The sequence below is a fragment of the Ambystoma mexicanum genome, chromosome 1p (assembly GCF_040938575.1).
Source record: "Ambystoma mexicanum isolate Mex_15411 chromosome 1p, UKY_AmexF1_1, whole genome shotgun sequence".
Classification (NCBI taxonomy): domain Eukaryota; kingdom Metazoa; phylum Chordata; class Amphibia; order Caudata; family Ambystomatidae; genus Ambystoma; species Ambystoma mexicanum.
In genome coordinates this window covers 297,001,089-297,063,034 of record NC_090921.1, presented here as the reverse complement: position 1 = coordinate 297,063,034, position 61,946 = coordinate 297,001,089, and the positions used below count along the sequence as shown (strand labels likewise).

At 47.8% G+C, this 61,946-nt stretch overlaps 2 pseudogenes; both read left to right on the top strand.

Moving 5' to 3' along the window:
• The first annotated feature begins 5,493 nt into the window (after positions 1–5,493).
• LOC138569388 (phospholipid hydroperoxide glutathione peroxidase-like) lies at positions 5,494–20,174 on the top strand (annotated as a pseudogene).
• A 9,495-nt stretch (positions 20,175–29,669) lies between these two features.
• LOC138569381 (phospholipid hydroperoxide glutathione peroxidase-like) lies at positions 29,670–38,450 on the top strand (annotated as a pseudogene).
• The last annotated feature ends 23,496 nt before the right edge of the window (positions 38,451–61,946 follow it).

The window sequence follows — 61,946 nt, the reverse complement described above, 5'->3', positions numbered from 1 at the left end:
TTTCAGGATGCCTAATCTTGAGACCTGAACTGCCTATGGCCCAGTGATTTGAATGTGGTCCAAGGCGAACTGTGGCATTCACCAAGACTCTTCAATTGCACCAATACAAGGTCTTATACATCTGCAAATGTTGACTGGACAGAGCATGTCCCCCCCCCCCCCCCCCACACCCCCACCCCCCCACCTCTATAGAACGTTTGCATGTTCTTGTCCGGACTGGGGATAATAGCCGCCCTAGTTTTAGTCTGGGAGGAGTTGGGGGGGAAGCACCCAGTATGTTGCCGAAGCTCGGGTCATTTCTGCCCTGATGACTCATTAGGCAACCAGTGATGAGAGCAGGTAAGGTACATCTGATCGTGCTGGCTTTTTGCCAGAGTTTGTCTTTTTAATATGGCAGGCAGGCCCCACATCCTAAACATATATTTAATGTACCTTTACCCAATGATCAGTTCATGGACAACAGAAGATTGGCTACACTGAGGGTTTCTACTAATTCTATCAATAGACAGCCAGTTGGTACCATTTTGCACTTAAAAACCGTAAATGAATTCTTGGATCGCTATAGAGTTCCCCTCCCCTGGCCCACATATCTGGGTATCACTTGGGCAGAGCATCCCTTGTCAGCCTACATGCCCTCTCTCAAAAGAGGGAGCCCCTCACGAGTCAGCTGCTCTACACTCAGTTGGTTAACATGAGGCTTTTCGACTGCCAGTGTCCCTGCCCAAGCTGAAGTCTATTTCCAGCCTGCACTGGCATCGAGTGCACTCTCACCCTGGTGCTGCCTCTTGCTGTGCCGGGTCGGTCTCCATGAAATTCTGTTATCTTACTGCAGTACTCCACTGGCACTGATGCAGTGTCCAAGACTGGTGGGGAATGGAATGATACTCCTGAGAACTAGAGTGGCGGTCACTCACGCTGGACCTGCTTGGTGGGCAGGCACTTGGCTGCCTGCCAGCGCTCAGGCCCTTACTCTCCTGCGAAGACATAGCTGCATCTTCAAGATACCCTGACCAGTTCTTACTCCTCCAGATTCCACTGTGGCCTGGGACTTGGTGGCTGTCTTGGAGTAACATTGTACCATCCTGCCTAGTACCCGAGGGGCTGCCTGAAGCCTTCCTATGGATCCGTGCCATCTCTAATTTGCCTCCTTCCTCAAATCTATGGTCCCTGTGTTTTCATTGATGGAAACACAATCAAAGTTGCGAAAGATAAAAACACTAGGCGTCTACCTTGACTCCACATTGTCACAAAAAAAACAAGTGAGTGCTCTCGCCTCATCAACGGCCTACACAAACGAGCTAATCCATGCCGGTAAATTGTATTTATCCCCTACCAGCTGCATGACTTTAGCTAGAGCTCTAGCACTGTCCAAATTTACTGCAACACACTCCTCTCAAGAACCTCCGAACTGAATCTCAACAGACTACAAGTCTTACAGAACAACTCCTTAAGATCCGCACTAAGCATCCCCAGAGCTAACCATATCCCTAGTCACAGACAAAAATCTAACTGGCTCCCAGTGCATGACAGAATCTCACTCCGCATCCTGGCTATCACCCACAAATGTATCTCCAAGGCCGCACCCAAATAGCTTTCAGACAAGTTCTCCTTGCACCTAGCCACCCGATCCACCAAACTGCCCCACACTCACCTACTCAGTCCTCAGATTCATTCTCAAAACTGCAGGTGGAGCCAGCTTCCCTGTACAAGCTGCCAACCTCTGGTACTCCCTACCCCCCACCATCAGACTAGAACTGTCCTTCAATGAATTCAAAACCAGCGTCAAACTCTGGCTCATTGACAAACCTATTAACTATTGAGTCCAAGTGTTCCAGCATCACAGCCTCATTGTTCTGTATGTATTTCTCTGCTCTCATCTTCCTTGTATAAATCTTGAAGGCTCGACCAATGTTACCCAGATTGATCCACTCGCCTTTGCTATGCATACCCTCTTATGTAATTGTGTATATGCATACTCGTATAATTTTGTCTCCTGTCTGTAACATGTTAAATTCTCCAGCGCCCAGTTACCTCACAGTTAGGTGTGCAATACAAATACAAAAGAAAATACTATTAATAAGCCTTCATGCCAGCAGCTGCAGTCTCACCAGGAAGTGCTCCCGTCCTGTCCCAGCTGCTCAATGAGAAGCTGGGCCAGGACGGAAGTCGAGCGACTGCACTCCTGTAAGCGCAGCCAGTACTTCAGTAGTTTAATGTGTTTTTTTTTTTTTGTATTATTCGCGGCTGGTGGGGTTTGGGTCATCCCATGCTTTGGGTAGTCACTGACCGAGAAGAGGTTAAGTCCAGTGCCCCAGCATTGACCAGAGCCAGCCCGTGCACGCAACAGCTCTAATCAAACATACAGTGCTGATGTGTTGGGTCTCTGTAGCCAACAGGGCATGCTGAAAGGTGACCTGTACCAAAAGCGTTGCAGTGAAAACAGTTGGTACTGAAAGGGGTGCACCGAAAAGATGGCGTCCCGAACTAGACGGATCAACAGCGGCAAACTGGGGAAGTGAACATGTGGGCCGTCTGTAGATGTCGGTATTCATATTCATGAATCATCCAGACCAAAGGCTGATGGAGGGTGGTGGTTTTCAATCTGCTTCCGTAACCTTACCTGTCAGATGTACATCATGACTAGTAACCCCACTATGACCTCAACTCAATGACCAATCAAACCTACACTACAACACTGACAATAATGGGAGGGCCTATCGGGTAGTAGCCCACCCCACTGTTGAAATATCCTCCAACCACTTGTTACACAAGCATAATCTCCCCGGTCCCCTCTCCCCTCCTGACACACAGAATTACTCCTATGAGGAAAGGTGCAGTGTATGGCGTGGCTGTGGTCATACATGCACACTAGGCCCATCCCTGACACCGGCAGGCAAGCATCTCATGGTCACACCACTTCGTCAAAACTAGGCTGGAAGGTGATGCAGATTGATATTCAGACCTCGGGCAGGACCTACTGCCCCCCTCAAACTGTAATGTGATCTCGCAATGCTGCTAGTTTTCTACCTCCCTCCTGGCCCATCCCTAACACAAACCTGGATTTGCCACTGCAGTTCGTGGGTTTGGAAATCGCACAAGGTTATGCAACTGGTGCAAATTCCAAGTAATGCTTTATCCGCTTCATGCTTGCAGCCTGGTACCTCTGACCATGGGTGACATGTGATTGTTGCAATGGGGCAGAAATTCCCCTGTTGTAAAGTAAATCGAGAGCTCGATCCTGTATGCATGCTGAAACAGTGTATCTTATGAAAAATCTGCAATAAGGTATGGGGGTGCCCAAGAATCAAAAAGCAGGACAAAACCTGCAACATGTGCGCATCTGTCGCTCAACCTGGTACCCCACCGTTGCAGGTTTCTGGTTTTCCCCTGTCATTCAATATTCAGAGCACTCCATATCCACCATGAACCACTGATACTGCTCAAAATCGCTGTTACATGCAGTTCACGTGTATTTAACTTTAAAGCCAATTGGATTTAATATTCAGTATCCTTGACTGCGCACAGTCCACTTGGGATGTGTGATAAAACTGTAAACCTCTCTACGAGGGGCAAAGTGAGGTTCCTACGCCTGTTGCCCATATGTGCTCGGTGCATATGGGTCTGACCATACCATTTCAGTTTCCTTGATGTTCTGATGGAAAGTCTTATGGTTCTATACGTGTGCCTTCAGGGGCAGTATCTTCATAGCTGACCTACAAGCTTCCAGGGGTCCCTTGGCTGAAGGAGAGTGGTTTTATAAAATCTGATCAACCAGAACTTGTGCCAGAGTTTATTTGGTCGTCCCTAACAGTCCTGGGAAGAACGCCCCCTCGCCGCCCTGGATTTATCTTGCACTCTGTTACACCCAAGCATCCCATAGGGTGGTCGAGGGGGTAGCCATGCCAGAACGCCTTAATGTAACAAATGTGCGATATGCCCGACGGTCTCTTGCTATACTGAAGGAGTTCACACATCTATGCAGAAGGTGATCTATTGTTGGGTTTTTCGGCTGCTGCTTACATTGTGCAAAATGGTTGTGTGCCTATGGCAAGAAGTTCAATTGCGCTGTAGGTTATACCCCCTTTTCTCACCACTTAATCTGTCCTACAAAAAAGGCATGGTGATGTCTCCCAGGAACCTGTGGTCCACAAAAACCTGCATCTTCCATGTTGCGGAACGAGGGTAGGTATCCTACCCATCATATAACTTCAATCTGCAGGCTCTATGGGGTAGCCATCTGCAGAGTCTGCTTCAACGGGCACCATTGCTCGAAGAGATTGTCCCCACCTGGAGCACACAGGAATAGCCGCCCTGCGGCTTGAGCTGGAGCTCCTTAAATTTCGAAAACTCCTCAAGAGTTTCCTTTTCTCTCCCTCTATCCTATCCTGTTTCCTAGTTCTCAGCTTTTTCCCTCTCCCTCCTCTTTACAGCATGCTGAATGGCTGCCTGGCGCACCTCAGTCTCACTGGTCCCCGGCACCTCAGCCAGTCCTCTCTTGCACTTGCCTCAGTGCCCTACACCCCACCCACACTCAATGCACTTGGCTCTCTGCACTTACCCCAGTCTCAACCGACCGGGTGCACTTGATCCACCCCCCTCCCTCTGACGCTCTGTGCACTTGCTCGATCCGTATGCACCATGCCTGAAGATCGTCCGTCTGTTTTCCCTTGTCTTCACCCATTAATTGAACTGTTAAAACTGCAGAATCGCAGTCGGACCTATTTGCGATCTTAAACTGTTCTACTTTTTACGCACTTACTCTGCCTATGCACACTATTGTCCTCCCAGAATTTCAAGGGCTCTGAGCGACTGTTTTTTTCCCCATGTTCCCACCCTCCTCGAGCGCTTTGAAACACTTGCCTGTGTATGGGTGCTATACAAATAAATACCAATACATAACATGCTTAAATGTGAGTTTTTAACATAAGATTTACTTTTCAAAAGCCAGTGGAACTGTGATGAAATCCATCCATGGGCCGTTTCTGTGGTTTAAACCACGCCTTGGTCTTTTAACTCCCCATTATACGTTTATTTGGACGTATGGTGGTTCTTCCAGTGCCAGTAACCACACAACATTGCAGACGGTTCCTCAGAGAGGGAATGGGCAACTGTGCCGATTTAAGCAGCAAACCTTTCATTTTCACCTCCTGCTTGGAAGCAAGTGGCTTGCTTGTGGCCCACAGTTATGTGGGGTTTGAGTTTCATTTAAGGAAGTGCTTGGCTTGCGCAGTTGTGCAATCAATGTAACAATGACTCGTAGATTCTTTTGTGCAGGGCAAACGGATTTTCTTCCAGATGAGTTTTGTGGGACCCATAGTGGAGCAATGGGTGGCAAGTTAGTGGGTGAGGGAAGAGTTCTACTTCTTTCTGTAGTTGTAATTTCACGCCCTCCCTCCTTCCAGAGCGAGGTGCCACACAGGCTGTTCTCTAAAGTTCTTATGTTGGCCTTCCGTCAGCATGTTTTTATCTGCATTCCACAGGGGCGGATTGTAAGGTACACTTGCGATTGCCCCACCACCCACGGGCAGCTACTTCCACACTGAAGATTACAGGTCAACCCCCTTCTCCTTTTCGTTTCAGTGTGCACAAGTGGACGACTGGAAAGCTGCCAAATCGATTTACGAGTTCTCGGCCAAAGATATCGATGGGAATGAGGTATCGCTGGATGCATACAGGTGAGCACACGGGACTGCTTCACTTAGTTCAGGCCTTGGTTTGTGTTTACTGTAGCGGACCGCGTGACGACCCCGCAAATGGGGGAGCAGGGCTATTGCACAGCTGCATATTGTCTTACAACCCAGACCTGGATCAGGAGTGTGCTTCCTTCTAATGTAGAGTTTGTAAGCCAGGATATTTTTGAGCGTGGTGATACTGAGGCTTTTCTGATAATGGAACTTGGCTGGCAGCTGGCTAGAAATGGAATCCACCCAAGTTCATGGTTAGGACTAAATCTAGCAGGTTCTTGCACCATACTGTAGCCAGGTGCAAAATGTGCATTAACAGTTCGCTAGTGATGTTGGACTCGTGGAGAGTAAATCGTGGTGTGCTGTTTCAATGCATAGAATTGAGGTGGAATGGGACTTTTTATGGCTGGCTAGTTGCTTACATTTTCTCCTTGGTAGAGACTCTTGGGCTTGGCTCCCCGCTTCTGGGCGGGGGTACTGTAATTGCTACAGACTCTGTGCCTCCACTGTAGGGGTAAGAGCCTGTCCACCTCAATCCTATAGTGACTGGATGCGGACCTGTGTTCCGCAGACCGTATATTCATCCAAATGCTCATGTGTAGATGTATTTGTGTATCTTATGAATTAAATGGGCAAGCACTTTGGAAATCAACACTGTCAATGAGGGCATTTGTATTGGATGGTGCTTTAAAAGCAGTCGGTTATTGTATATGAGTTGGTGGAATATTAGGTGGTGAGGATGAAGATACAAATGGAGACGTACAATTTGCCCACTATACACATGGGTACATTTAATGGCTAAGGAGTAAAAAGGGTGGTACGTGGTTGCTAGAGGGGAGAGCTGATTCGCATGTAAGCTTCAGGTGCCCCTTGCCTAGATATGGAGTGACTTGAATGCAGTGCTAAAGGGCTTGCAAGTGTGGGTTTGTGTGGTGTCTTTCTAGGTTTGGCAGTTCCGGTGGCTGAGGGTGAAGGTGCAGGCAGTCGGTGTATATTATTGTGAAAAACAAAGGCTAAAATACTCCTATGCGTTACAATCTTCATCAACTCATGAACTGGAGCTCATGAACATGGATTGGTATAGTGGAAAAAACAGATGGGCAGTACGTTTCCTGGCAAAGGATACGTTTGTTACAGCTCCTAACATAAATGCCTACACATTTCACAGCCTTGTATCGGCATTATCAAAAAAACACTCACCAAGGGCTTCTTAATATGTTCCAATCAAAGGTTTGTGAGTGACCCAACTTTAAAGAGCATGATACCCAACATCAGGACAGAGCATCAATTGGAAAAAGTTATATAGAACGAGGTCAAACTGATTCATGATCTCTTTAAAAATGAGAATTTTCCAAGCTCATATCTGCAGCAATTATCATAGTTCTAACATTAGTTAGCCATAACCTACTTGTGTGTGTACTTCTTTTTGGGGTGCAGCCCACTTTTTCAGAATGTCTAGTTTGTGTAATCGTTTCAGCCCATCTCAAGTCTATCCCAAATTACATTAGTAAAAGTGCCTCCATATACTGAGTAATGAATTGCCTTGTAAGTTCACTTTGAACATTTTGCTTTTACTTCTCAATTGGCTGCTCCATATCAATTATTTCATGAAATGAGCTCTTTGGGGTAATCCACGTTAAATTACTAAATGCTGTGGCAGGGAGGGCAGGAAAAGAAATCCATAGATATTGTTCCTAAAGTCTGTAACGGGCTGGATGCTGAAAGCATACAATGTGATGTATGTGAACTGCACTGTCTCCCCAGCCCTATCTGCTTGCAGAATGTTTACACTTTGCAACTGAGGTGGCGGGGAGGGACTTGCTTGGTTGCTGGGCTCGTGATAAACCTGGAACTTGAGCTCTTAAGTATGAACTTATAGGCCAGTACTCGGGGTAGCTGCTTCAGGTGCCCTGAGGCACTTGGGAAAAGGGAGTACTGCTAAAATGTTTCGAAGCTGGGAATGGGCCTGTGTCCAACATGGTATCTTGGCTTCCTTGCGTCTGTTCGAACTAGCATGTTTTCATGAATGTTGATGCACTGTTTGCATGGTCATGGCAGGTAGACTGGCGCTGGGTCTTGGTGTAACACATTCCATCTTACTCCATACAATAGTTGACAAGCAGTACATGCCTACATACACATGGTCTCGTGTAGCATCTTTTTAACCCTGGGTTGTGCTGTGTAATTCCTTGACATGAGCTCATGTTTGCACCACCCATCATGCCGTCAATAAAAAGCATTTTATGGTTCTTCGTAGCAGGGCGTGTAAGCTGGAGTCGTCGTGTTGGCTGCAGATTTTCAAATGTTATTAGTATATTAATCAGCCAGCAGAGGTTAACAGTTCACCTAATAGGCCAGGACTGTCCCTTCAGCGTACATGTTTTTTGAGGCGGGCCTTTTTTAATGGGGCCAAAGACCCATTTATACCTATATACATGGAAAATGCAATTCACTTAAGCCTTCCACTGGCTTTGCCAATGCTTGGGGATCCCAGTCTACGCTAGGTTCCTTGCCGTCATTTAATGTCGCACCCCAGAAAGTGTTCACCGGCCACCACTGACCTTGAATAGTTTAGAATGCTTAATGCATTTAAGCCAGTGCCCTCTCACGTGCCTCTGACCGCTGGCACCAGAAGTTGCCTCGGTCTGGATAGCTAACAATTGGGTCAACCCTGTCCTAGGACAGAGCTGGTCGAATGAGCAGCCGATGTGCACCATTCAGTCGCCCCACGGATATGCACCCTGAAAACCAGGACTGCAGACTGCTGTTGAAGGGCAATGTGTTCGTCCTGCCATGTTGTAGTCTTTTGTTAACGCATATTCTCCAGCATTGGATCTTTCATGGATTCACATGCTTAGAATATTCCCAGTCGTCAGGCTGGGAACCCCGGTCCATTATATAGACCCTTTCCCGTAGGAAACCTTTTCGACGCTTATGCGCCCTACCCACCTCGTTTTGTATCATGCGTGCCCGCGCCGTCAGGGCGTCATGATATAAATACAGGCTCCGCCCCCGCGCTCCCTCAGATTTCAACCGTCTTTCAAAGTAGTGGGATCCTCGTGTTTTACTACTAGTGAAAACTAGGTTGCTTTTGTCTGTTTCGCTTCGGCGAAGTTTGAATTCTAGAGAATTATGTCCGGAAAAGCGTTATTTCGCCCGTGTGCAACCTGTGGCCTCAAGAAGGTTTATGAAGGAGATGGCCACATGGACTGTATCTACTGTCTCCACCCGCACCACTCGGCGGATACATGTGAAATTTGTCAGGGTTTCTCCCAAAAAACCCTTAAGGACCGAAAAAGAAGGCTGGTCGACTGGCTTAATGACGGAGCAGGGGCCTACCCGGCTTCGGAAGTCGGCTCCACGGCCTCCAGGAGTAAGTCGGAACCTCCATCGAAGAAGGTACGGCCAGCTGAAATGCGCTCTGAGGACAAGCATAAGAGGAAACAGGATGGATCTTCCTCATCACATAAAAAGTCCTCCTCCTCATCATCTAAGACGGAGAGGCTAGCGCTGTCAAAATCCTCCTCAGGGGACCGTCCCAGGTCTTCCATGAGTCGGGAAGCCTCAGCCGGGAAATCGGCATCCAAATCGACGACAAAGTCTAAGGGCTCGACGACGACTTGCTCGTCGACTTCGGTGTCATTGACGATGCCTATTACCGTTCAAGCAGCAGCGGTGGGGATTCCCCCGTCGACGGAGACTCAGTCTATGGCTTGGCTGCCCGAGGTGTATGACCCGATCCCCCCCGGAGGTCTTACTGCAGCCAGACACGGCGGGCTCGGTGGAAGGAGAAGGTGATCTGGTTCTGCAACCATCGGATTTAGGCTTACGGCCTTCCACGTTGACGATGACGGCGACGAGTGCGAGCGGGGGTATGGTACCGATATCGTCCACGTTATTGACCCCCCAGACGGTTTTGTCTCTGGATGTGCTTAATACTCTTCAGAAGCTCCTGCAACGGCTGGATACGCAGTTCCCTCAACCCGGGACGTCATCGTCACTTTTGTCTGTACCTTCCGTCGACGAGCAAACTTGTACGGCTCGTTCGACGACGAAACACCCATCGGCTCCCCAGGCAGTAAAAGATCGTCCTCGAGCACAGGAGGAGGGTGAGTTGTCGGAGTCCGATTCTATACTGGGTCAGACATCTCCCTGTCACCTTCGAGGGACCCAACATGGAATTCGGATGTAGAGGTAGAGTCTACGAGGAGCCAGTCACAGCCATCTCCCCCGGATGATGTGGGAGCCTTCCATGCAATGATGGGGAAAGCTTGTTCCGAATTCGGCTTGATTCCTGAGGAGCAGAAGAAAGACTGTTTCCTTTTTGACCATATGGGTCAAAGGAGAAAATCGGTATTTGCCATCCCAATCCTGGACCACGTGTGGCAAGAAGGTCTCAAAACGATGCGCCATCCGTTCTCGGAGCCAGCCATAAAGGGACGGATCGAGAAAAAGTTTAAAGCTCCGGAGTCCACTCCAAAATGTCTAACAGCACAGCCTCTGTCTGACTCGGTGGTGTCGGCGGCAGCGGCTAGGAAGGCCAGGGTCCAGCAAAAATATTCAACGCCACCTGAAAGCGAGGCTAGGAGACAGGACGCCTTTGGAAAGAAGGTCCTCTCGGTCGGAGCGACGACAGTAAGAGCAGCCAATTCCTTAGCGATCGTGTCACGATATGATAGGGAAATGTGGCACAAACTAGCCCCTATCCTAGAACACCTGCCAGACGAACACCGGAAAGCAGCTATGTTACTGGTGAGGGATGGCGAAGAGGCCTCGAACCACGCTATCAATATCGCAGTTGACCTAGCAGAATCTGGGTTCAAACAAATCAACCATGGAGTAGTGCTTCGTCGGCAAGCGTGGCTCAAATGTACTACTTTTCCGTCCTGAAGTCCAGTACAAAGTCCTTGACATGCCATGCGAAGGGGAACACCTGTTTGGCGAAAAGGTTGATGAAGCGCTGAAAGGGATGAAAGAAGACACGGATACTGCTAGGTCCCTCGGCGCCCTTCAAACGGGTAGAAATTTTCGTTCTTTTCGCCCCTTCAGGGGTGCTTCTGGAAACTCCCGCTTTGGAGCCTCGAGGGACCGTGGATTCAACAGGCCCTCTTACTCTTCACAAGGGTTCAGACGAGCGTCCCAGTCGGCACGCAGAAGCAGGGATTATCAAGCCTCCAGACGGCGAGGCTCAGGTCCGTCGTCAACGAAGACCAAGCAAACCAGCAACCAATGACGGCCTTCGGAACGTCCTGGGGGGTCGAGTCTCATCACTTCGACCGATGGAAATGCATCACCACAGATCGATGGGTCCTAGACACGATTCGCATGGGTCATGCGCTGCAATTCAAAGACAAGCCTCCGTGTCTTCCTCCTTTATTCTCGACACAGCCCCACCTCCGAATCCTACGACAAGAGGCGGCGCTTATGTTGCAAAAAGGGGCGGTAGAGAGTTCCTGTAGCACAGGAAGGACAAGGAGTTTATTCCAGGTTCTTTGTTGTAAAAAAGCCAAACGGCAAATGGAGGCCTATTCTCGACCTGAGAGTACTCAACAAGTGGCTAAAGAGCCTAAAATTCAAAATGCTAAAGCTCCAAGAGGTTATCAGGTCGGTGCAACCCATGGATTATCTATCATCACTAGACCTTCAAGATGCTTATTTTCACATTCCAATACGCCCACGACACAGGAGATATTTAAGATTCGTCGTCGGGAAAAAGCATTTTCAGTTCAAGGTCCTCCCGTTCGGGCTCAAGTCCTCCCCCAGGACGTTCACCAAGTGCTTGGCCCCTATAGCGGCCCATTTAAGGAAGGATGGTCATCATGTCTATCCATATCTAGACGACTGGCTGGTCAGAGGTTCATCCAAGGAACAAACAGGAGACAGTCTACGAGCCACAATGTCCCTCTTAAAGGAACTGGGCTTCGCAATAAACTTCAAGAAGTCCTCCGTAGAGCCTTCGAGGACCTTGGTCTTCCTAGGAGCGGAGTTTCATACACACACAAGCCTGGTGAGACCATCCAGCGAAAGAATTCAAAAACTTCAAAACAAGGCGTCGGAATGGAGAGTCGGTACCAAGGTCTCGGTGCGCAAGTACATGTCTCTGCTAGGGACCATGTCGTCCTGCATTCCGCTGATAAACAACTGCCGTCTGTTTATGAGACCTGCCAGGAATTTCTAGCGGACCGTTGGGCGCAGAGCCGAGGTCGCTGGTCCGACAGACTGGTCGTCGACGAACAACTAGTTCAAGCACTCGGCTGGTGGAGAGTGTCTACTCATCTAACGAAAGGGATGCCTCTACTGGAACCAGAGTTCCAAAAGACGGTGGTGACGGATGCATCGCTGAGCGGATGGGGAGCTCATCTGGATATGTTACAGGTACAAGGCCAGTGGTCCTTGCAGGAGTCCTCCCTGCATATCAACCTGCTAGAACTGAGAGCAGTGCGATGGGCTCTAAAATATTTTCTTCCTCAACTGAGGGACTCGGTGGTGCGTGTCATGACGGACAACACCACTACGATGTTCTACTTGAGAAAACAAGGAGGGACACGTTCCAGGTCCCTATCGACGGAGGCACAGAAAATCTGGCATTGGGCCCTACAACACAACATGCAAATCTTAGCGTTCCACCTACCAGGCGTGAGAAACGTGGAAGCCGATGCCCTCAGCAGAGAAATGAACGAAGTTCACGAATGGGTACTGAACGACCAACAACTACAACAAGTATTCAAGAAATGGGGACACCCGTCCATAGACCTGTTTGCAACGAAGAACAACAAAAAATGCCATCAGTACGCAAGCAGATGGCCTCAGCACGGCTCTCTGGGGGATGCGTTCTCCTTTCCATGGACGAACAAATTCATGTACGCATTCCCTCCATTTCCCCTGGTCCGGAGGACGTTGCAATGGATCCTCAGGTACCCATGTCGTGTAATTCTGGTGGCCCCATACTGGGCCAGACGGGTGTGGTTTTCAGACCTGCTACACTTAGCGGCAGCGGAACCGATGAGTTTCAAGAAGACCCCCGACCTTCTGTCTCGACAGGACGGTGTTGTTTGGCATCACGACCCGGACAGCCTCCAGTTGACGGCCTGGCTCCTGACTTCGCCGAATTTGGTCGGCTAACGATTCCGGATGACTGTCGGCGTATCCTGCAAGAGCACCTTCCACAAACGCCTCATACGCGTACAAATGGAAAAGTTTCTGTCAATGGTGTGAAGATCAACCAGGTTTGGCCCCGCAATCGATTAAGCCAGAACATCTCCTTCCATACTTACTGCTCTTGGCTCAAAAGGGCCTGTCGGTATCTTCAATAAAAGTACACCTTGCAGCCGTTTCCAGGTTTACTCGTCGACGCCACTCTGCACCTTTGTTCAGCGACCGCCTGATTAAGCACTTCCTTAAAGGCCTTTTTCAGAGTTTTCCTCCAGAGAAGAAATTTCCGCCGGAGTGGAGTCTCAATCTGGTCTTAACGTCTCTTATGAAGCCTCCTTTTGAGCCAATGTCATCATCGTCTCTAAAGTTTCTGTCGTGGAAATTGGCCTTCCTGGTGGCCATCACTTCAGCACGACGTGTTTCAGAAGTTCAGGCTCTAATGGTGGACCCACCATACTTACGATTTTTCAAGAACAAGGTAGTCCTTGCCACTAACCCGCAGTTTATACCAAAAGCTCCGTCGGTGTTCCATAAACACTCCTCTATTGTGTTGCCTACGTTTTTTCCGGAGCCATGCTCGGGAGCGGAGCGCATGCTACACACATTGGATGTAAAAAGGGCTCTTAAGTTTTATCTCCATCGTACGCAACCGTTCAGAGAAACGAGAGAGCTGTTCGTGGCCTATGGTTTAGGTGCTAAAGGAAAAGCCATTTCGAAGCAAGGACTGTCAAGATGGGTGTCATCTACCATTTTGTACTGCCATTCCAGGGCAGGGAAGCCTCTTCTACGACGGCCAAGAGCTCACTCAACTAGAGCAGCGGCATCGTCGACGGCACTGTGGGCCGGAGTCCCTCTGGGGGACATTTGCATGGCGGCTACCTGGGCGGCTACACACACCTTAACCCGCCATTACTGCCTGTCGCAGCAACATGCCGAAGATACCCGGATGGGACAGGCGGTGCTTCGACACCTATTCCAATAAGGTAAGCCCCGGCTGAGGGGTTGCATCCTATGGAATTTATGACTGTATGTGGTTCGTTTTTCCTATGTTAACGTTTACTGATGTATACATGATCATAGGGAACGGGCTTTGCGAACAAAGTATATGGGTTTGCATGCACGCCTCCTCTTTGGGGGTGGTACTTCTATGTAATCTATTCTAAGCATGTGAATCCATGAAAGATCCAATGCTGGAGAAGGGAATAGTTTCTTACCTGTAACTCCATTTCTCCAGCATTGGTATCTTTCATGGATTCACATGCGCCCTCCTGCCTCCCCTGAACATGCAAACCGGTTTCCCCACTACTTTGGGAGCCGAAATCTGAGGGAGCGCGGGGGCGGAGCCTGTATTTATATCATGACGCCCTGACGGCGCGGGCACGCATGGTACAAAACGAGGTGGTTAGGACGCATAAGCGTCGAAAAAGTTTCCTACGGGAAAGGGTCTATATAATGGACCGGGGATTCCCAGCCTGACGACGGGGAATATTCTAAGCATGTGAATCCATGAAAGATACCAATGCTGGAGAAATGGAGTTACAGGTAAACTATTCCCTGCTGTCACACGCTCAAGCTCCCTGGTTGCTGAACAGTAAACCTGGAGTTCAGTGGCCCAACCTTGTTGTGGACTTCACACTGCTGACCTCTCGCTTTCACCCAGCGGCGCATTCTCATGCCTCCATCTATCCTCGCTCCTTTACCTAGTTTATTCAGTCTTTTCGTCCATTCATTACACTATCAAATGCCCTTAAGCTTTCCATCCTTTTCATGATCTGGCATCTGCAACGCGCCTATACACAAGTGTTTCACTTCATCACTCCCATAGCCATTAAGCCAGCCAGTATGTTTTGAATGTGCCGTAATGGAGGGTGATGCAGGTCTCTGCGATGCACAGGATTTACACATGGCAGTGTTGGGAGCCTGTGTGTAAGGGGATTGATTGGGGGGGCGGATGGTGCGAGGGGAACCACCAGTGGAACATGGGCGGGGGGGGCGCAAGGGCGTTAAATAAGGCTGTGGTTAAAATTGATAGAATGCCATTTGGTAATGGGTTGAGGATGCAGGGCGGGCATGAGCATTTAGAGGGGGTGCTATGTGAGGGCATGGAAGCCACACGTGCAGATTTGGAAGAGGGTCATGAGAAAGGAATATAAATATCTGACCAGTAATGACCAAGGGAGGAAAAAGACCCGATGGCAACTGTAGATGTTGCCAGTTCTGACAAATAAATGCCTTTGCATCTCGAGAAGTGTGCCACCTCATGTCCTGAAATACTGCTTTTCTTCCTTTCAGGGGGTTCGTTTGCATCATTGTCAACGTAGCCTCCAAATGAGGAAAGACCCCCGTAAACTACACTCAGCTTGTTCAACTTCACGCCAGTTATGCTGAGAAGGGTTTACGGATCTTGGGCTTCCCCTGCAACCAGTTTGGTAAACAGGTATGTTTTGGAGCTCATAATAGGCACTCTGGGGTCCGTTGGGATGGGTGAATATCGCTCAGGGCAACTTGTTTATCTGCCTGTATGCGTTTGGGGGCGGGTGGTGCTGAATGCTATTGCAGTTGTGAATGTATCTGCATGCTGACACGTGTTTGTTTCACTCTCAGGAACCCGGGGATGAAGCTCAGATTAAAGCCTTTGCAGCCGGGTATAATGTACAGTTTGACATGTTCAGCAAAATAGACGTCAACGGTGATGGGGCCCACCCTCTGTGGAAGTGGATGAAGAAACAGCCCAAAGGCGGGGGCACCCTTGGCGAGTGAGTGCAGTCCATGAACCACTCCCCTGTCGGCAGCTTTGCCCACTTCATGCAGATCTGACTAGCGCTCTGTAGTTGGGTTTGCTGGGGGCAGATTTTGTTTGTAAACCTAATCCACTAAATACAGATTTGCCATAGTGGCAACTTGAATGTAGTGCTACCTGGCCTACTCAGCCATCCCAAAATGTAATTGGAAGTGTTGCTTGTAAATAGGCGCTGCTTGTGTGAGATGTGTTAAAGTGTAGAGGACTATGAGGGCTTCCTTGGAACTGTGGCTCACGAAATGGTGCAAACCTTTACTGACATTAGCATCATTCATTTTTAGGAGACTTCTCTCAAAGGCGAGTTCATTAGGCATCCTCCTGCATTTGCACAATTTGGTTTTTAAGTCGCTATAGCTTTGCTGTGTGTGTGTGTGTGTGTGTGTGTGTTGCGTCATCTAAGATGTTTCAAGCTCTGTATGGTAGGTTCAGGAATAGATGTATGTCTACCTTTTGATCTCTGCCACTTTTTTAATACAAAAAATTAGGAAGGTTTTTTTAGAAATATAATTTGTCTGCCCTGATGGGACACGGTCACTGCAGTAGTCTTTGCTCAGTCTGTTTTCGCATATTAGCATGAGGTGGAATGATGCTGACCCTTTTTCTTTTATAACTGTTTTGCTACAGTAACACTTTGCACTATTTTGTGAGTAGAGGTCCAAGGAAGTTCTAGTTTCAGCCCTATGTGTCAATGTGCCTTGTGTGCTGTAGGCATCTACTGCAGTGCTTGAGTGTTGGAATCTAGTCTGCCTCTTGATTTACTTTGCTCTGGTGGAGCCCCACCTATCTGTTCAATTAACTTGGTGAACAAGGTGCAACGCATGGTGAGCAGATGCTTTCGGGCACTCGCCTTTGATTTGTGACTTGGCTTTTTGAGTGACGATCTTTTCTCTGAGTGAGCCTACAAATGTAGGGTGGTTGATGGGAGTGGAGGTATTCATTTTTTATTTTCAATGGACTTTGCACAGACAACTTAAACGTTCAGTAATTTACTTTTTCAGCAACCTTTCATGCTGGCTGCTATACCAAATACTACTGAATTGTCAATGGCAACATCCCTGCCCCCGCTCCTCCCATACCCAATCGAAATGCATTCTGATCCGGCAGCATTGTGTTGGTTGTACTGGGCACAGTTGGTGTTGGGGGGAGGGTTTAGGGGGGGGTGTAGTCTCGGTTCCTTTTTCTGTATCTGACTGGGGGTCGGTAGGTATCGCCTCTTACCATAGGCTGAGACTGGCAGTATGAGGGAGAGGTGACCAGCCATGGTACTCAATCCCCTGCCACACACCAGCCTACACCTGCATTGAGCCGCTGTTTTGCATTGCCCCTGGCCTGACCATGTTCTTTTGTGCACTGAATATTTTTGGTGTTTGTAACTGAGGTTTGCACGAGTGAAAGAAGCTTGCCCTGTGAAGCAAATCACTCCAGTATTTCGTGGTACCCGAAGTCCAGGATAGTGGAGTGGCAGAACTCAGCCGCCACTGCTGGAGAATATTGTGAAATGTGTTTATGATTTTGCTTACCCGTTTGAGGAATACATGCAGAACGCTTGACCTCCGGCAGGACTTTCTCCGAGACGGCTGCATAGCAATCGCCTGCTGATTTCTATCTTCAGACTGCACGCCACCATGGTCCCCTTTACATCTGGGTCGGGAGATGAGCGTTCCTGGGATACCAGTATTCCAGTTACGGGTTTTTATTTAGCAAACCTGGGAGTTGTGTTTTTGGTTCACTTTCATGGGACACATTGGAGCCCTGATAAATTGTTTGAAGGAAAGGGGTGGGACTGGACAGTCTTTCCTTGTGACGTGCACTTATCGGCTTACCCAGAAGCTTAGTTGTGCAGCAATGTGGTGCTTTGCTTTCTTCCCCAAGAGTCTTGGCTGTGGCACTTCTGGTTCTAGATGGATGTTGTGCCTCCTCCCCACCACCAGAAGCTCGCCATTGAAACCTGCTCCCTCTCTCGCACTGAACTATTTACTCCTCTTAAGAGGCTTATCTGTGACACGTAAACACCTGCCCAGGGAAGCCACATGCGATAACTGGTATGTCTTCCTATCTAACTCATTCCACACCCACCACACGTCGCGACCAGCCAGGGCAAAGCAAATGTCATGATTATATGTGGGGGGGGGGGGTGGTGGTGGTGGTAAGGACATGTTTTTTGGTTTGTTTCTTCGTGTCCTATAAAGGTTTTCAGTGAACCCTGCAAAGCATACCTGTAGAATACTTCCATCTTAGCCAGGCCCTGGAGTAATTTTGTTTTTGTTTGTTCCTTAGTGCTATTAAATGGAACTTCACAAAGGTAAGATGCATACCTGACCTTTTTACAACAAATTTGTTTAATATCCTGTGCTTCGTATCTTTACGTTTTCTGCCCCTTCGTTACACTGCATGAATTTGATTGCTTAATTTCTGCATTTCCGAACGAGATCCTTGTATGTCAAGTGTGTGTTGGGCTACTCCCGTGCGTTGGTACTGGAACCTCCTAAAGCTCGCTATTGCAGTTTAATGTCGGTCCATAGAAAGGCTGAACTATGTGTTGGGGGCGGGGGCGATCACTGACTATTTTTCTCTTTGGGTGGCTTGGGAAGTAGGTGGCATTGGATTTTGCAGAACAGCCTTTTGTGGCCCCATGCAGACCTACTCTTTTGCACTTGTATATCGTCCCCATTAACTGTGGCAACGCAGCCTTGATGACTGCTAGCCTGTATGTAGTTTTCCACGAGACTAGAGGGGCTTTATTGCATCCTCAGCGCCATTCTTGAACTTTGTAAACTCCACCTATATTTAAGCTGGCTCACTCTGTACATCCATGTTTAAATGGCCCGTTGGTGTGTGCTTTGACGCTCCCTTTGGATAGTGCGGCCTACACCAGTAAATCGGCACATGGCCATTTAAACTATAACTGCAAGTCGCCCCATGGAGGAAGCCTCAAACAGTCTGAACGTGTGGTGGAATGGTTCCACATTCTGGAGTGGCAAATGGCCATTTAACACTCGGCTGGATTAAGTCAATTGAGCTTCTGCAGCCCACTCCATGCTGCTCTTGTTACAAGCTGTGTACAGCCCCACTCATCCACATCACCTGTTCTTTGCTGAGTTTGTCCACGAACACTCCCGCTCCAATAGCTCCTTACCCATCACACCTTTCTAGTTGGCGCCTTTGTGTGGCATCTCCCTACCCACCCCGGAGTACTGGTAGTTGATTGGTGCCCATACTCTACCTCCATTAGTCCTCTTACAGCCCTTCTCTGTTTTGGCTCCCCAGTTCCTAATTGACCGAGATGGCCACGTGGTGAAGCGATTTAGCCCTATGGACGACCCGGTGGTAAGTTTCTTTTGTTCCATCAGGGGTGGTGGGGAGGGCGTGGGTAGGCAACTATACGTTGGGCTACGGTGCCCCTACTGTCAGTTTTCAGAAAGCTGCCCATACAGGCTACTTTGTAAAGGGCTGGGATTCAACCTCGAGTGTCTCACATTTGTCACTAGGGAGCTATTCAGCGCTTGCCCGTTTGGGAACTGGCCCTGGCGTGTAGTGGAACACTCCTGTTCTGTTCTCTTCCAGGCAATTCCTCCAACATTAAACGTTTGCAGAGTGCAGCTCTGTTGTAATTTTGAGCGTGGGAGGTGCCTGTCCCACCTGCGTGCAGGTCTGGCAAACTGTTAAATCTCAGTGCCTTCGTTTACATGTTCTACCTTGAGAAATGCACTGGACGTGTGGTGATCCGTTCTTTCTGTAAAATAATGCATGTCTCCATAAGCACACTTCCTATTTGGCACAATGCTGCCACCCACAGTAACTTTCATTTGCCATCAATTTCAGTTTGTTTGCAGTAAGTTTCAAGCATCCCCATACCCTCGAGAAAGGTTGGGTGTACCATGGATGGTTCTAATCTCCAATGCAAGTTAATTTCTTTTCGAGCCCTGATGTAATTGAGAGGCTGAGGACTGCATGCATTTTTTTTGGCTATAGCTTGGGCCTAGATGAAGTGTTTGGCTGGCTGAAGGTCTGCAACTGATATAGGGGGGGGGGGGCTTGGGTGGACGTGATTTGAGGGTAGGCTTGGTGCAGTTGCCGCCTTCAGCCTTGTATGGCCATCTTTTGATTGGTCAGTCTAGAGACTGAGGTATGTTCTGGCTGTCCACTCAGATGGGGATGGGCACCATTTTGCTAGGTGGGTGTGGATTTAGTCCGAACCTGTTGTACTGTAGCGTTGCCTCCATGTGTGTCTGCACTCTTTCTTGACTCTTTTCTTCGTTTGCTCCCTTGTCTGTAGGTGATTGAGAAAGATCTGCCCACTTATCTTTAATGCGCCTCCTTTATTTACTTCTGCCTCCTGGTTGCTTGAACCTGGAGTCTTCATTCCCAGCAGCGATGAAAGTCTGTCTCCAAACCGATTCCAGGGTGGGGCAGACCGGACAGTGTGTGGCGTGCACACGCTGGGGAAGACTGCACCTAGCAGCCCGGAGCTGCACTTTTCTACATACGGAGTGATCATGTGGTGGAATTTACAAATAAAATGTGAATCCTGTATAAACCCCGAGTTCTTGTGTTTTTTATTTGTATTAGTTTGTTTTTACTTTTAGCTTATATCAGTACTGTTGGCTGGCAAAACGTTTTTGTATACGTGTCTGGCTGTATTGCCTGGGTTAAGCACCAAAGAGCAACGCCTGTAATACACTATGGACTTAACAAATGCATTTACTGGGCAAAGGAGAGCAACTGAGGTGCAAAAGGAAACTGGATTTAAAAACCGAATGTCATGCAAACAAAAATGCATTATACAGCATGCTGAACTTCACAGAAGTCTGTCCGCCTGTTCACATTCTTAAGTACCCCAGTTGTTTAAAAAACAAAACTGAATAGTGCATGCTGCACATATAGCTTTATGGGAGAAGGAGGGGGTGATATTGGGTTGGACTACACCAGCAAAGGGTGGGGAGACCATGCAATTCATTGTAAGTGGTCCAGATTTCACGCCCTTCTTAACCATGTTTTATTGTAAGGAACCTTCTCTTGTGCATAAGAGGTTTCCACCCAGCTGTCAGTTTATTCAAGATGGGTTACAGTACGGGTTTACTTTATCACATATAGTCGCCATGGTTTAATTTGACATTTCATGTGACTCGGTTTTTAATATTCCAACTATTTTTCCCATTTTTAGGTGTTCCCATTTGTGTCAGATGAGCAAAGGAAGGCGCAGGAAGGTAAGCGATTTGAGGAGCGTTATAGAACGCGTGAAGCCTACGAGAGCCAAGGTTGCCAGAGACCAGTCACCACCTTGGCCAGTTGACCATGTCTCCACCCATGCAGAGGCTGACAAGCCTATAGGGAGAATAATGGGGTTTCAAACTTGCATGGCCAGGACCAGTCTTATGGTTGGCTTTCTACAGCAAAGGGGAAGACGAGCATACATTGTGCTTGCCGCCAGCTAGATATTTCCTCCCCCATCACTATTGACTTTTTTTGCATATGCATATGCGGCAGGGACGTCATTTAGGGGTCGCCAGAGTGTGTTTTTTTTTTTTTTTTTTTTTTTTTTAATGCAAGCTCCTGTGCTGTGGCCAGCACCATGTGGCTCTTTACTTCTGGAGTGGCTGCTTTATTGTTCAGGCCCCTGGAAAAAAAAAGCACAACATGAGGGCCACAAGTCTAACACTTTCAGCACTGACCCTAAATAAGAAAGAATAGGAATACCAAATGTGTCTTTCTGACCTTCTATACAATAATTGCTAGACCCATTACAGGTTTATTTCAGGCACACTTCAGGGGGCGAGTCGCTGATTTAGTCTGTTCTTAAACGCCTCAACTCAGTCTTTCATCCTTCTGAGGTCCATAAGAGTACCAACACAGGTTGGGTGATATTGGGTGTATATTTTTTCTATATAAAGCGCTTAAGCGTTAGTGCTGTATAATAACACATCATTATCATTTGGTCATGGACATCTGCTTGCATTCACAGTAATTTGGTAATATGGGCCATACACACTGATCTTAACGATACATATGGTGATCCATTCTTGTATGAAATATACATCACATTATAGTGCTATCGTAACCATATTTTCCATAGTGTACAATGCTATGTGATGCTACTTCCTGTTTTGTGAACGGTCGTGTTCCATCGCTTCCCACAATATCACTTCGGGGTGGGTCAAATGACATCACTTCCTGTGATGTCATCAGGGGGTCAAGAGTCGTGTGATACTTCTGCTACACCTGGCATTTTGGTGAAATGACATCCCTGATATGCGGTCCAAGAGCTGGTTGGGGAAAAGTTAGAATGCTGTACTGTTTTTTTGTTCTCGGATATTCTAGAGAAGTGGTAGAGTAGCCTAGCGTGCCTGCTCACACTGCCTGGCAAATGGCCAAACTTGGACCTAGAGGCCAACAACCTGGCCGATTGTGAATACTTCACCATGTGATTACATAAACCAGTGATTTGGGCACACTGATAGTAACCTGGGTAGGAGCGAAGCAACTTGTCGATTGTTGGGACACCACTGGTCTTAGCCAAGCTGGCAGGAAGTTTGGCCTGGCAAGGGTACAGAAGCTGTGCTTTGGTTCGAGCTGCCTACAAAAACTAGCAACACTTAGACATAGGTTATGTTGCTATTCTACCAACTTGGTAGAAGTTCAAATTGGAAGTGTCCAGCATAGCAGTATGAAAGGATGTTTAAGATTAAATGTTTTCTATCCTCATTTGGGCCTCGTTTTGGTTGTGTTAATATTTGAAATACCTTTGCCTCCTAATCTTATTTAGGACTTGCTGCCAAAGCTGGTGTTATACAATGGCTGTTCGGACTTTCAGGATGCCTAATCTTGAGACCTGAACTGCCTATGGCCCAGTGATTTGAATGTGGTCCAAGGCGAACTGTGGCATTCACCAAGACTCTTCAATTGCACCAATACAAGGCCTTATTATACATCTGCAAATGTTGACTGGACAGAGCATGTCCCCCCCCTCCCCTAAACTCTTCCCCCCCGCCCCCCTCTATAGAACGTTTGCATGTTCTTGTCCGGACTGGGGATAATAGCCGCCCTAGTTTTAGTCTGGGAGGAGTTGGGGGAAGCACCCAGTATGTTGCTGAAGCTCGGGTCATTTCTGCCCTGATGAAGACTCATTAGGCAACCAGTGATGAGAGCAGGTAAGGTACATCTGATCGTGCCGGCTTTTTGCCAGAGTTTGTCTTTTTAATATGGCAGGCAGGCCCCACATCCTAAACATATATTTAATGTACCTTTACCCAATGATCAGTTCATGGACAACAGAAGATTGGCTACACCGAGGGTTTCTACTAATTCTATCAATAGACAGCCAGTTGGTACCATTTTGCACTTAAAAACCGTAAATGAATTCTTAGATCGCTATAGAGTTCCCCTCCCCTGGCCCACATATCTGGGTATCACTTGGGCAGAGCATCCCTTGTCAGCCTACATGCCCTCTCTCAAAAGAGGGAGCCCCTCGCGAGTCAGCTGCTCTAGACTCCGTTGGTTAACATGAGGCTTTTCGACTGCCAGTGTGCCCAAGCTGAAGTCTATTTCCAGCCTGCACTGTCATCGGGTGCACTCTCACCCTGGTGCTGCCTCTTGCTGTGCCGGGTCGGTCTCCATGAAATTCTGTTATCTTACTGCAGTACTCCACTGGCACTGATGCAGTAGTACTCCACTGGCACTGATGCAGTGTCCAAGACTGGTGGGGAATGGAATGATACTCCTGAGAACTAGAGTGGCGGTCACTCACGCTGGACCTGCTCGGTGGGCAGGCACTTGGCTGCCTGCCAGCGCTCAGGCCCTTACTCTCCTGCGAAGACATGGCTGCATCTTCAAGATACCCTGACCATTTCTTGCTCCTCCAGATTCCACTGTGGCCTGGGACTTGGTGGCTGTCTTGGAGTAACATTGTACCATGCTGCCTAGTACCCGAGGGGCTGCCTGAAGCCTTCCTAGGGATCCGTGCCATCTCTAATTTGCCTCCTTCCTCAAATCTATGGTCCCTGTGTTTTCAATGGTCACTTGCAAAGTATCCATGTCCTTCAGCTGCCTGGAGGAGGTTGGGGAAGGGGGACGAAAGATTGTTCCATAGCTGTCTCTTGAATATTAACGAGGTAGACCAGCTACTGCTCTAACAGCAATGGGCACATACACATTAAGCCATGTTCCAACCTCTCGTGGAGACTTTCTATTGTGATGGCATAACCATGGGACTGTAACCCCAATCAATGCCAGCCCCATTTATGCTGGGGGGGTGTTACACTGCCACGGAGCAAGGACCCAATCCGAACAAGCAACTGAACCCCAGTTTATTTTGAAGGGAAGGAGGTTTGTGGAAGGATGGTTATAGTCCAGCATGCCCCTTGGGGTGCTTCCTCGTGCCCCCTCTGAGCAGCTACTGTTTGCCAGGTCTCCCAGATACTGTCAAATGTTCACAATCTGGGTTTCCCTGCTACTGCCTTTAAATGCATGCCTAGCTTACCTGTCGCATATGGAATATTCTAGATTGCTGTCAATTAAGGGGATGTATTCCACTGATGTAGCTCGAGCAGTCTGCCACTGGGACCTTCAAAAGAAATACACTCCCATAGTTAAAATATACTCCTATATAACCATTATGGCTCTGTGTCTTGGCCACCCCCATGCCGTCTCGTGGACTAGCACTGCAGTTGATGTAGAGGGAGGCAATGGGGGAATAATGCAACAGAAGATTCTGGCTCCATTGCAACCCAGAAAAAAGGGGGCAGGGGAATACCTGGTAAAAAGAATGCCATACCCCTTACATCAAAGCAGATAATTATTAGCACCACAATGCTCTGCCATGATGTAACTCAAAAAAGTCCAAGCTATTTTAGAACCAGATAAAGAACAGGAAATAGCACCAACACTTTGGCAACTACAAATGGCAGCAAATGCGAAGTGTCCACACAAACATTCTGTAACGTGCTGACCTCACAAAAGAATATATAAAAGTGGTGGCCATTTTGATTTTTGGGTAATTCGTGTGGCTGCAACTAACATAGGACTGGCATATCCAGGTTTCCTTAAGCACAAAAGAATCTCAAATTCAAAGGTAAGATGAACAATTATACTGTCTGAGACTACTCTAGCGCAACCTTGGACTTGCCCTTCACTAAAAATACTGTATCTCCTTCAATTTAGGAACACAAGATTCATTGCACTTTCTATCTAGAACTGTCAATCGCAACACATAGAAGTTAATAGTTCTTCCTGGGGAAGTAAAATCCAACAAGGTAGGAAATCCTGTGCTCTTTTATATTATCAAAATAGCAGCAATGACAGTATTTGGTTTCAGACGAGGCTATTTGACTCGAATAATGTAATATCAATGTTTTTCACCAGTGTTATTGGGTTGTAGTTTCACAAGTCAGCATTTCATTTTGAGAACAGTAATCCGTTTTTGTTTGCTACATTATGGTACCCTAGGTTAGGGTGAGGTTTGTAGCATGATTGGTTATGTATAGCTTTTGTATATTTAAGAATACAACTTTATTTATAATATCCTTTCTAGAGATCTGGGACCTCCTGAAGATCCCCCTCCAACATGGTGGAGAAACACATGTAGAGGCATTTCAATTGCTATCAAAGAGGCAACTCATTTTGTTATCAAATCAGCAATGAAGAGAACATTTTTAACACCAACAAATTAAAAACTGTTAGTGAGACATCTAATAATGGTGCCTAGCACATCATCTATCATTGGAATATATCTTTTAATGTGCATGAATAAGTAGGTGCGACAATTCAGTTTTTCAGTTAAAGCATTTTTACTCTTGTATCCAATACTCCTATGGGAATTGGACTTAAAGTTTTACTCCCCTCCCCCCCCCCCAAAAAATCACTTCCAACTTCAAAAACAATGGGAAGTAAAATAATTCAAACTTTTTGTTGGAGAACTGTGTAGACATCTGCACAGCTTCAACAAAGAATTTGTGATAGGCCGATTTTCAAATGTATCCAAATACTCTAAAATAATTTATCAGGCTCGACATGAGGAATGCCAGATAAAGCTCCATGACTCTTTTTTTTAAAAAAAATCCCTCAAGACATTCAGGCTCTGTTTCTGTTCCACAGACTCCGTTTTTCAGAGAATGATGGCCTGGCTGCTGGGTGACGTCTGTAATGTTGGCTACTTTCAGGATGACCTACTAACATATTGAAGCCAAATGAGAACTACAATGCTATTCTGTACACTCCAGCAGATGGGGAGAGTTATAGGGGGACTATAGCCCCAGGTCTTTTGGTTGTATCCCCAGATAGAAGCTTAGGGGCTGCAACCAAAAGGCTAGCTAGCCCAAGTCCTAAAATTGGCGTATCCCTGGATCTTTTTCAAGACCTAGCAACGCCCCTCCCCTCAAGTGTATATCAGCCAAAAGCATCAAGCCAAAACACTGAACCTGCTGAGTGCCATCATCAATGTCCCAGCTTCAAGCAATAAAGTATTTTTAGGTCCAGCGGATGTGCCCAAATAAAACAGATCTGCTAATTCTTCTCAAGATAAGACCGGAATTTGCGTGGGACTCTACCCCAAGTGATGCCTTAAAATGATTAAGACGAGCACTCTCCAAGCCACCTGCCTTCAACCTTTCAACTGTGGGCTCAGGACCTTCATCACTGTTGATGCCAGTGTTAATAGGTTTGGCACCAAACAAAGAAACAGCAAGATAAAGGACACAATCCGCGGTGAGAACTGTCTGGGGTCAGTAATGCAAGGTGGACAACTGTTTGAGGATTTCCCAAAATATGCCATTTTTATTATAAAAGAAAATATATCAAAATAACTCCATGACCCTACTCTGCTGAGGAATTCCCTGCCTAACCTAAAGCTAAAGGACTACACTCTAACACATGGTAACTGGCACTCACACTAAACAACAAATGCATAAAGAAAAGATATGGCAATAACACACGACATAACAAACATTCATATTTCCTAAATGACCTTATGACCTGGCAGATTTCTCTTCCCCAGGATTCAAATTCACTTTAAATGTTCAATCAGAGAAAGAAAATGTCTGACTTTAAAACTTCAAGAACTAAATTAAAAGGAAAAAGTTGATCAAAAAATGTACCACTGCCAACAAATCTCTTTTGCTAGAAGTAGAAAGTGGATAGCTTCCTCTAAAACAGCCCCAATGGTAATCCTGTCAAATGCTTTGTCACTCCAACAGGAAGGATTGCCAGTTCAGTTCAAAAGAAAATACGATGGCCACACTGTCAATACACCCTTCTTGGTTAACAGTAGGGATTCCTTGAATTATTGTTTCAACATTCAAATAGTGTATTTGTCAGGATGACTTCTTAATAGTGCTGTTTCTACTTGTTACCATGAGACCAGTCACCTTTGTCCCACAGTATTTCACATTGGTATTGACAACTGCATGTAGCATCTACTGATGAGCCAACCAGATATAACTCTTTAGTTTCAATTCTTTGGACTAGTGCCACAGCTTCAATGACTTTTAGACCAGATAGATTTTCAAAGCATTTCAACCTCCTCAGGTAGGCAAGACACTGTTCCTCCAGAAAATAATTTCTTCAAAGGGGCAGCCTCTACCTGCCATGGTAACAACCTGGGTTTGCCTTTACGACTCCCTTCTCTCTGGCTTCCACAGTCTTTGGCATTACAGGTTGGGTCTGCTTCAAAATAGTCTTTGCAAGCAGCCAATTCCCCTTCCCCCAACTTTACTTGTACCTTTCAGCCCAACAATTACCCAGTTGTAAAGTAAATCGAGAGCTCGATCCTGTATGCATGCTGAAACAGTGTATCTTATGAAAAATCTGCAATAAGGTATGGGGGTGCCCAAGAATCAAAAAGCAGGACAAAACCTGCAACATGTGCGCATCTGTCGCTCAACCTGGTACCCCACCGTTGCAGGTTTCTGGTTTTCCCCTGTCATTCAATATTCAGAGCACTCCATATCCACCATGAACCACTGATACTGCTCAAAATCGCTGTTACATGCAGTTCACGTGTATTTAACTTTAACTTTAAAGCCAATTGGATTTAATATTCAGTATCCTTGACTGCGCACAGTCCACTTGGGATGTGTGATAAAACTGTAAACCTCTCTACGGGGGGCAAAGTGAGGTTCCTACGCCTGTTGCCCATATGTGCTCGGTGCATATGGGTCTGACCATACCATTTCAGTTTCCTTAATGTTCTGATGGAAAGTCTTATGGTTCTATACGTGTGCCTTCAGGTGCAGTATCTTCATAGCTGACCTACAAGCTTCCAGGGGTTCCTTAGCTGAAGGAGAGAGTGGTTTTACAAAATCTGATCAACCAGAACTTGTGCCAGAGTTTATTTGGTCGTCCCTAACAGTCCTGGGAAGAACGCCCCCTCGCCGCCCTGGATTTATCTTGCACTCTGTTACACCCAAGCATCCCATAGGGTGGTCGAGGGGGTAGCCATGCCAGAACGCCTTAATGTAACCAATGTGCGATATGCCCGACGGTCTCTTGCTATACTGAAGGGAGTTCACACATCTATGCAGAAGGTGATCTATTGTTGGGTTTTTCGGCTGCTGCTTACATTGTGCAAAATGGTTGTGTGCCTATGGCAAGAAGTTCAATTGCGCTGTAGGTTATACCCCCTTTTCTCACCACTCAATCTGTCCTACAAAGAAGGCATGGTGATGTCTCCCAGGAACCTGTGGTCCACAAAAACCTGCATCTTCCATGTTGCTAAACGAGGGTAGGTATCCTACCCATCATATAACTTCAATCTGCAGGCTCTATGGGGTAGCCATCTGCAGAGTCTGCTTCAACGGGCACCATTGCTCGAGAGATTGTCCCCACCTGGAGCACACAGGAATGGCCGCCCTGCGGCTTGAGCTGGAGCTCCTTAAATTTCGAAAACTCCTCAAGAGTTTCCTTTTCTCTCCCTCTATCCTATCCTGTTTCCTAGTTCTCTGCTTTTTCCCCTCTCCCTCCTCTTCTTTACAGCATGCTGAATGGCTGCCTGGCGCACCTCAGTCTCACTGGTCCCCGGCACCTCAGCCAGTCCTCTCTTGCACTTGCCTCAGTGCCCTACACCCCACCCACACTCAGTGCACTTGGCTCTCTGCACTTACCCTAGTCTCAACCGACCGGGAGCACTTGATCCCCCTCCCCCCCCCCCTCCCTCTGACGCTCTGTGCACTTGCTCGATCCGTATGCACCATGCCTGAAGATCGTCCGTCTGTTTTCCCTTGTCTTCACCCATTAATTGAACTGTTAAAACTGCAGAATCGCAGTCGGGCCTATTTGCGGTCTTAAACTGTTCTACTTTTTACGCACTTACTCTGCCTATGCACACTATTGTCCTCCCAGAATTTCAAGGGCTCTGAGCGACTGTTTTTTCCCCATGTTCCCACCCTCCTCGAGCGCTTTGAAACACTTGCCTGTGTATGGGTGCTATATAAATAAATACCAATACATAACCTGCTTAAATGTGAGTTTTTAACATAAGATTTACTTTTCAAAAGCCAGTGGAACTGTGATGAAATCCATCCATGGGCCGTTTCTGTGGTTTAAACCACGCCTTGGTCTTTTAACTCCCCATTATACGTTTATTTGGACGTATGGTTGTTCTTCCAGTGCCAGTAACCACACAACATTGCAGACAGTTCCTCAGAGAGGGAATGGGCAACTGTGCCGATTTAAGCAGCAAACCTTTCATTTTCACCTCCTGCTTGGAAGCAAGTGGCTTGCTTGTGGCCCACAGTTATGTGGTGTTTGAGTTTCATTTAAGGAAGTGCTTGGCTTGCGCAGTTGTGCAATCAATGTAACAATGACTCGTAGATTCTTTTGTGCAGGGCAAACGGATTTTCTTCCAGATGAGTTTTGTGGGACCCATAGTGGAGCAATGGGTGGCAAGTTAGTGGGTGAGGGAAGAGTTCTACTTCTTTCTGTAGTTGTAATTTCACGCCCTCCCTCCTTCCAGAGCGAGGTGCCACACAGGCTGTTCTCTAAAGTTCTTATGTTGGCCTTCCGTCAGCATGTTTTTATCTGCATTCCACAGGGGCGGATTGTAAGGTACACTTGCGATTGCCCCACCACCCACGGGCAGCTACTTCCACACTGAAGATTACAGGTCAACCCCCTTCTCCTTTTCGTTTCAGTGTGCACAAGTGGACGACTGGAAAGCTGCCAAATCGATTTACGAGTTCTCGGCCAAAGATATCGATGGGAATGAGGTATCGCTGGATGCATACAGGTGAGCACACGGGACTGCTTCACTTAGTTCAGGCCTTGGTTTGTGTTTACTGTAGCGGACCGCGTGACGACCCCGCAAATGGGGGAGCAGGGCTATTGCACAGCTGCATATTGTCTTACAACCCAGACCTGGATCAGGAGTGTGCTTCCTTCTAATGTAGAGTTTGTAAACCAGGATATTTTTGAGCGTGGTGATACTGGGGCTTTTCTGATAATGGAACTTGGCTGCCAGCTGGCTAGAAATGGAATCCACCCAAGTTCCTGGTTAGGACTAAATCTAGCAGGTTCTTGCACCATACTGTAGCCAGGTGCAAAATGTGCATTAACAGTTCGCTAGTGATGTTGGACTCGTGGAGAGTAAATCGTGGTGTGCTGTTTCAATGCATAGAATTGAGGTGGAAAGGGACTTTTTATGGCTGGCTAGTTGCTTACATTGTGAACATTTTCTCCTTGGTAGAGACTCTTGGACTTGGCTCCCCGCTTCTGGGCGGGGGTGCTGTAATTGCTACAGACTCTGTGCCTCCACTGTAGGGGTAAGAGCCTGTCCACCTCAATCCTATAGTGACTGGATGCGGACCTGTGTTCCGCAGACCGTATATTCATCCAAATGCCCATCTTATGAATTAAATGGGCAAGAAATCAACACTGTCAATGAGGGCATTTGCATTGGATGGTGCTTTATAAGCAGTCGGTTATTGTATATGAGTTGGTGGAATATTAGGTGGTGAGGATGAAGATACAAAAGGAGACGTACAATTTGCCCACTATACACATGGGTACATTTAATGGCTAAGGAGTAAAAAGGGAGGTACGTGGTTGCTAGAGGGGAGAGCTGACTCGCATGTAAGCTTCAGGTGCCCCTTCCCTGGATATGGAGTGACTTGAATGCAGTGCTAAAGGGCTTGCAAGTGTGGGTTTGTGTGGTGTCTTTCTAGGTTTGGCAGTTCCGGTGGCTGAGGGTGAAGGTGCAGGCAGTCGGTGTATATTATTGTGAAAAACAAAGGCTAAAATACTCCTATGCGTTACAATCTTCATCAACTCATGAACTGGAGCTCATGAACATGGATTGGTATAGTGGAAAAAACAGGTGGGCAGTAAGTTTCCTGGCAAAGGATACGTTTGTTACAGCTCCTAATATAAATGCCTACACATTTCACAGCCTGGTATCCGCATTACCAAAACACTCACCAAGGGCTTCTTAATATGTTCCAATCAAAGGTTTGTGAGTGACCCAACTTTAAAGAGCATGATACCCAACATCAGGACAGAGCATCAATTGGAAAAAGTTATATAGAACGAGGTCAAACTGATTCATGTAGTTTACAGTAGGTTATCTCTTTAAAAATGAGAATTTTCCAAGCTCATATCTGCAGCAATTATCATAGTTCTAACATTAGTTAGCCATAACCTACTTGTGTGTGTACTTCTTTTTGGGGTGTAGCCCACTTTTTTTCAAAATGTCTAGTTTGTGTAATCGTTTCAGCCCATCTCAAGTCTATCCCAAATTACATTAGTAAAAGTGTCTCCATATACTGAGTAATGAATTGCCTTGTAAGTTCACTTTGAACATTTTGCTTTTACTTCTCAATTGGCTGCTCCATATCAATTATTTCGTGAAATGAGCTCTTTGGGGTAATCCACGTTAAATTACTAAATGCTGTGGCAGGGAGGGCAGGAAAAAAAATCCATATTGTTACTAAAGTCTGTAACGGGCTGGGTGCTGAAAGCATACAATGTGATGTATGTGAACCGCACTGTCTCCCCAGCCCTATCTGCTTGCAGAATTTTTACACTTTGCAACTGAGGTGGGGGGGGGGGGCTTGGTTGCTGGGCTCGTGATAAACATGGAACTTGAGCTCTTAAGTATGAACTTATAGGTCAGTACTCGGGGTAGCTGCTTCAGGTGCCCTGAGGCACTTGGGAATAGGGAGTACTGCTAAAATGTTTCGAAGCTGGAAATGGGCCTGTGTCCAACATGGTATCTTGGCTTCCTTGCGTCTGTTCGAACTAGCATGTTTTCATGAATGTTGATGCACTGTTTGCATGGTCATGGCAGGTAGACTGGCGCTGGGTCTTGGTGTAACACATTCCATCTTACTCCATACAATAGTTGACAAGCAGTACATGCCTACATACACATGGTCTCGTGTAGCATCTTTTTAACCCTGGGTTGTGCTGTGTTATTCCTTGACATGAGCTCATGTTTGCACCACCCATCATGCCGTCAATAAAAAGCATTTTATGGTTCTTCGTAGCAGGGCGAGTAAGCTGGAGTCGTCATGTTGGCTGCAGATTTTCAAATGTTATTAGTATATTAATCAGCCAGCAGAGGTTAACAGTTCACGTAATAGGCCATGACTGTCCCTTCAGCATACATGTTTTTTGAGGCGGGCCTTTTCTTAATGGGGCCAAAGACCCATTTAAACCTATATACATGGAAAATGCAATTCACTTAAGCCATCCACTGGCTTTGCCAATGCTTGGGGATCCCAGTCTACGCTAGGTTCCTTGCCTTCATTTAATGTCGCACCCCAGAAAGTGTTCACCGGCCACCACTGACCTTGAATAGTTTAGAATGCTTAATGCATTTAAGCCAGTGCCCTCTCACGTGCCTCTGACCGCTGGCACCAGAAGTTGCCTCGGTCTGGATAGCTAACAATTGGGTCAACCCTGTCCTAGGACAGAGCTGGTCGAATGAGCAGCCGATGTGCGCCATTCAGTCGCCCCACGGATATGCACCCTGAAAACCAGGACTGCAGACTGCTGTTGAAGGGCAATGTGTTCGTCCTGCCATGTTGTAGTCTTTTGTTAACGCATATGCTGTCTCACGCTCAAGCTCCCTGGTTGCTGAACAGTAAACCTGGAGTTCAGTGGCCCAACCTTGTTGTGGACTTCACACTGCTGACCTCTCGCTTTCACCCAGCGGCGCATTCTCATGCCTCCATCTATCCTCGCTCCTTTACCTAGTTTATTCAGTCTTTTCGTCCATTCATTACACTATCAAATGCCCTTAAGCTTTCCATCCTTTTCATGATCTGGCATCTGCAACGCGCCTATACACACGTGTTTCACTTCATCACTCCCATAGCCATTAAGCCAGCCAGTATGTTTTGAATGTGCCGTAATGGAGGGTGATGCAGGTCTCTGCGATGCACAGGATTTACACATGGCAGTGTTGGGAGCCTGTGTGTAAGGGGATTGATTGGGGGGGCGGATGGTGCGAGGGGAACCACCAGTGGAACATGGGCGGGGGGGGCGCAAGGGCGTTAAATAAGGCTGTGGTTAAAATTGATAGAATGCCATTTGGTAATGGGTTGAGGATGCAGGGCGGGCATGAGCATTTAGAGGGGGTGCTATGTGAGGGCATGGAAGCCACACGTGCAGATTTGGAAGAGGGTCATGAGAAAGGAATATAAATATCTGACCAGTAATGACCAAGGGAGGAAAAAGACCCGATGGCAACTGTAGATGTTGCCAGTTCTGAAAAATAAATGCCTTTGCATCTCGAGAAGTGTGCCACCTCATGTCCTGAAATACTGCTTTTCTTCCTTTCAGGGGGTTCGTTTGCATCATTGTCAACGTAGCCTCCAAATGAGGAAAGACCCCCGTGAACTACACTCAGCTTGTTCAACTTCACGCCAGTTATGCTGAGAAGGGTTTACGGATCTTGGGCTTCCCCTGCAACCAGTTTGGTAAACAGGTATGTTTTGGAGCTCATAATAGGCACTCTGGGGTCCGTTGGATGGGTGAATCTCGCTCAGCGTAACTTGTTTATCTGCCTGTATGCGTTTGGGGGGGGGGTGGTGCTGAATGCTATTGCAGTTGTGAATGTATCTGCATGCTGACACGTGTTTGTTTCACTCTCAGGAACCCGGGGACGAAGCTCAGATTAAAGCCTTTGCAGCCGGGTATAATGTACAGTTTGACATGTTCAGCAAAATAGACGTCAACGGTGATGGGGCCCACCCTCTGTGGAAGTGGATGAAGAAACAGCCCAAAGGCGGGGGCACCCTTGGCGAGTGAGTGCAGTCTATGAACCACTCCCCTGTCGGCAGCTTTGCCCACTTCATGCAGATCTGACTAGCGCTCTGTAGTTTGGTTTGCTGGGGGCAGATTTTGTTTGTAAACCTAATCCACTAAATACAGATTTGCCATAGTGGCAACTTGAATGTAGTGCTACCTGGCCTACTCGGCCATCCCAACATGTAATTGGAAGTGTTGCTTGTAAATAAGCGCTGCTTGTGTGAGATGTGTTAAAGTGTAGAGGACTATGAGGGCTTCCTTGGAACTGTGGCTCACGAAATGGTGCAAACCTTTACTGACATTAGCATCATTCATTTTTAGGAGACTTCTCTCAAAGGCGAGTTCATTAGGCATCCTCCTGCATTTGCACACTTTGGTTTTTAAGTCGTTATAGTGTGTGTGTGTGTGTGTGTGTGTGTGTGTGTGTGTGTGTGTGTGTGTGTGTGTGCGCGTGTGTGTTGCGTCATCTAAGATGTTTCAAGCTCTGTATGGTAGGTTCAGGAATAGATGTATGTCTACCTTTTGATCTCTGCCACTTTTTTAATACAAAAAATTAGGAAGGTTTTTTTAGAAATATAATTTGTCTGCCCTGATGGGACACGGTCACTGCAGTAGTCTTTGCTCAGTCTGTTTTCGCATATTAGCATGAGGTGGAATGATGCTGACCCTTTTTCTTTTATAACTGTTTTGCTACAGTAACACTTTGCACTATTTTGTGAGTAGAGGTCCAAGGAAGTTCTAGTTTCAGCCCTATGTGTCAATGTGCCTTGTGTGCTGTAGGCATCTACTGCAGTGCTTGAGTGTTGGAATCTAGTCTGCCTCTTGATTTACTTTGCTCTGGTGGAGCCCCACCTATCTGTTCAATTAACTTGGTGAACAAGGTGCAACGCATGGTGAGCAGATGCTTTCGGGCACTCGCCTTTGATTTGTGACTTGGCTTTTTGAGTGACGATCTTTTCTCTGAGTGAGCCTACAAATGTAGGGTGGTTGATGGGAGTGGAGGTATTCATTTTTTATTTTTAATGGACTTTGCACAGACAACTTAAACGTTCAGTAATTTACTTTTTCAGCAACCTTTCATGCTGGCTGCTATACCAAATACTACTGAATTGTCAATGGCAACATCCCTGCCCCCGCTCCTCCCATATCCAATCGAAATGCATTCTGATCCGGCAGCATTGTGTTGGTTGTACTGGGTCCAGTTGGTGTTGGGGGGGTTAGGGGGTGTAGTCTCGGTTCCTTTTTCTGTATCTGACTGGGGGTCGGTAGGTATTGCATTTTACCATAGGCTGAGACTGGCAGTATGAGGGAGAGGTGACCAGCCATGGTACTCCAATCCCCTGCCACACACCAGCCTACACCTGCATTGAGCAGCTGTTTTGCATTGCCCCTGGCCTGACCATGTTCTTTTGTGCACTGAATATTTTTGGTGTTTGTAACTGAGGTTTGCACGAGTGAAAGAAGCTTGCCCTGTGAAGCAAATCACTCCAGTATTTCGTGGTACCCGAAGTCCAGGAAAGTGGAGTGGCAGAACTCGGCCGCCACTGCTGGAGAATATTGTGAAATGTGTTTATGATTTTGCTTACCCGTTTGAGGAATACATGCAGAACGCTTGACCTCCGGCAGGACTTTCTCCGAGACGGCTGCATAGCAATCGCCTGCTGATTTCTATCTTCAGACTGCATGCCACCATGGTGCCCTTTACATCTGGGTCGGGAGATGAGCGTTCCTGGGATACCAGTATTCCAGTTACGGGTTTTTATTTAGCAAACCTGGGAGTTGTGTTTTTGGTTCACTTTCATGGGACACATTGGAGCCCTGATGAATTGTTTGACGGAAAGGGGTGGGGCTGGACAGTCTTTCCTTGTGACGTGCACTTATCGGCTTACCCAGAAGCTTAGTTGTGCAGCAATGTGGTGCTTTGCTTTCTTCCCCAAGAGTCTTGGCTGTGGCACTTCTGGTTCTAGATGGATGTTGTGCCTCCTCCCCACCACCAGAAGCTCGCCATTGAAACCTGCTCCATCTCTCGAACTGAACTATTTACTCCTCTTAAGAGGCTTATCTGTGACACGTAAACACCTGCCCAGGGAAGCCACATGCGATAACTGGTGTGCACACGTCGCGACCAGCCAGGGCAAAGCAAATGTCATGATTATATATGTGGGGGGGGGGGGGGGGGGTGGTGGTGGTGGTTATAAGGACATGTTTTTTGGTTTGTTTCTTCGTGTCCTGTAAAGGTTTTCAGGGAACCCTGCAAAGCATACCTGTAGAATACTTCCATCTTAGCCAGGCCCTGGGGTAATTTTGTTTTTGTTTGTTCCTTAGTGCTATTAAATGGAACTTCACAAAGGTAAGATGCATACCTGACCTTTTTACAACAAATTTGTTTAATATCCTGTGCTTCGTATCTTTACGTTGTCTGCCCCTTCGTTACACTGCATGACTTTGATTGCTTAATTTCTGCATTTCCGAACGAGATCCTTGTATGTCAAGTGTGTGTTGGGCTACTCCCGTGCGTTGGTACTGGAACCTCCTAAAGCTCGCTATTGCAGTTTAATGTCGGTCCATAGAAAGGCTGAACTATGTGTTGGGGGCGGGGGCGATCACTGACTATTTTTCTCTTTGGGTGGCTTGGGAAGTAGGTGGCATTGGATTTTGCAGAACAGCCTTTTGTGGCCCCATGCAGACCTACTCTTTTGCACTTGTATATCGTCCCCATTAACTGTGGCAATGCAGCCTTGATGACTGCTAGCCTGTATGTAGTTTTCCACGAGACTAGAGGGGCTTTATTGCATCCTCAGCGCCATTCTTGAACTTTGTAAACTCCACCTATATTTAAGCTGGCTCACTCTGTACATCCATGTTTAAATGGCCCATTGGTGTGTGCTTTGACGCTCCCTTTGGATAGTGCGGCCTACACCAGTAAATCGGCACATGGCCATTTAAACTATAACTGCAAGTCGCCCCATGCAGGAAGCCTCAAACAGTCTGAACGTGTGGTGGAATGGTTCCACATTCTGGAGTGGCACATGGCCATTTAACACTCGGCTGGATTAAGTCAATTGAGCTTCTGCAGCCCACTCCATGCTGCTCTTGTTACAAGCTGTGTACAGCCCCACTCATCCACATCACCTGTTCCTTGCTGAGTTTGTCCACGAACACCCACCCCCGCTCCAATAGCTCCTTACCCATCACACCTTTCTAGTTGGCGCCTTTGTGTGGCATCTCCCTACCCACCCCGGAGTACTGGTAGTTGATTGGTGCCCATACTCTACCTCCATTAGTCCTCTTACATCCCTTCTCTGTTTTGGCTCCCCAGTTCCTAATTGACCGAGATGGCCACGTGGTGAAGCGATTTAGCCCTATGGACGACCCGGTGGTAAGTTTCTTTTGTTCCATCAGGGGTGGTGGGGATGGCGTGGGTAGGCAACTATACGTTGGGCTACGGTGCCCCTACTGTCAGTTTTCAGAAAGCTGCCCATAAAGGCTACTTTGTAAAGGGCTGGGATTCAACCTCGAGTGTCTCACATTTGTCACTAGGGAGCTATTCAGCGCTTGCCCGTTTGGGAACTGGCCCTGGCTTGTAGTGGAACACTCCTGTTCTGTTCTCTTCCAGGCAATTCCTCCAACATTAAACGTTTGCAGAGTGCAGCTCTGTTGTAATTTTGAGCGTGGGAGGTGCCTGTCCCACCTGCATGCAGGTCTGGCAAACTGTTAAATCTCAGTAGTGCCTTCGTTTACATGTTCTACCTAGAGAAATGCACTGGACGTGTGGTGATCCGTGCTTTCTGTAAAATAATGCATGTCTCCATAAGCACACTTCCTATTTGGCACAATGCTGCCACCCACAGTAACTTTCCTTTGCCATTAATTTCAAACAGTTTGTTTGCAGTAAGTTTCAAGCATCCCCATACCCTCGAGAAAGGTTGGGTGTACCATGGATGGTTCTAATCTCCAATGCAAGTTAATTTCTTTTCGAGCCCTGATGTAATTGAGAGGCTGAGGACTGCATGCATTTTTTTTTGGCTATAGCTTGGGCCTAGATGAAGTGTTTGGCTGGCTGAAGGTCTGCAACTGATATAGGGGGGGGGCTTGTGTGGACGTGATTTGAGGGTAGGCTTGGTGCAGTTGCCACCTTCAGCCTTGTATGGCCATCTTTTGATTGGTATGTTCTGGCTGCCCACTCAGATGGGGATGGGCACCATTTTGCTAGGTGGGTGTGGATTTAGTCCGAACCTGTTGTACTGTAGCGTTGCCTCCATGTGTGTCTGCACTCTTTCTTGACTCTTTTCTTCGTTTGCTCCCTTGTCTGTAGGTGATTGAGAAAGATCTGCCCACTTATCTTTAATGCGCCTCCTTTATTTACTTCTGCCTCCTGGTTGCTTGAACCTGGAGTCTTCATTCCCAGCAGCGATGAAAGTCTGTCTCCAAACCGATTCCAGGGTGGGGCAGACCGGACAGTGTGTGGCGTGCACACGCTGGGGAAGACTGCACCTAGCAGCCCGGAGCTGCACTTTTCTACATACGGAGTGATCATGTGGTGGAATTTACAAATAAAATGTGAATCCTGTATAAACCCCGAGTTCTTGTGTTTTTTATTTGTATTAGTTTGTTTTTACTTTTAGCTTCTATCAGTACTGTTGGCTGGCAAAACGTTTTTGTATACGTGTCTGGCTGTATTGCCTGGGTTAAGCACCAAAGAGCAACGCCTGTAATACACTATGGACTTAACAAATGCATTTACTGGGCAAAGGAGAGCAACTGAGGTGCAAAAGGAAACTGGATTTAAAAACCGAATGTCATGCAAACAAAAATGCATTATACAGCATGCTGAACTTCACAGAAGTCTGTCCGCCTGTTCACATTCTTAAGTACCCCAGTTGTTTAAAAAACAAAACTGAATAGTGCATGCTGCACATATAGCTTTATGGGAGAAGGAGGGGGGTGATATTGGACTACACCAGCAAAGGGTGGGGAGACCATGCAATTCATTGTAAGTGGTCCAGATTTCACGCCCTTCTTAACCATGTTTTATTGTAAGGAACCTTCTCTTGTGCATAAGAGGTTTCCACCCAGCTGTCAGTTTATTCAAGATGGGTTACAGTACGGGTTTACTTTATCACATATAGTCGCCATGGTTTAATTTGACATTTCATGTGACTCGGTTTTTAATATTCCAACTATTTTTCCCATTTTTAGGTGTTCCCATTTGTGTCAGATGAGCAAAGGAAGGCGCAGGAAGGTAAGCGATTTGAGGAGCGTTATAGAACGCGTGAAGCCTACGAGAGCCAAGGTTGCCAGAGACCAGTCACCACCTTGGCCAGTTGACCATGTCTCCACCCATGCAGAGGCTGACAAGCCTATAGGGAGAATAATGGGGTTTCAAACTTGCATGGCCAGGACCAGTCTTATGGTTGGCTTTCTACAGCAAAGGGGAAGACGAGCATACATTGTGCTTGCCGCCAGCTAGATATTTCCTCCCCCATCACTATTGACTTTTTTTGCATATGCATATGCGGCAGGGACGTCATTTAGGGGTCGCCAGAGTGTGTTTTTTTTTTTTTTTTTTTTTTTTTTTTTAATGCAAGCTCCTGTGCTGTGGCCAGCACCATGTGGCTCTTTACTTCTGGAGTGGCTGCTTTATTGTTCAGGCCCCTGGAAAAAAAAAGCACAACATGAGGGCCACAAGTCTAACACTTTCAGCACTGACCCTAAATAAGAAAGAATAGGAATACCAAATGTGTCTTTCTGACCTTCTATACAATAATTGCTAGACCCATTACAGGTTTATTTCAGGCACACTTCAGGGGGCGAGTCGCTGATTTAGTCTGTTCTTAAACGCCTCAACTCAGTCTTTCATCCTTCTGAGGTCCATAAGAGTACCAACACAGGTTGGGTGATATTGGGTGTATATTTTTTCTATATAAAGCGCTTAAGCGTTAGTGCTGTATAATAACACATCATTATCATTTGGTCATGGACATCTGCTTGCATTCACAGTAATTTGGTAATATGGGCCATACACACTGATCTTAACGATACATATGGTGATCCATTCTTGTATGAAATATACATCACATTATAGTGCTATCGTAACCATATTTTCCATAGTGTACAATGCTATGTGATGCTACATCCTGTTTTGTGAACGGTCGTGTTCCATCGCTTCCCACAATATCACTTCGGGGTGGGTCAAATGACATCACTTCCTGTGATGTCATCAGGGGGTCAAGAGTCGTGTGATACTTCTGCTACACCTGGCATTTTGGTGAAATGACATCCCTGATATGCGGTCCAAGAGCTGGTTGGGGAAAAGTTAGAATGCTGTACTGTTTTTTGGTTCTCGGATATTCTAGAGAAGTGGTAGAGTAGCCTAGCGTGCCTGCTCACACTGCCTGGCAAATGGCCAAACTTGGACCTAGAGGCCAACAACCTGGCCGATTGTGAATACTTCACCATGTGATTACATAAACCAGTGATTTGGGCACACTGATAGTAACCTGGGTAGGAGCGAAGCAACTTGTCGATTGTTGGGACACCACTGGTCTTAGCCAAGCTGGCAGGAAGTTTGGCCTGGCAAGGGTACAGAAGCTGTGCTTTGGTTCGAGCTGCCTACAAAAACTAGCAACACTTAGACATAGGTTATGTTGCTATTCTACCAACTTGGTAGAAGTTCAAATTGGAAGTGTCCAGCATAGCAGTATGAAAGGATGTTTAAGATTAAATGTTTTCTATCCTCATTTGGGCCTCGTTTTGGTTGTGTTAATATTTGAAATACCTTTGCCTCCTAATCTTATTTAGGACTTGCTGCCAAAGCTGGTGTTATACAATGGCTGTTCGGACTTTCAGGATGCCTAATCTTGAGACCTGAACTGCCTATGGCCCAGTGATTTGAATGTGGTCCAAGGCGAACTGTGGCATTCACCAAGACTCTTCAATTGCACCAATACAAGGCCTTATTATACATCTGCAAATGTTGACTGGACAGAGCATGTCCCCCCCCCCCCCCCACACCCCCACCCCCCCCACCTCTATAGAACGTTTGCATGTTCTTGTCCGGACTGGGGATAATAGCCGCCCTAGTTTTAGTCTGGGAGGAGTTGGGGGGGAAGCACCCAGTATGTTGCCGAAGCTCGGGTCATTTCTGCCCTGATGACTCATTAGGCAACCAGTGATGAGAGCAGGTAAGGTACATCTGATCGTGCTGGCTTTTTGCCAGAGTTTGTCTTTTTAATATGGCAGGCAGGCCCCACATCCTAAACATATATTTAATGTACCTTTACCCAATGATCAGTTCATGGACAACAGAAGATTGGCTACACCGAGGGTTTCTACTAATTCTATCAATAGACAGCCAGTTGGTACCATTTTGCACTTAAAAACCGTAAATGAATTCTTAGATCGCTATAGAGTTCCCCTCCCCTGGCCCACATATCTGGGTATCACTTGGGCAGAGCATCCCTTGTCAGCCTACATGCCCTCTCTCAAAAGAGGGAGCCCCTCGCGAGTCAGCTGCTCTAGACTCCGTTGGTTAACATGAGGCTTTTCGACTGCCAGTGTGCCCAAGCTGAAGTCTATTTCCAGCCTGCACTGTCATCGGGTGCACTCTCACCCTGGTGCTGCCTCTTGCTGTGCCGGGTCGGTCTCCATGAAATTCTGTTATCTTACTGCAGTACTCCACTGGCACTGATGCAGTAGTACTCCACTGGCACTGATGCAGTGTCCAAGACTGGTGGGGAATGGAATGATACTCCTGAGAACTAGAGTGGCGGTCACTCACGCTGGACCTGCTCGGTGGGCAGGCACTTGGCTGCCTGCCAGCGCTCAGGCCCTTACTCTCCTGCGAAGACATGGCTGCATCTTCAAGATACCCTGACCATTTCTTGCTCCTCCAGATTCCACTGTGGCCTGGGACTTGGTGGCTGTCTTGGAGTAACATTGTACCATGCTGCCTAGTACCCGAGGGGCTGCCTGAAGCCTTCCTAGGGATCCGTGCCATCTCTAATTTGCCTCCTTCCTCAAATCTATGGTCCCTGTGTTTTCAATGGTCACTTGCAAAGTATCCATGTCCTTCAGCTGCCTGGAGGAGGTTGGGGAAGGGGGACGAAAGATTGTTCCATAGCTGTCTCTTGAATATTAACGAGGTAGACCAGCTACTGCTCTAACAGCAATGGGCACATACACATTAAGCCATGTTCCAACCTCTCGTGGAGACTTTCTATTGTGATGGCATAACCATGGGACTGTAACCCCAATCAATGCCAGCCCCATTTATGCTGGGGGGGTGTTACACTGCCACGGAGCAAGGACCCAATCCGAACAAGCAACTGAACCCCAGTTTATTTTGAAGGGAAGGAGGTTTGTGGAAGGATGGTTATAGTCCAGCATGCCCCTTGGGGTGCTTCCTCGTGCCCCCTCTGAGCAGCTACTGTTTGCCAGGTCTCCCAGATACTGTCAAATGTTCACAATCTGGGTTTCCCTGCTACTGCCTTTAAATGCATGCCTAGCTTACCTGTCGCATATGGAATATTCTAGATTGCTGTCAACTAAGGGGATGTATTCCACTGATGTAGCTCGAGCAGTCTGCCACTGGGACCTTCAAAAGAAATACACTCCCATAGTTAAAATATACTCCTATATAACCATTATGGCTCTGTGTCTTGGCCACCCCCATGCCGTCTCGTGGACTAGCACTGCAGTTGATGTAGAGGGAGGCAATGGGGGAATAATGCAACAGAAGATTCTGGCTCCATTGCAACCCAGAAAAAAGGGGGCAGGGGAATACCTGGTAAAAAGAATGCCATACCCCTTACATCAAAGCAGATAATTATTAGCACCACAATGCTCTGCCATGATGTAACTCAAAAAAGTCCAAGCTATTTTAGAACCAGATAAAGAACAGGAAATAGCACCAACACTTTGGCAACTACAAATGGCAGCAAATGCGAAGTGTCCACACAAACATTCTGTAACGTGCTGACCTCACAAAAGAATATATAAAAGTGGTGGCTATTTTGATTTTTGGGTAATTCGTGTGGCTGCAACTAACATAGGACTGGCATATCCAGGTTTCCTTAAGCACAAAAGAATCTCAAATTCAAAGGTAAGATGAACAATTATACTGTCTGAGACTACTCTAGCGCAACCTTGGACTTGCCCTTCACTAAAAATACTGTATCTCCTTCAATTTAGGAACACAAGATTCATTGCACTTTCTATCTAGAACTGTCAATCGCAACACATAGAAGTTAATAGTTCTTCCTGGGGAAGTAAAATCCAACAAGGTAGGAAATCCTGTGCTCTTTTATATTATCAAAATAGCAGCAATGACAGTATTTGGTTTCAGACGAGGCTATTTGACTCGAATAATGTAATATCAATGTTTTTCACCAGTGTTATTGGGTTGTAGTTTCACAAGTCAGCATTTCATTTTGAGAACAGTAATCCGTTTTTGTTTGCTACATTATGGTACCCTAGGTTAGGGTGAGGTTTGTAGCATGATTGGTTATGTATAGCTTTTGTATATTTAAGAATACAACTTTATTTATAATATCCTTTCTAGAGATCTGGGACCTCCTGAAGATCCCCCTCCAACATGGTGGAGAAACACATGTAGAGGCATTTCAATTGCTATCAAAGAGGCAACTCATTTTGTTATCAAATCAGCAATGAAGAGAACATTTTTAACACCAACAAATTAAAAACTGTTAGTGAGACATCTAATAATGGTGCCTAGCACATCATCTATCATTGGAATATATCTTTTAATGTGCATGAATAAGTAGGTGCGACAATTCAGTTTTTCAGTTAAAGCATTTTTACTCTTGTATCCAATACTCCTATGGGAATTGGACTTAAAGTTTTACTCCCCTCCCCCCCCCCCCAAAAAATCACTTCCAACTTCAAAAACAATGGGAAGTAAAATAATTCAAACTTTTTGTTGGAGAACTGTGTAGACATTTGCACAGCTTCAACAAAGAATTTGTGATAGGCCGATTTTCAAATGTATCCAAATACTCTAAAATAATTTATCGGGCTCGACATGAGGAATGCCAGATAAAGCTCCATGACTCTTTTTTTTTAAAAAATCCCTCAAGACATTCAGGCTCTGTTTCTGTTCCACAGACTCCGTTTTTCAGAGAATGATGGCCTGGCTGCTGGGTGACGTCTGTAATGTTGGCTACTTTCAGGATGACCTACTAACATATTGAAGCCAAATGAGAACTACAATGCTATTCTGTACACTCCAGCAGATGGGGAGAGTTATAGGGGGACTATAGCCCCAGGTCTTTTGGTTGTATCCCCAGATAGAAGCTTAGGGGCTGCAACCAAAAGGCTAGCTAGCCCAAGTCCTAAAATTGGCGTATCCCTGGATCTTTTTCAAGACCTAGCAACGCCCCTCCCCTCAAGTGTATATCAGCCAAAAGCATCAAGCCAAAACACTGAACCTGCTGAGTGCCATCATCAATGTCCCAGCTTCAAGCAATAAAGTATTTTTAGGTCCAGCGGATGTGCCCAAATAAAACAGATCTGCTAATTCTTCTCAAGATAAGACCGGAATTTGCGTGGGACTCTACCCCAAGTGATGCCTTAAAATGATTAAGACGAGCACTCTCCAAGCCACCTGCCTTCAACCTTTCAACTGTGGGCTCAGGACCTTCATCACTGTTGATGCCAGTGTTAATAGGTTTGGCACCAAACAAAGAAACAGCAAGATAAAGGACACAATCCGCGGTGAGAACTGTCTGGGGTCAGTAATGCAAGGTGGACAACTGTTTGAGGATTTCCCAAAATATGCCATTTTTATTATAAAAGAAAATATATCAAAATAACTCCATGACCCTACTCTGCTGAGGAATTCCCTGCCTAACCTAAAGCTAAAGGACTACACTCTAACACATGGTAACTGGCACTCACACTAAACAACAAATGCATAAAGAAAAGATATGGCAATAACACACGACATAACAAACATTCATATTTCCTAAATGACCTTATGACCTGGCAGATTTCTCTTCCCCAGGATTCAAATTCACTTTAAATGTTCAATCAGAGAAAGAAAATGTCTGACTTTAAAACTTCAAGAACTAAATTAAAAGGAAAAAGTTGATCAAAAAATGTACCACTGCCAGCAAATCTCTTTTGCTAGAAGTAGAAAGTGGATAGCTTCCTCTAAAACAGCCCCAATGGTAATCCTGTCAAATGCTTTGTCACTCCAACAGGAAGGATTGCCAGTTCAGTTCAAAAGAAAATACGATGGCCACACTGTCAATACACCCTTCTTGGTTAACAGTAGGGATTCCTTGAATTATTGTTTCAACATTCAAATAGTGTATTTGTCAGGATGACTTCTTAATAGTGCTGTTTCTACTTGTTACCATGAGACCAGTCACCTTTGTCCCACAGTATTTCACATTGGTATTGACAACTGCATGTAGCATCTACTGATGAGCCAACCAGATATAACTCTTTAGTTTCAATTCTTTGGACTAGTGCCACAGCTTCAATGACTTTTAGACCAGATAGATTTTCAAAGCATTTCAACCTCCTCAGGTAGGCAAGACACTGTTCCTCCAGAAAATAATTTCTTCAAAGGGGCAGCCTCTACCTGCCATGGTAACAACCTGGGTTTGCCTTTACGACTCCCTTCTCTCTGGCTTCCACAGTCTTTGGCATTACAGGTTGGGTCTGCTTCAAAATAGTCTTTGCAAGCAGCCAATTCCCCTTCCCCCAACTTTACTTGTACCTTTCAGCCCAACAATTACCCAGAAGCCTAAATGTCGCTCTCTTAGCTTCAGGTAATTTCACACTGTTGGTTTAGGCCAATTAACTGTTGGTAACTTTACAGTATTGCTGGATTGCTTTTAAATTCTGAGAAACGTTGGTTTTGCTGTTAGAATGGGGTGCCTCTTGACTTGGTCAATGCTGGTTCTTATCGTCAACAGTTTACACTCTTTAACGTCTTGTGGAAGAAAAGTATGTCACTTTTATATGAAGTATAAGGTTCAGTCTTTCAGTAGAAACTACAATTAGACACACACAACCGCTCTGTAGATTTCAAGCTTTAAAGATGGAAATGTAATTGTATTCCCATAGAAGAAAAGGAGTTCAGGCATCCTTGTGAAATCACAATTGGGCACACGTGAGCATCCTTTAATGTAGTTTTCTCTCGGCAAAGATTGTAACTCTAGTATTGTCAAAGTAAAATGTTCGGAAATGGTCTTGCCAGCGTTCCCTCATCTTAATTAGGGACGCATGACCACTCTTTCGAACAGTAATAGTCTTTGAATAGCAGAAAAATGGGTTTTTGGTAACGTTGGCTTCTTACGCGAGTAAGAGCTCTTTGCTTTATGCACGTATTACAATTCCATTGTTCAGAGGATTTTCAATACTACAAACAACTTCTACTCACTAAAGTCTTGTGTGAGTTGCGAAGGAGCTGGTTACTGTTACTGGCAAGGCTTGTGCAATGTTTTAGAACACTGCTTCACTCACCGGCTTCTTAAACACTTGCTCTGTGGGTAGCACTACTTTTCAGACTTCCACTATGACTTCTACTGAGTCTATTCGGACCCACACCGTTCTCCTGAACAGGTGTCTCCTGTCTGGAAATATGTTTTGGGCATTCCTCATACTCCTGAGTCCATCAGCTTGGCAATTGCTGCTTGCCTCAATCTCCTGCACTCCAGCAGCTTGGCAACCACAGCAATCCGGCTCACATGTGAAAACCGATCTCTCCTGAATGTCTTCCGCTGCACTTCAGAGTTTGGGGGGGTGGAAACGGGCCTCTCTCAGAACATGCAGGTGAAATCTCCTGTCTCCAGGTTCCGGCGCCCCTCTTGTTCTCCCACTTCTGCTTGGTTTCCCAGCCTTGTGTCTTCTTTCTGCTTCCACTGCTACTGCCTGCACTCCAGCAAGTGTTCCAGCTCCTTTCACTTGCCTACACCTGATGGGGGCCTTTTATGCCTCTCAGGTTCCCTCAGGTGTGGGCTGTTAGTGCACGGTATAAATATCCTTTAACATTAACAATGAAGCCTATCGCCACCGGAGTGGTCCCCTGGCGCTCGGGCGGCTTTGAAAAAAGAAAGTGGGAGGGGTGGTGTTAGTGGGAATGAGCTGGAAAAGTGCAAGATAGCAGTGATGTGCTGTTGGCAGCCTCAGCCTGGTGGTTCCGTTGGCTGGGCTTGGGGTGTTTTTCGGTCGGTAGTCATCATGTGCTGTTGTGCAAGTCTGTGTGGTTTGTTTTGTTGTTGCAGTGTAGTGAAGTTTGTGTGGTTTGCTGTGTTTCAGGATTGTGGTTGTTTGGTTCGAGTTTGAGAGGTGTATGCAGAGGAGGGAGATTGCCTGACTGTTAAAACTGCATGCCTCCTCAGCCCTCTTCCCTGCCCCAGTACTTCTAGAATTCTGGGACTTAGTTCCCTTCACAGTTAGTTTTTGTAAAATTTAAGTTACTGTCAAGGGTAGATTTAATTACCTTAAAGTTAAGAGATGAATTATGAGAATTGGCTGTTAGAGAAAGGTAGTCTACTGAAGACAACATTCCCATATTCCTTTACACTGTACCCTTGGTATTGAGGAAGGTGTTTAGTTTGGGATACCAAAAAAGATCTTTGAGATTTTACAAACTTAGGGTCCACAACCCTTGATCTGATATGAGGTTTAGGGACATTAAAATGACAAGCCATTTTCTGTCCACAGGAAAAATACTGTCTCATCCCACAGAATTGCCTCACCACCGCCTCCCAAGTGATCCTCCCGCAGTACAACCCCCCACCCCCCAGGCTTGGGATCAGGAAGTGACTGCCTTCCCCTGACCTCCAGGGATGAGACTTTAGGCAGGGATCTGTAGGATTCTTCACAGAACCTATTAGCTGATAGAGAAAAGATGTTAGCCTATGTATGACCGACTAGAACACCTTACAAGTACCAACTGAGCATTCCCAAATTCAATCTGAAAACAGCTGGGGGAATCTCGCTTCCCAGTACTAGCAGCAAAGGGCTGGAATACACTCCCCACGACTATCAAGTCTGAGGAGTTGGTCATTCAGAGCCATGGTGAAATCCTGGCTCACTAATCAGTAAAAATGATACCTGCATGCTTGTCTATACTGAATTTTGCACATCCATTGTAACCGTCAGACTGCATCACAACATGGACCACATTGTAACCTGGTCCTTGTGCTACCCATTGTATTGCTCTTATATGCCTCTCACATGTGCAACCTTCTGTAACCTATGTTTGCTTCAAGGCCATTGCGCCCAGTTACCTGAGGGTTTGGCCGTGCCAAATAAATTGACTAAACTATGGACAACAGAACACCTCTGCCCTTGGGTATGGAGGGGAAAGCTTCAGTCTGTTAAGGACCATAAGCCCTTGACCCACCTGCTCAGAGCTGGAGGCACCAAGACCTTCCCGCTGAGTGGAATGGCTCGCAATCACACTGCATGAGTATACATTTGAAATACAACACATGCCTGGCAGGAGGGATGGGCACGCACACTGCATGTCAAGGCTACCTGACCCATTGGGATCTGCTGACCTTTTGCTTAAGGATGAGTGCATCATAACCACATTATTGGATATATGAGAAGATGACAGCCTATGTGGATGTGAATAATTGCAGAGTATGTCAGAAGCAGAATGTCAAGAAACCAGAAGGGGAACTCAGTGATTGATTGGTGGCCAGCGAAGCAGAGCCCCCAACTACCATCAAATCCATTATGGCAAGTAGCCTCAGAACATCCGGTCATGTTGGTCAGCTGCGATGGGCTCATTCCACCAGTGACCACAAGCATAATATATCTGTTCCATAAAGGAAACTTGGGGAGCTTACCCACAAAAAGGCTAAGGGGGTTGAATTGGTGGGCCCAAATGGACTATAGTGGCTGCAGGCAGAGTGGTAGAAAATGGTCATGAATGCCTAAAGCATGGGTCTGCAACTTTGGCTCTCTAGAAGTTTTGGACTACAACTCCCATCAGCCCTAGATGGCATGGTCAGTTGTTGAGGATCATGGGAGAAGCAGTTCAAAACATCTGGCGAGCCACATTGCAGACCCCTGACCTAAACTGTCACAAAAGGCTACAGACCAGACACGCCACCATCCAAATGTCAAACTACCACCAGCATTGTTGACTACTTCTCTAAGAGGAGCGAACTAAAGTTAGTATCAAACATCACCATGTCGACGACCATCCACGAGGACAGATAGAAGACTTACCAAAATAGCTGTAACCTTTGTCGCCTTCTAGTCTCCACAGAGATGGAGCTTTTTTTGCAGCCAATGGAATAACCCAGTGTAAGGCAGAATTGCAGTACCCCATGCCCACTGTCCGAAGTGAGGAACGACAAATAAAAAGAGTGGTTTTGATTTTCCTAGGAAATTTCAAAAGGCTGCTGATGACCCTAATGTTTTTCCTGATATGATATGGCATTTGTAATGCGCCTATACACAAGTGGAGCTCATTCCACAGCTTGGATGCCAGAAGCTGAAAATGATCTTCTATGGCTCTGGCCTGCTTGGCCACAGGATCCATAATCAGAAATGTATTTCCTAAATGTAAATATCAGCCGGGACTATACCATTTAAATGTATCTCTGTGGTGGACGGGAGCGGACCAGTGCAAGGCCTTGAAGACCAGAGTGAAGGCTTTAAACTTAAGCATGTTGTGAACCATAAGCCAATGCAATATCTTTAAAAGATGCGTAATGTTGGCATGACAAGGTGTGCTAGTGGCAACACGTGCCACATTATCCAGGATAACTTGAAGTCATTGATGAACATAAGAAGAAGCCCTGAGAATCAGAGCACCTCCCTCAAAAGCGCTGGCGCGTGCTCCGCACTGAGGTGTGTGTGGGCTGTGTGTGAAGCAGTTCGCAGTTCACACTGAGATTGGAGTCTCTTCAGTGGTGAACATTTGGATGCTGATACCTTCCTTAAAAGCATTGACTCTGCGCGTAGCATGTGTGGTGTGAGGGCTGTGTGTGAAGCCGTTCGTGGATTCAGGGTTTCTGGGTCTGGGCTACTTGGTACTAATATAGTCGCATCTCACCAACACCCACAAGCATATTGTTTTTTTTTTTTTAATTTAAACTTTGGTTCTATTAGCATTTTCCTATTGTAACAAACTGGGCAAAGCAGAAATACATAAGATGCTATCAACTGACCCGTTCAACCTCTTGTCCCTCCTCCCCCCCCTCATCAAACTAAAACTTCGATCTCGGGAGACGTTAAATGTTCTCTTCGTATCCTGTACTTTGGAGATGATGTGGTTGGTGACCATTTTTGCCGGCTGAATTAAAGTTGCTGTCCCCCAGGCCGTGAGCACTCATTTTGATTACAGCACATCTCCGACCCCCACCCCCAGACATGGGCGCGTGCTTGGTATTAGTGGACGTCCCATCCCCAGCACTGCTGCACTCCATACCAGTTTGCCAGGAATGAACCCGAATCATTGTTCACCATTGCAGTAAGTTTGTCTATCAAGAACATGTTCTTTACCTTTTTCAACCATTCCTCCTTGGAGGGGGTTTCCGGGCTTTTCCACTTCTGTGCCAGGGCCACCCCTCCCACCCCCAATATTGTTTCTGTCATCCTTGGATATCTATAATTTCCATGTCCTCCGGGGGGAGGCCCAGCAGCATCGACAGAGGGTTCAGGGGAAGAGGCTCATCTGAAACCTCCTCAATCCAGGCCCGATCCCTCCCCCCAGAAATCTTGGGCTTTAGGGCAAAGCCACCACGTGTTTCCTGGACCCCACCTGGCCACATCCCCTCGGGCATCTCGGTGATACACCTGAGAACATTTTTGACAGTTTCACTGGGTCCCTGTGCCATCCCTGCAAAATCTTAAAATTATGTTCCATGTCCGAGGTGAATAAGTTCCCGTGGAAGGCAATTTTAAAAATCCTTGACCAAGCATCCTCTGAGATAACCTCCCCTGCCAGATCGTTCCAGATTGAACGGAAGCTCCGCCTCCCGGGGAGGTTAATGGTGTTCAAAATGTTGTACATATTCAATACCGCGCCCTTTCTCGAGGTCACCGTGTCCAGGAACATTTCAAAGGGGGTCAGCTGCCTCCTCAGATTTTGACCCCATGATTGGTCACACAGTATGCCCTTGAGGCGGAGGTATTCAAAAATGGTAAAGGACCCTTGACCAAGTGCATCCCTCAGTTCCTCGTAAGCTAGGAATTCTCCCTCCCTAAACATCTGCCCCGCCCATTCCATTCCCATGTCTGACCAGATATGAGAGTTCTGAAACCCCCTATTACCCAGGTTGAGGGGGAGTCCCCAGAGGCAGGACATCGGGGACGGCCATGAAGTGAGATAAGCCGTCTCGGAAGATAAGACAGCTCGGAAGTAAAGACGGAAATTGGGAAGCCCAAAACCCCCCTCCTCCCTCGGCAGCGTCAGGATCGCCCTCCCAGTCCTCGGGGTTTTCCCTTGCTATATGAATTCTCGGACTGCGTTCTGTAGATCCCTAAAGGTCTGCTCTGGGACGATGGTGGGGAGCGCCATGAATAGGTACAGAAGCCTTGGTAAGACATTCATCTTAACCGCTGTCATCCGGCCATACCAAGACAGGATCATCTTGCCCCATCTCCTCAGGTCCGATGTGATCCCTGCCATGATGGGGTCATAGTTGGTAATAGCAAGTTTAGCCAGGTCCCTGGTAAGCAGGACGCCCAGGTATCGTATGGAGACCTTTCCCACTGCAATCCCCTCCAACCTCTCCAGCGGGTCTAACTCAGGGTCTCGTTGGGAGCAGTACTGATTTTGTTGTGAAAAATTTTCAGCCCTGAGAAGTGCCCAAACGTAGCCACCAGGGACAAGAAGGGAGGGAGCGAGGAGGCAGGGTTCACCATATAAGCCAGAATGTCGTCCGCAAACAGGGATAACGTGAATTCCACCTCACCTCTGCTAATCCCCCTGATGCCCGGATGTGCTCTGATCGCTTTGGCTAGTGGTTCTATCGTGAGGACTTATATCAAAGGGGAGAGTGGGCAACCCTGCCTGGTCCCCCGCAAGAGAGGAAAGGACTTGGACAACCGCCCGTTCACTTGGATCCTTGCTGTGGGGGCTCTATAGAGTGCGGACACCCAGCTCCTAATATGTGACCCGAAGCCCATTTTTTGGAGGAGTTGTTCCATATATCTCCATTCCACCCTATCGAAGGCTTTCTCTGAGTGTAGGGAAAGGACACATGCGTCCAGCTCCGATTCCTGTGCATAATGAAACAGGTCTATCGTTTTTCGGATGTTGTGTGACCCCTGCCTCCCTCTTATGAAACCCACTTGATCCCCATGGACCAGTTTCGGCATTATCCCTTCCATCCGCTTCCCCACCACCCTGGCCAAGATCTTCACGTCCGTGTTTAGCAATAATATTGGGCTGTAAGAGGAGCACTCTGCGGGGTCCTTACCCTCCTTGGGCAACACTGCTATAATGGCTCCCATCGTGGAATCGGGGAGAATGCCCCCCTCCAGTACAGAGTTGAAAACCCTCGCCAGGTGCAGGGCTAGGGTGGAGCGGAACCTTTTGTAAAAATACACTGTGAAACCGTCCTCCCCCGAGGAGGTTCACGCCTTCATCCCGCTAATTACCTTGACTATCTTCTCCTCGGTGACCGGGCCTTCCAACCCCTCTGACATCTCTCTCGTTAAGGCCGGGACTTGAATGGACCCCAGGAAGTCCTCTATCTGAGTATCGCCCTCATATTCTGACGAGTACACATTTTTGTAATATTGGCGGAAGGCCTCCCCTATGTGGGGAGTGTTGTAACCCATTGTCCCCTGAGCGTTCCTCACCGCTTTCACCATTTTACTACGCTGGACCTCCCTCAACTTCCAGGCTAGGATCCTGTCTGCCTTGTCCCCCTTGTCGTAATATTTTTGTTTAACCATCTGAAGACTTATCTCCGTTTTGTGCAGGAGGCGGTCCTTCAGTTGGAGGCTGTAGTTCTCCAGGGCGGCGACCCAGTCACGCTCAAGAGGCCGTTCCGGAGAGCCACATGGCTGGAGTCGGGCTATCTTTTCCCGGGCCTCCCTTTCTCTTTTTTTTCTGTGCTCCTTTTTTGATGAGAACACCTCGTAGGGTTGCCTTGAAGGCATCCCACAATGTGTGTATGCCAACCTCCCCATTAGCGTTCAGCTCAAAGAACTCTGTTATGGCCTTTAGCACTTCCTGAGCAAGGACCTCGTATTTCAGTAGGGCGTCGTTGCATTTCCAACGTCCTCTGCGCTCCTTGCGCCAACCCTCAACAATAGTGATACGGACCATATCATGGTCCGACCAGGGGACTGGGTCAACCCTGTGGCCAGAGATATATGGGCGGAGGGTCTCGTCCACCAGGATATAATCAATTCTAGAGTACGAGGTATGTATGGCTGAGTAATACGTAAATGAGGGATGCCTGTCCTAGGGGTCGGGATTTTGTCTACAAGGCCCAGCTCAGAGTTGACCTGGAAGTTGCGCGCCATGGCTGCCTCCGCGGGCCTAATGTTTGGAGGACCCACAAGTTTCCTATCTGAGGACGGATCCAGAACCATGTTAAAGTCTACCCCCCACCCCCCCCCCACCACCGTGCCGTGCACAAAAAGTTTAAGCCTGTCCCATACTTCCTCCCAGAACTGAGCTTGGCCCTCGTTCGGGCCATATATGACCGCAAGAGTTAGGGGGGCGCCCTGTAGAGAACCCCTTACCAGTAGATAGCGGCCTTTGGGGTCCTTCAGTGTAGCCTCCTGCTCAAAGCCTACACCCCTCGCTAGTAGGATATCCACTCCCCTCTTCTTAGACCTGTGTGATGCACAGAGCATCTCGCCAATTCCTCCTCCCCTCATCTTGGGTTCCTTCCCCCGAGCCCAATGTGTCTCTTGCAAGAAAAGCAGGTCCAGTTTAGCCCTTCTGAATTCTCTACAAACTAGAGATCTCTTGGTGGGGGTGTTCAGACCCCACACATTCAAGGTGCCCACCCCCAGGGCCGGCAAACCATCAGCCATAGTCTATGTGACTCGCCCACTTGGCCACCCACATCACATCGAAACTCCTGTCTCGCTTTCTTTGTCTCGCATCTTGATTGCTTGGAGCCCTAGAACTGACCCCCAACTGCCCCCCCCCTCCCCTCTCCCTAAGAGAACAACCCCAACCAACTTAAGGTGACCCCTCTCCCCCTTCCCGGCGTCCAGCCAGTTCCGCCAATGCTGGCATTTGGCCGGACCACCAGCCTGCCCCCCTCGGCCAGGCACACAGCACAATGCTCGTTTCCTTGTGACCCCCCCCCCCCCTGCTTCGTCCCATCGGTTGCCCACATTATACTTGCTGTTCAGAGGGACACTGTCCTCATTGAGACCTCACGAACTTCCATTCCTGCCCCGCAGCTGGTCGGGACTCCCCCGCCGTCAGCCCTGAGTATGTGCTCGCCTTCCAGTGCGGGCGGCGGCGTATTCAGTTTCTTGTATTTCCGCGAGCCGGTTTTCCTTCTCCTGGTGCCTGACTGGCCTGGGCCTCCCCCATCCGTCACCTCTGGGCCGACTGGGCCTCTTCGAGGGATAGGTTCTGCCACATAATCCCGGATGGCCCCTCTTATATCCTCTTCGGTGACCAGCATTGTCCGTTGGCCCATATATTCAAAGGTCAGGGAGAAAGGGTACCCCCACCTGTAGCACACCCCCCCTTCTTGAGTAGCTGCGTTAGGGGGCAGCACATTCTGTGCTTGGCCAAGGTGTAAGCGGAGAGGTTCTGGAAAATGGTGATATTGGCGTTATAGGTAATCACTCCCGCCTTCCTCGCTTCCTCCAGGACCTTGATCTTTTCTGTGTAGTAGTGGAACCGGGCAAGGACAGACCGGGGATTCCCCGCCTTGCCCCCTGCTCTGTGCACCCGGTCGAACTGAAGTTCTGTGGTCATTTCCTGTGCAAACAGAAGGGTAATGATGTCTCTTACCACTCGGGTTAAGTCCCTCTCCGTTTCCCCCTCCGTCTCCGGTATCCCGAAAAATCTTAGGCTATTCCTCTGCTCCCTGTTTTCATAGTCATCCATCTGCCTGGCTCTCTCCTCGTCCCTTTTTCCAGGGCCGATAGCCTCATGTATATTTGGGCCTCCTGGGCTGCTGATGAGGACTGGTTGGTTTCCACTTGTAGGAGCCTATCCTCAACTTTGTCCATCCTTTGGTCCATCTTTACAAACTTCTGGGCGATGTCTGACTGCATATCTCTAATTTCTTGTAGGATAGAGGCAAAGCCCCTTTCCATCGCTGTCGTCGACTCCGTCGAGGCCTCCGGGTGAGCCATGGCACCAGAGCCAGGGAAGCTGCCGCTTGGATTCGCCATCTCCCTGTAGCAGAATGCCTGTAGGGTCTCTAGCCAGTGCATACAGTCTTCTGTTGCGCACCCTGCGGGGTCCGCCACTGGCCAGGAGCTATGGGGGTCTCCCCGGGGCCCCTCCCTGTAGTGGCTGGGTCGAGGTTTCCTGGGGTAGCCCGTGGGGGACAGGCACCCCCTGTGCAGGGAGGGGCGGCCTGCGGGCGGGCACACGCCCCACCGGCGCCGGGTGGGGGCCTCACACCTGTGCCTCTCCTCGTCTCGGTGTAGTCTTGCGGGGCGGGGTGACCGCGGGCGCCGTTCACACGCCTCTGTCCGTTGTCTCTGTTCTCCTCCCGGGAGGTGACTGGTGGGCACACGCCCTGGGGACAGACCCAGGGGCCACCACCTGTTTGGGCCGGAGCGGATGGATGTCGTTTCTTTTCTGGGCCCCGGTGCCGATGCGGGCCGCAGGGATCTCGGAACCCCTCGGGGCAGGGGGAGGCACAATCCCGTCTCAACGGAGAGTCCACTCCGGGGTTGGATGCACTGTGGGGGGCCTCGGCTGGCCTATGCTGCTGGGGTTGGGCCTGTTGTAGAGGGGGGGCGGAGCTGCGGCTGCAGGGGGGGCGGCATGCGCAGTGTGGTGAGCCGTGGGGGCCACTGACCCCAGGTGCGCCCTCCCCTCACTGTGGTTGGCTCCAGGAGATGTCGTGGCCCGATACCACAGTTTCCAAGACCCGGATGCCGGGACCGGGGCTGCTTGACCGCTCCTCCCACTGGGCCCGCTCTGGCGGGGATATGCGCCGTTTTGGAGGGATATGATATGGCATTTGTAACGCGCCTATACACAGGTGTTTCAAGGCGCGACGAGGCAGGGAGGGGAGGAACAAGGGGAGACAGACAACGATCCTACTAGGCCAGGTGTCATTCAGATCGCGCAAGTGCAGGGGTGGGGGAGGGGGAAAAGTGCAAGGGGAAGGGGAGGGGGGGAAGTGCAGTACAAGGTAAGTGGCGTAAAGTAATAAATAAATAGGGCCAGCTGGTGGCAAGTGCAAGGTAAGTGCAGAACAAGTGCTGGAAAAGGGGGGGGGGCTGTAGGGATACAGAGACAGTCCCGCAGTGCAGAGGGGTTCCAGGGCACCAGTGCAAGTGGAGAGTGGCTGGGCCCAGGACCGAGGCCGTTAAGAGTGGTCCAGTTGCAGAATCAGTGCAGTTTCAGTGAAGAATATTAGCTGTTCAGCAGGGGAGAGGGAGAGAGAAAGCAGAAGCAAAGAGGAAGGTTTTGAGGTGCTTCCGGAACCGGAGATGGTTCTCCTCAAGTTTCAGGGAGGCAGGAAGGCTGTTCCAGAGGGAGGCCCCTGCCGCGGAGAGAGATCTACCCCCAGCTCGTTGCTTCGAGAAGCTGCTGACCCTGAGGGAGTTGGAGGCGGATGAGCGAAGGGCTCGGGAAGGAAGATATTTGGGAAGAGAGAGTTGAAGGTATTTAGGACCAAGGCCCCAGAAGGCCTTGTGGACAATGCAGAGGGTTTTGAACTTTATCTTCGCAGCCACTGGGAGCCAGAGGGAGAGGAGGGGGCGGAGAAGGCCCAAGTTCCGTATCGGGGGCCGATGTCCTGGGAGCGGGCGCTCGGCCCCCGGGGCTGAGGGGACCAGTGATGACGGGGGCTGGCCCCTCCGGTTGGCTACTTCACCTCTGCAGGCCGCTTCTTCTTCCAGTGTTCCAAGGCCTGTTGGGGGCGGAACCACCCGCTGGATTCGCTCACTTCGGCAGGCCGCACCGCCTTCCCAGACACCGTGGCCTGTCGGGGGCCGGGCTCGCCGGCTGACCTCCTCTCTCCGGCGGCCCGCTCCTCCTCCCTGGTCGATAAGCCGAATGCTCTCTCTCGGCCGCACCTCTGTCACGGCCCGTTCTCTGGTCTCCCGAGGGCCTCGAGCTCCGCTCTTTCGGGCAGGGGAGCCACGGGGGGGGGGGGGGGTGACAGGCACAATCAAGCCCAGTGAATCTGCCTGGGTGGTCTCGGGGGGAGGGGGGGGGTGCGGCTCAATCTCCATGAAAGGCCCAGCCTCGGCGGAGCACGGCACCTAGGCAGCCATTACCTGTGCGCCCCCTGGTGGCCTCATGCATAGTGTTTAAAGTGGAGGTCACATTGCGGCCTCTCCCCGCCTCCTTTTGAACAGTCACTTTTACCATTGGAATGTCTCTCCTTCCTTGGGCGCTTACCCCAGTGGAGTGCCGATAGGCAGGTGCTGGCGTCACCAGCTGTGCTGTGCTGTGCTGTGGTGGGGTGAAGGCTTGAAGTAAGTCGACCATACGCCTTCTAATGTTACAGACTGTTTGGAAAACTTTCAAGTTACTATCTTATCCTCATGGTTTGGCGGAACTTACTTCCACATTCTCCCTCGCCCTCCCTTGCACCTCCCCCGCCTCTGACTCTGCTTATTTACTATCTGCTTATATAACTGGTATCATGAAGCCTAAAACTAATTGGAAATTGGGACTCCTTAGTGATATCTCGCTGAGGGGGAAGCAGTGCCCGTAGCCCTACGCTTACTTTCAAAATGGCAAAGGAAGCACCTAAAACGAAAAATGGTAAAAAGGATCGAGGGTCTAATGGGGGTGACCAGCCAAGCTCCCAAACCAGGATTTCGGGCTTATTTTCGGGTCTTGGCAACACCTCAATGCAGTTGGCTAATGCAGGTATCGCTGCTAGCTCAACAATGTCTGAGGCCTTGACGAACCTATCTAGCAGCCCTAACCTCTAGGCGTTGGCTGCTGATGTGGAAGCAGCAGCTGCCTTAAAACAGATCCAGGAGGTAAACTTGCAGCAGCACAACTCGGATCCTTTCCCTGGTGTGGATCAAATAATCTCATACTTGAAGGTCATGATGGTGAAACTGGAAGCACTATTTATGCTCTGTTCTGTTATGGCGATGGACCAGAGTGACATGGAAAGAAATTGCCAACGTTACTGCAATGTGGTAAAGGAGGGAAAGGCTTAACCACCATGCCAGTGGCAAGTTGTCGTCAAAGCAGGTTAAATACCAAGGACACCTTTGTGGCTTCTGATTTTCCTTACTAGGAGACTGTCCAGTCTACTACTACTACTACCACCTCTAATGTGAGGTGTGACTTTGGGAGTGGTGGGGGCTAGGATTTCTGTCTCTTCAGAAGAATCCAAGGCCTCTTGGAGATCTCAGGATTCTGTGAACATTGCCACTGGGAATGAGGAGGATGCCCTGGAAGCGCTGTGTCCGGAGAGCTCCATGATGGAGAAAACCCCACCTATGGTGCCAAAAAGTAATATATCCTTGAACGCTGATGAGGAACGTTACCAAAAATATTGTGCCCCCCTCCACCCCACCTCTGCAACCCCCAACCCTCTAGCAGGCCTGTGGTTCTAGCCCCGGGAAGCTAGGAAAGTTACCAGAGCTCAGTATCGAAACGAACTGTGACCTTAAGACCTAAAGGGATCACGTGATAGGTGGACACTCCTAAAGCGCCCTCCTGCATTGTACTTGCCTTTGGCGGAGCCAGGTCATGGAAGAGGCATAGTCCCGGGTAAAGACTGCTTTCCTGTTCCTAAGATCCGGCATATGAGAATTCCACAACCTTCCATCCCTCGTTTACACCGTAGTGACATCAATAAGCCCACGCCAGCATGCCCCTTCCATGAAAGATCTGCTGGACGTGTGAAAAGCTGGAAGACACTTGAAGGAGGATCTTTGAATGGCATGAGTGCTAGTGGAAAATTGTACAGGGCGTGCAGACCCTATAGTGCGACCTCTGGTACCATAGTGAAAGGCCCAATAAGACGGAGATCCTTGGTGAAGCTGGAGGAGATGCAGTCCTCTGATCTCAGTCTGTTTTTAAATAGAACAGCACTACTCCGGCTATGGGCCGCGGTACCTTGGCTCTCTACTATTACCACCACGGACATGCTGCAACATGAACCTCTGAAATGGGGTAGCCGTTCTAACTGGGTTTTGATACGTTTTGCCTCTGCCTCAGTGGTATCTTTGCTATGTGCGAAGGTGGATGATTTGTTGTCCCTGCGTCTGAGGCTCACTGTTTGCTGAGAATTGCAACCAAGTACATGGTACCATGGCGCTGACCAGGGTGGTGGTCATAGTGTGAGGAATGAAAGGCAAGACGCTAAGTTGTGTAAGGATAGGCAATTGGCTTGGTAGTCCCCCCAGGTTTCACCCGACCATCTATCACCCTGTTTTGAAGCAGTTTATTGGGTGAAGTTTCCCCAGGAGAGGTCTATCACGGGGGATCTAAATATGGGAGGGATTTGACCTCTAAGGATTGGAAGTTGGAATATGAGGGGTTTTAGTCATCTCAATGCGGCAGGTGTGTCTTGGCTAAGTTTGATGGGTTTTTTTCTCTCCAAGAGACTTAACTTTCCAGTCCCCTATACGTTGAAGCGTTCCAACTGTATGAATGAATGTCCAATAGAGGCCCTAAGTGTAGACCTTCTGGCGGGCTCATTATTGGAGTGAGCCCCAAACTAGCACACCAAGCGCAGGGACGTCATTTCACCAAAATGCCAGGGGTAGCGGAAGTGACATCACATGACCCTTGACCCCCCTGATGACATCACAGGAAGTGATGTCATTTGACCCCACCCAAAGTGATATCGGGGGAAGCAATGGAACACCACCTTTCACCCGTTGACAAAACAGGAAGTGGCATCACATAGCATTTTACACTACGAAAAATATGGTTACGAAATCACTATAATGTGATGTACATTTCATACAAGAATAGATAGCCATATATATCGTTAAGATCAGTGTGTATAGGCCCAAATTACTGTGAATGCAAGCAGATGTCCGTGACCAAATGATAATGATGTGATTACATAGCACTTACGCTGAAGCGCTTTTATATTGAAAAAATATACACCCAATATCACCCAACCTGTGTTGGTACTCATTTATCAACCTCAGAAGGATGAAAGGCTGAGTTGAGGCGTTTATGAACAGACTAAATCAGTGACTCACCCCTAAAGTGTGCCTGAAATAAACCTTAAATTAGTCTAGCAATTATTGTATAGAATTCCAGAAAGACACATTATTGGTATTCCTATTTTTTCTCATTTAGGGTCAGTGCTGAAAGTGTTAGACTTATGGCACTCTTGTTCTTACTTTTTTTTTTAAAGAGGCCTGAACAAGAAAGCCAGCCACTCCAGAAATCAAGAGCCACATGGTGCTGGCCACATCCCAGGAGTTTTTTTGCTTTTTTTTTTTAGAGGTTGCAGTTGTGACCTCTGACGACCCATGTCCATGCCCAAGCGGGGTGGGGACTATGTACAAGCGGTAGAACTCTGGCCTGATGCTAGATGGGAGACCTGGCGGATACTGCTTCTGAATATATATGTAACCCCTTGTTTGCACTTGAAGGAGGTACAAGACTTACTGGAGGAGGCCCTAGCAGTGAGCGCGTGGTCCCCTGCTGAATAACTAATCCTAGTGGGTGGTACTTTAACGCTAGGTGCCTAGACGTATTTCAATGTGCCGCCCCATAGGAATGTTGTAAAACCGTGTGAGATGTCACAGGGAATGGGTAACAGAAAGGGAAAACCGTGGGTTTCTTTCCTGAGAAATTGGGTCCTGGTCATGATGAATGGTAAAACCAGGGAGAATATTCCTGGAGAGTATACATGGGGGAGGAGGCAGGCTGTCAACCCTCAACTACTTTTTGGGGAATAACGCCAGCCTGATGGCTACCAAGAAAAACTCTGGGTGACCGCCAATGATTCAAGTGATCACGATATTCTGGCCCTTACTATTAACCTGCATCCTGCGTATATAACCTTTGCTGGTGCATGGTGGCTATTGCCAAACGATGGTGGCAATTGTATATCTTGGTCTGTAAAACAACTGCATAATGTGGGAACGTTCGTGGTGGCGTTGCCCAGAAGTACTGTTAGAGGGTTTGGGAGCACTTGGCAGTAACAAAATTGAACAGTGGCTTAAGGATTTAGCTACAAAAACTGGATCCTGCCCTAAAGGACCTCTTGCTACCTGTCTCAATATGAAGAACAAATTTCACCCTACCATTCGCGAACCGAAAAGAGCGATGCGTAGGAAAATAAGAGCAGCACGAGGTGAACCGTGCCCGATACCTGAGCTGACTGGTAGGGTGAAGTCAATCAAAGGCAGCTACAGGGGTTGGCTTAAGCGATGGAAGCGATCTATCCTTGACGTTCAATGGCAAAGTATTATTACGATACTCTGTAGTGTTAACACTAGGAATATACTCTAGCTAGGGCCAAGGGGGACCAAGGAGGGTGAATGGCCTAGCAAATGTCTTAAAACTTAATCTTAGGGCGTGGGCAAGAATTCTTAAAATCCTTTACTATCGGGTATGCCAAGCACAGGTGATTCCAATTTTGTGGCTGCAGGCCGTGCCTGTGCCAGTCTACAAAAAAGAGACCGATCTTTGCCTGAAAACTATAGGCTTCTGTCACTATTGGATGTCACAGGGAAAATCTTTGCCACATTCGTCTTGAGGGCACTGCAGAACTGGGTTGAAAAGTCCCAACTGTTATATCTAATGCAAACAGAATTTTGCCCAGGGTGCAGTACAGTACACAGTCTGAGGATTATGGACACACTGTTCCGTAGAGCATCTGCCCCTGGGGTCCACGTTCTACGTCCTCTTCCGGTAGCGTTAATTGTGGAAAATGATGGTTAAAACTGGAAAATGGGGGGTGTTCCTCGCGACTCCTTAATGCCTTAAAGGGATTACACTTAGACACTCAAGC